The following is a 71,397-nucleotide window of genomic DNA, read 5'->3' on the forward strand; positions in this document are numbered from 1 at the left end:
ATTTTAATTTTTGCACACAGCTTGGAACGAGCTGTGTGTGTCCAATTCAAGTTGTGTTGGAATTAGTTTTTATGTGTCTAAATCCCTTTCTCAACTTGATCATCTATTAATTTATTTACCACTTGAAATCAGCAAATACAAGTATACTTAAAGGATTCCTAATATATTCACAGATGTATTTAAAAGTCTCAAACCATAATATTCTTTCTAAATTCTACACAAACAGTTTATCACTATTTTGTTATTTTTATAGAGCAAGGTCAACTGTCAACTTTGATACATTTTTCGATTATCTCATTCGGTGGCATGCACCGTCTCTCCATTTTCCCGCTAGATGGCCCAGACCTAATGTTTTGGCAGTAGTTTGACGCGCAAATGTATGACGTCACTATTTCAACCATCAACGAATGCATGGAACTAAAACAAAGCTTAATATAAAGGAAAAACTAGAGAGGTGTCAGAAATCGGAATTACCCACAATGTCGGAATATACCGTGTTTACCCTACCTCAGTCTTGGTCACGGTCACTTCACTGTTCACTCACTTGTGAAGTTGTGTCTTGTCTTGTGTAGGAATGCAGGTGCTGGACTCGGTGGATTGCTCACTGCTGGTTCTATAAACTGACTAGTAGGTACCTAACTGTGAAACTGTTTTAAATAATTTATCTGATATTAATAACTGATCATTCATTTCTGCATTGTATTTATCTTTGTGCAAGTAAAGTGGCATTTTGTTGGTTGAATCGTGATTAAGTTATGGGCAACCTAGAAAAGTGCTAGAATATGCTAAGTAGGTATGTATTTAATCAAAGTGACCATTTTCTACCTAATGTTCACCTATCTTTAAAAGAATTACCTATCTTGTTTATTAATTTATTCAACAAATTACGAATTCTAAATACTTTTACAAAAACTGTTCTGTTGGGATTAAAGTTCTGAAAGCATCACTGCTGTTATATTTTTATACATAATTAATAATATAATTTAATTATATTAATAGTGGCAATTGGCAAAGCAGAGAGTTTTATTAGACTCTCAAGTTAATTTTGGAGTCCTATAAGTCAGTAGGATGGTAGTGGTCTGCCTAGGCTATGTGATACAACATATAAATTTATATTCAAAAGATAGGGTAAATTCTGACACCCCTCAACTTTTTCCTTTATAGGGTAAAGGCACCAGGCACCATATTCTGATACTGTGGGTAATTCTGACACCCCTCAACTTTTTCCTTTATATTAAGCTTTGTCTTAGTTCCACGCATGCGTAGATGGTTGAAATAGCGACATCATACTATTGTGCAACAGCTTTGTACAAAACACTAGGTCTGACAGGAAAATGTTAAGATCCGCTGACTGCGAAAGTCCAAGTCAACTAGTGAGAACATCGAAAACACGCATGAAAGTTGATAGTTGACCTTGCTTTACTAAATAGTGATAAACTGTTTCTGTAGAAAGAATATTATGGTTTGAGACTTTTAAATAAGTCTGTATATTAGGAATCATTTAAGTATACCTACTTGTATTTGCTGATTTTAAGTGATAAATAAATTAATAGATGATTGATTTAAGAGACGGTTTTAGGCACTTAAAAACTAATTCCAACATGGTGTGGACTGTGGATTACAATCACATATACAATTCTGTATATGTGATTAGATTTAGTCCTTAAATCTTAAGTGGATTCATTCATTAAATCTGAAGTAGATTCAGATAGTTCATTACTTTCATTTTTGGTATGAAATTTTGAATTTGGCATTAATTAATTTTTTCCTTGTTTACAGTATGCTAACCATCAGTTTTTCCATTAGCCAAAATGCATACCACTCCAGTGAATTGTGCCAAGATGTTTACCAAGAAAACATATGGTGGCAAATCTTTTCCTGGTCCTGGTGGTAGATATGCCCAGCCCTTTGGTGGCTACCCAACCACTGGTCGAGGCCCCACTTTACTACCCTTCCCTTTTGTCCCTATTCGGGATTTGAAGCTCAAAGACAGAGTATCTGGAAAATTTGATCAAGAAACTAGTGAGTATATATTACTTGCGCATATGAGATACAAAGTAGTTTTTTAGTGGCACAAAATCGTAAGCAAATGGTACCGGTATCCAGTGTATTATTCATAGTTCATGTAGTGTAACATTTATAGAGCAACTAATGTTGAAAGGCCTCAATATTAATAAATATCTTGCATTTCAGATACCAAATGTTTACACGAAATGGCCGTTTTGCTAGCCTGCTACAAGAAACATGACTTTGCTCAGGCGCCGTGTGCAGTTGAAGCCACTTCGCTTACAAATTGTCACAATAAAATCAGGGTGAGTGGTACAGTAAGACAACAGTTTGATTATTCAGACAGACAACATTATTATTCTTGCATTAACTATAGTGAATGTTTCATTTATGATAGTTTGGTGATAAATAACAATGAGGAGCGCTTCTATTACTCCGGAACAAATTTATCAAGTCTGAAGCACCTATTCATTGATTGAGGAACGAATTTTGTGTAATTATTTCCAGTAAACAAATTAGTGCGTCAAGTTGCACCAGCTTACTTGCTGTGTTCTAGTTGTTGGTGAGGCGGTCAAGCAGCCTGATGACGGGAGCGTAACAATTAAATATGGAGCAAAATGGAAGTAGGGCTAAACAAATCGTTCATTTGTTTTGCTTTGAGTGAATTTACATCTTGGTTTCGTCATCAATGACGTATTTCATTTTTGCTTATTATGCGAGAAACAGTTGAACGCACGGATACGTATGAGTTAATCCCCACGAAACCAGCTGGTTAACAAATTACACTTGTACTTGACTATCAAGTCAAGTAAAATAACTTGACCATCATTTTTTAGTTTGATATAAGTTACATTTCCAGGCTGTCAGGTATAGCACTTCGGTTAGAATATACTAGTGTTCATTCATACTGATTCGACCAATAAATGCATGTAGAGCATTTATTAGAATTGAGTATGCGTTACCAAAACCTTTCAGTGTGAACTCGTCAAAACCGATGTCAAGATAGCCGTAATAAGTAGACTGGTACATCTACTGTTAGGCCGGTACCTTCATAACTGGACTGATATACTGTAACGCCGGCTGTCCTAATTGCTGGACTACACGGCTGTTTCAATTTATCAAGAACCTTCATCTTTGACAGGAGGAAATCGTGACGCGGAAGGCTAAGGAGAAGGTCGGCGACATGAACCCAGGCGCGAAACGCCTCAACAGACGCCAGGTGAATTCTTTATTGCAACGTTATCCTCAGAAGATTGATGAAGAAGTGTATGGGAAACCGAGAAATTAAATACAATATTGTAAATATTAGTGTGTGTAAAATATCGTTTGAATTTGTCCAGTTCATTTGAAGCGTTTAGAAATCCCCATGACGATTTTACACTCGATCATCTGTACATTCTGTTGAATCCATTCGGTACATAATGCCTTTTTTTTTTAACAAACCGCCTCAATAAGTGTATAATTCACGAACAAAATAGTTTACATTCTGCCAGTGACCCTTGCGAGGAAATTATGTTTCTACCACTCATAATATAGCGGCATCAGTGCATTTTTCATTTGAGGGATGCAAACAACTTATTCGTTAGCATTTTTAATCATGGTTTGATGAGCGCATGTACATTGTGCTGTAATATTCTAGCTCTAACATTATTATTGATTCCTATGAGAACGAGCGCCAGTTTAGACTCAGTAACACGGAACATGTCCAGGTCTTGCTCAATAATTTCAATCACCATCGAATATTCCGGAGTCACTCATTGTGTTCCATTTACCTTGTTGTTCTCTATAAGCATAATATAGTATTTACTCAATTGAAGCAGACTCAATGGATCAATTGCTAATTAAGATACGTTATGCATCTGACGAGCTAGTGAAACGGTAAAATTGCAATACGTTATTAACTCCCTGATATTGAATATCATTATCGAGTCCCAGAGCGAAGTCATAAACTGGGGTGCACATATGCGTCAATAAGACTAACAAAATAAAATTCAACTCTTTTTCATCATATCATCAATGAAAAGCAACTCTGGAGCGTTCGAAAATAAATTACTTTCAACGAAAATTATGGACGTCCAACCCGTAGACATACGCTATCAATTTTTTGCGCAACAATACTAGTCTTTCACGTTAGTGAGCGACTGCATTTCATACCGTAGTTCTAACCATTTCGTGGTTGCATTCGTGATTTGGACAGTTCAATTTTTTATTCTTCTATAAATTAACTCGCCTCCTAATCGGAACACGGATCGTCTAAGGTGCTGAGAAGTAAACGACTTGTGCAATGAAAGTTACTGGGGTAATAGTTTTAGTACGTCTAATGCCCGCTACATGCGTTAGAATTATCTTAAATAATTAGAGAAGATGACTAAAATTATAAGCGCGATGCAGTTTAATAGATACGTGAAAATTGTTAATGATGAGTGCGCGGAAAAAGTGATGACTGAAATTAAAACCATTGAACTTTGATGGAAAATGCAAGTTAAATAAAATAAACGCAAGTGCTGTAACAGAATTAAGATATCATTTAATTACTTTATAATAAAGTTTTTTCGTGAAATACGAGGAGATTAAATATTTGCGCTAAACATAAAAACATGACCAAGGCTAATTTACGTCTCTTAGCCTGCTAGTTAATAATTATTCTTAGCCTGCCGGTTGATAATTATTATGGAATTTATCCAAGTCACCGCTTAATCTCTGCCAGGAATGCGCTGGATATAGGATTTGCATGTAAGAGCAACATCTTTCCGTCAATGATTTGTCATCTACAGATTGGCAGCAACGTGTAACAACTTATCAGATCAGTACTGCCATAGAAAGCAATGAATTTTTGGAGCTGTACTTAATTTTTTGTACACTTATAAGATGCAACAAGAACATTTTCCAATCAATGAAAACGACTGACATGATGTTAGGACTTCAATCTACGCACGGGATACGGTGATCCAATGTCGTATCTCCCGTCGCTGGCATCTTACTTTCTGCTGTAGCGCCGAGATGGTGACCTGTGGACACGAAATTTGTATCTGACAAATTATTACACACGTCTTCAGCTACCAACAACAAAACCCACAAAGCAAAAATTTATTGTTGAAACATCGCAAAAAAATGCAGGATATTCGTTAAGCGATGAGAACACTGCCAGAAATCTATTTGAAGTCAAACGCATGAAAAGCAACATAGGAAAACCAACGTTAGATTAGCGAACTTCTCGAACATGCGCTCGACCAACAAATTCAACATACTAGACGCGTAAGTCGAGCATTGTGATCCTATAAAGACTTCAGGTCAATTATGATAGGAGTCAATTCAGCCCATTTAGCGAGAGCTTAATCGATGTGGAGGCGCGGGACGGGTGAAGCGACGCACGCGTCGGCCTCACAAGTGTGCGGCTAGCCACCGAGTTCACCCTACCTGGCGGCCGTTCACCAAGTGAGAGGTTACCTCGACCGGGACCTGGAGTAGTCGCTGCGCCTCCTGTCCCGGCCCGTGCCGCTGCTGCGCGACCTGCACAACAATATTAGTCGAGTTACGCATTCAAATTTACCGACTTGGTACCTCATTTAATTGCCTAACTTAGTCGTGCACTACCTTTTTACGACTTAAGTAGATATGGAACCTTATTTCCCGACTGCATTATTGATTTTTGATTTGTTAGGCTGCATACTAGCATTTTCGACACAGCCTTCAATAAAAAGTTATCAAAGGAGAACTGACATTTTCTTATTATTATAATTTAAGCACACATCCATATGTCACAGGAACATGTGTAGCTCCTTACCTGCAGCAGACCCGACAAAAAAGGACGATATTGACCTTTTGTTTACCAAGCAGAGCAGCCGATTTTTCAGCTGCACTGTTTACCTTGACCTCGACCGGCGGCGAGACGAAGAGGGAGACTTCCGGCGACTGTCCCGAGACTTGCTCCTGTCGTCTCGTGAGTACGACCGAGACGAGCCTGAGCGATGACGGTCGCGAGACCATGACCTGAAGCGGCAGACTTCGTAAATGCTAATAATAAGCGGGAGAAAAAAATGGCTCTTTATTTAGACGCAAAGTCGAATAAAAAGATCTCTTATTACCAGGAATGTAATCAAACGCAAAGAAATTTTTTTAAACAAGATCAGAAAATAACATTCAAGCACTAAGAAGACTCAGAGTAACAATTTATTATTTCATGAATATAAAATCAATACATTAAGAAAATTCCAGAAATGCGATAAGCAATGCATTAATTTCTTGTAATATTTAGAATTGATTGAGAATTATTAGCGAATGAAATGTATCAAATGAATACTCAGAAATCAACTAAAACGATTATCTAACACCAAAATAAAAACATTCCACAACCCATAGTTGATCGTCAATACAACAAAATCAGTGGAAGTAAAATCTAAGCAGAAGCCACGAGTAAATTTATGACGATTGACGCCTAACTACCTATACAGAGTAACTGTTTAGAAAACCAATAATTACAAATAGTGACTCCAAACTATTTGTAAATATAGACGAGTTGCAGGTCGGAGGTTATAATAATTGCAATTTAAAAGGAGTCGAGAAGTAACTGATGGGAGCAGACAATTTTTAAGATACGAACCTCTCACTGTCGCTGCTCGAGCTTCGGCGCTGCCTGCTCGTGTTGGATGACCTGAAAGCAAGTTTGGAAATACTTAGAAACCTTGTCTCACAATGGCTGTTCAGTCTCGTGTCTTGATGGTATTCAAAATACACATTTTGTGCGAGTTAATTCTCTCAAGATACTAAAAATTCTTAAAAATAGGAAATACTTGACTTTCGTTGAACTACCCCATAATGCTCGTATAAATAAATAATAGGATATTATCCTATTATATATTATAATAGGATAATATCCTATTATGGAATATGAATATTATTCATGAGATAGATAAACCATGAGGTTTATCATGTATTATGGGATAGATAAACCATGAGAACAAAAAATTTACGAGGACGCAGATGCTCGATATTTCTAACACATCCAGCATCACTCCACAATCTATGATGGCGCCAATGAGACGAGAACAAATAAAATGAGCAACAAGCTTGGGGTTTACAGTACAGTCAAACGGGGTTATTTGCGACACCGGGTGTGACGGCAACTTTCACTGTTTGTAGTATATAGTTTTCTATTGCATGATAACATGAAACAACGTACAGAGCTTACACATAATACTTATTCACGTCTCGGTCTCAACTAATAACCCAGTTTTACGGTTATCGCTTGAATACAATTTATTCAGTGATGATTGAATGTCAAAGTTTTTATGAAAGTGCCTGAGGCCTCACCTTTCGTTGCACGACTGAGGACGCGAGGAGGTGCCATTCACGGTCTTGCTTTCCTGTACAGGCACAACAAACGATGAAATATTCTTAACATTATTGAGTAAACAATTACATGATATCCTGCACTGATTTCCATCAAAACTTTACGCTGACATATTGAAAACAAAACAAGTGATGAACACGATTCTAAATTGAACGCTCCTTGCTTGAAAACAATTTACTCATCATCCCGACCATGACAACCCACCTCGTCTCTCTTGTCTTTGACGTCATCGCCCTCATCGTCGCTCAGAAGCGCGTACTTCGAGAGGTCACCACCATCGTCGTCATCCTCGTCCTCTTCGTCACTCTCTGATTGCTTGCTGCGCTCAGGCGACTGACGTGTCGCAGACGTGCTCTTGTTTTTATTATCCTGCGTGCGTACGATGTAATGAACACAACTTATAGCAATCAATTTTATTAAAAATATGAAGCGATTACGTATTTTAATATAAAAGAATTGCACAATTTAAAACCAGACTATGCTAGCAAGGGTTATATTACAAGAGAAATATCAGCTGTATTGAATGCATTTTTTCGGCATAAAAATTTTTCGAGCAACATGGTAATCAGCAGATTACATTTGTCTTTGTTTGACCAAAGTTTCGCAAATTACTGCCATTAAAGAACTATCCAACACATCTAAGTGTTATATATCTCGTTTCGAGACGATTTTAGCTGTAAAGTATAAGCCCACAGCACTTATCGAGCAATATAACTACAGTATATATACATACATACAGCAGTTCTGAAGAGCTCATAATACATTTTTATGGATCATAAACAAAACTAATTAGATGATTTTAAATGCAGCGGGAACCAGCGCAAACAATCTTTATGACCATGCAAGTAATATAATAGTGACTGAACGGGGCCATCTCGACGAGCCTCTAGTTTCTCATTATACCATTAATATATTAGCAACTATTAAGGCACCAGCTTACCGAGCCCATTAGTTTCTCATTATACCATTAATATATTAGCAACTATTAAGGCACCAGCTTACCGAGCCCTTGAGTTTCTTCTTCCTGCGGCCAAAAGCATCGAACTCGTCATCGCTCTCCTCCCGCTCGACGTACTCGACGCCCGTGCGCTCGTTGAAGCCGCCCCCGTAGCCCGTGCGCTCCTCCACTTCGCCAACCTTCGGCGCGTTGCATAAGTTGCACGTGCCTCGACGTGCCCAGTTCACGTTACCGCATCTGCCGAAGAAACTACCAGTCAACAAACGTTTCTTGTCCGACGTTACTGCATCGTCAACAAACGTTTGTTGTCCGATGTTGATGCATCGTCGTCAAACGTTTGTTGTCAAACGTTGATGCATCGTCAACAAACGTTTTTTGTCCAACGTTACTGCATCGTCAACAAACGTTTGTTGTTGGACCAATTTTGTCTAACGTTACTGCATCGTCAACAAACATTTGTTGTCGAACATTACTGCATCGTCAACAAACGTTGGTTGTCCAACGTCACTGCATAGTCAACGAACGTTTGTTGCCCGTCGTTAGTGCATCGTCAATAAACGTTTGTTCGACGTCACTGCATGTTCAACAAACGTTACGGCATTGACGCATCAGGCAATGGACATTGCCTGTTTAACGTCTCAAATTTGACTACAAGCGACAGATGCTGTTATTATTGATGGATATAAGGCAATCGCAACCGCTACATGTTCTTCGAACAGAAAGAGAATTAATAGTTATGAAGTTAATGATACCACAATTGATAAGATACGCTATCAGTTAAATATTTTCACACACTCAAGCCAACGTTTATCTACGGTTTCAAAATAGCACCAGAACGAATATAGCTGCAGTGAAATTCTACAGTAGCGAAATAAATTCGTGTCATGTGAGAGAAGAGGAAAAAATATTATACGTGAATTTCTAAGTTACAGAACTTGTTCATTGTTAAAAATCCTAATCTCTTTTAACCACTTGTAAAAATAGAAATAACTCGTAATAGACAATTCCTATTCCCTTCCTGTTATTTTATTTTAGTCCTACTGAGAAAGATCGTACCGGGCAGTTAAGCTCTGTTCGTTTCCGCGTGATCTCGATTTTAAGCTGTGTTGAAATCTGAACGTCGTGATGAATTCGAGCAAAGAACTAAATAACTCATTGCGCAAGTGAACAGGCAAGATCTGACGACAGCATAACAAGAATTTCTCGTGGCATTCAGTGAGTAACTGGAGTCCCCGGCAGCGCGAGTGAGTCGCTCTAACCCTGACGCGTCGTGTGTTCGATCAGTCGTCGTTCAAACGAAAAGATCTCCGATCAATGTCTCACACTAGGAATGTTTGATGAGCAATTCCTTCTCATGGAACGATAATTTGATTAAACTGCCGGTAATCGTAAAAGGCAATGATATTTGATGGCATGATTTAGATTGCTATCTTCATGATTTGAAGATAGCAATGATATTTGGAAAAGAAACATCGAGGCGTTGAAAATGTGGTGCAATATCCTGGCGCACGATTTCATCATGTATAGAATTTTCATGACTAAAAAAACGAATAGTTAAACGCAAGGACTGCATAGATAATTGAAAAGGGAAAAAATAACATAATAAATTTTCGATAGCGAACGTTGAACTCACCATTTGCTTCTCACGACCGCCGTTTTCTTTTCCGTTTTTTACCGCTCAGAAAGAAAACCAAATAAAATAGAGTTGGATCATACAATAAACCGAATAGTGTTCAACCTGCGATCGGCAAGGCCAGCTTTGGTATCAGTTTTTATTAATGAGTTGTTTAATACAAGTATATATATTCAGTGCACATAGTTTTTAATTGCAAGTGACTACTGGTATTTGTGACACGTTGTTGATCCTGCTACAAGTGCCACAGTTCCGATGCTTCTGGACGAATTTTTCCGCGCACACGCCGCACCCTTTCACGCATAAAATTGCAACGATTTCATTCCGACTTAAAACTGCGCAGACAAATCGTTGTGAAAACTGAGCGTGTGGACCGGCCTTAACTTCTTCTACTTGAAACTGATCTTGACTTACGAATAGTAAACAAAAAAGCTACTTATTCGCAAATGCTCCTACGAGCGTTTAATGACGCTCACTGCGAGGGTTTTTTTCGCTTCGTTCTAATAATATCTAAATGCCAAGTTTTAGCTCAAATTAATTACCTAGCATTTAGAAGCAAATAATAAATCGAGCGGATAATTGATAAAAAAAAAACTTGCAAGGCTCGCAGGAGCGTAGTGTTAAATAGCTTCGTTCCTAAATACGACAAAATTGGTTAGGAAATAAAATTTTCTTTAGTACGGTATGTTCATTAATTCCACGTTCTACTACTTCTGGGAAGCAAATCCATTCTATTTCCCACGAATACTACAGAAATTGTTAAAAGAAGCCAGTTGATAACGTGACAGCGGCTGGCAACCTCAACATTTCACCATCATTGCTGCGTCAGTCGTAGAGGAACAACAACCAACGCAAATTGTGCGACTCTCTGACATGGCTTCAGCCACAGCAGTTCTGGCGCGGTACTTGAACGGACAGCATTTAAAAGAAGTGTAACTATAAGTGACTAGAAGATATTGCTCATTAGATGCTGTTGTACGAGACTTAAAAATACCGTGAGAATTCAGAGTCTGAGCTGCAGTGTGATACTTAAAAACAAAGATAGTTAACAACTCGAGTTCGTACGTTCAGCAACTTCATGCTAATGGTAGGTTCAACTTAATGACGAGCTATAAGCCATACGTATGATAAAAGCCTTTCTTATTACATTAAATATTTTTTACAGAGGCTATTTTTCCAAGGAAAAAATTTAATTCTTTATCAAATTTTACACCATCCGAGCAGTATAGGAATAGAATCATAGAAATAATGTAAATAATAGGAAGAGATCAGCCCATTCATCATTCATAAATGCTGCCATGGGAATTATAGCGATAAATTGTGAGTGAGTGCTTGAGGCAAGTCGTCATTGACAGCCATGACAGGCAACAATATTGGACAAAATTATGAGCATCTGAATAGGTGGAAAGTAATAAAGAACAATTTTCTATATGGTATAACATAATAACCTTTTGTTAACCTTTTATTAACATAATAACCGTGGTGGTGGTGATGATAAGGGGACTGTGGTGGTGATGATAAGGGGACTGTGGTGGTGATGATAAGGGGACTGTGGTGGTGATGATAAGGGGACTGTGGTGGTGATGAGGGGACTGTGGTTTGGTAATGAAGGGACTGTGATGGTAATGAGGGGACTGTGATGGTAATGAGGGGACTGTGATGGTAATGAAGGGACTGTGATGGTAATGAGGGGACTGTGATGGTAATGAGGGGACTGTGATGGTAATGAGGGGACTGTGGTGGTAATAAAAAGTTTTCATCATCACACTTCCCGGTGTTCAGAAGCCTGCCCTGCTGGGTGCAGAAGCCTGTGATCCAGATGCTCATGAGGCTACATCATTTCTGAGCATCTAACCTGTAAACAAAATTGCCTGCTCTTACTTACTTGTTGCATTGCCAGTCATCAGCACTGAAGAGACCATGAGATTTTTCAGCTGCAGCTTTGCCAATTTCTGTGCCCAAAAGTTTCCTTTTCTCTGATGCAGACATGACTTGAGCTATGGAAAATATCAACAAATAATGTACAACAGCACACTATTCTTACACTATAAAAGTAATAAACTCTCAGCAAATTAAATTAATATTGCCAGTTGCCAAGTTTAAACTATGGTCAGATCAGTTTCTGACATCAACATAAACTTTCAAGAAAAACATTTAAAACATTATAATGTCGAAATTTGAGGAAATTAAAAAATATAGTTTGGTGTACACAAAGAAAATTCCATAAACCAATAAAAAGGGCCATTAGGTTGCACAATGACTCTGCTACCAGGAATATATATATATATTTAAATATATCCATAACACAATTTTTTCATGTAAAGAAAATAATATTAATTATCAAGTTATTGGTATCATTTGCAAGGTTGATGAGGATTGAAATGAATAATACTGACTAATTACAAAAAAGGCAATTTTTTAATTCCACAATTACGGTATTATTGTTTTAAAAAGAACTTGCATAACTGAAACAGAAACTTTCACCTGCAACTAATTTTATTTCATTGAAGTAATAAAAGAAAACGATTATGTTGCCCTTGGCCTTACTCAGGGGTGTAAGTTTCCATATTTTAGTTCTTAATTTCCAAAAAATAATACATTAATTTAGACCCGATATAATAGCACCTGCCTATATAAAATTGCACCCTAATACAAGACAAAAGTTAAATATTAGGGTCAACTTAAGCCAGTAGTTGAATATTATGATATATTATGCGCACTTGATAAAATTAATCAGACAAGATCATCAATCAACATTCATAATTAGAAAGTAGTGACTGATTGTCATTTCAAAGCAATCATAAATAAACTGTTAACAAAAGGCCTGCACAGTGACTGTTCCACAGAAATGTGCCCAATTGAAATAATGTATCTGTTGTCTCACCTTTGCCACAGCGGTTGCAGTGGGAGCGACGGGCAAAATTAAGGTTTCCACACCTAAAAGAATACAAATAGTCATACAAGTGTGACAGAAAACTCTTTTGATTTTAACTTGTATTCATAAATAGAGCTGAGAACACGAGTTCACCCAAAAACATTGACTAAAATGTATCTGGTAAAGGCACACAATTGAAAATTCAGCAACAAAATACAACTATCATCTATATACAAGAAAGCTATAAATTAAAATGAATTGAAAGTTATGCAATCAGAATTTCATGTTCCAGTGCACAAAGTCTGCCTCTAGAAATTATAATGTCATCATTTCTTAGCATGATAGAAATACATGAGTAAGAAAAGATGCCATGCTAATCAGGGATAATTGTGAACTTTCTAAAATCAAATTTGTCTCAATGTTATAATAACATAAAGTTATTTGTTTCACCATTATTATATTAATAAGTATTTAAAATTTCAAGATTTAAAACATAATGAAGTACATCAAACATAAAGTAACAAAGAAGTAAGCTGGCCACACTTACTAGAGGACATACAATTCCTCCATTCTTTATATAAAATGAGGTACAATGAATGTAGACAATGACTATATTGAGATTATACAGCTGTAAAGAAATAGTAGCCAAGATAGATGGTTTGCAATAGGATGCCAATAACTATGAGATATGCTAGGGCATCATCTTTTCAAATTTTCATACATGCATAGTCTGGAAAATTAATAAAATATTTCAAAACCTATACAGGTTCAAAATTGTGAGTTTAAAGCTACCAAGATACAAAGAGTTGACTCTGATTCTTGGCTCAAGTTATGAGCAGTAAGTCAAGAGTTACGACTCTTCCCTCGAGTCTATTTCAATGAATTTATGAAAAAAGTATTAGAATCAATCAATACTTACTTTGGATCAGGACAAAGCCAGTCAGCTTCAGTGCCTCGATTGCTGCCAGTGGCATGAGATTTGCTTGCCATTGATAACTCACGTTACACAAAAATTATAAATATAATTCCTCAAAGACTATAACCATGCATCAACAACACACGAGTCACCACAATACAGCCACTTATTCAAAAATAATATACCATGGAACCCTGAAAAAAAAACTTACTTATAAACAATCAGGACAGTGACCAAATATGTTAAAAATTTAATAAGTCTAAACTAAGCCTGTAAAGGCTCTGATTGAGAACCGTGAGGCTTTGAACAAGCTCTTCCCTATGAGTTTTCTCACAAATTAGGCCGGACTTTACTCCACTTGTAAATGAGATGGCGATATGAATTTCTCCATGCTTACACACCTAATTATTTACAAAGGTGGACAGTAACAAAAAAATATGCAAACTTTGTATTAAAAGAGTTATGATGAAAGGAAATTTCAAGTAACATTGGATATTAATGTTCGTCATGTCTGCACCTTTTACACTTTTCAAGATGTGAATGGGTTGTAATTTTTATTCTCCATTGAATGGTATACTCCGCATTTATTGATAAGCCTCCTTGTTGTAGATATTACCTACCAAAAACTAATTATGATCAAGCATGCTGATACGTGGAGGGAAAATCCTGTATCTTAAGGGGAGCATCTGGGTCCCAGAAAAACTTTTTTATTCACAGATGGATCACTTTGAAACTTGGTACATATATGTAAAACATAAATTTAAGACTTTTTTGTTCCTGTAAATTTTTTGAAAAATGAAAGAACTTGTGAAATTCTTAGAATACTGCCAAAAAGGGGGTACCAGTACTGTAGAAAATTAACTACTCCTAGGATTTTCAAGCTACAACATCGAGATGCAAAATATTTAATGCGTAAGGACCATATCTATCGATTCGTTGTAGCTTTTTTTCAAAATTCGAATTTTTGTGGGACAGCGGCATTTTTCATAAAATTTTCAAAATTTTTTTTTATTTCCCCCTTTTTTAAAATATTTTCAAAACTATAACAAAATTTTAAATAATCGATGACCAATCTCTAGATCTTTTTATTGCAAATCAAATGGTATATCTCTAATTGCTTTAGCTTAAAAAAACCCTAGGAGATGAGTTTGCAGTGACAATAAGAGTGAATGTTCAGTAGAGCACGACTAAGGGGAGCGTTGGGCCAAAAATTTTGGATTTTGGTTTTTCCAGTTTTTAGTCTCATCTTAAAGCTGACATTCTGACCTATCCAATGGTACCAAAACCATCTCTGTACGTTGAATTATGCGTTCACGACAGATCGTGGAAAAGGTATAAAGTGGTGGAGTTCTTTAACATTTAATTAACATAGGGAATAATTGCCGCAGTGCACCTTAAATAGCTAATCTTCACACACTCCGCTCCAATAACCCTTCTGCAGTCGTGTGGGATGGTTTGCGTGCTGTTGTTTGCACCATCCTTGACAGGAACTAAGCTCCAGTATTGTCTTGTCTTGCATCCTTGAATGCCGATTTTGAGGCGCCCGGGACTTTGTCTGGCTCTACTGAACATTTGACACTTATTGTCACTGGAAAACTATCTCCTCTTACAGTTTTGAAACCACAGCAACAAGAGATATACCATTTGATTTGCAAATAAAAGATCTAGAGATTGGTCATAGCTTTTTTTCAATTTCGTTAGAGTTTGAAAATATTTTGAAAAAGGCAGTGGGAAGTAGGGGGAAATCCAAAATTTTTAGAAAAATTCATGAAAAATGCTCACCCACAAAAATTTGAATTTAAAAAAAACTATGACTAATTGATAGATATCGTTTGTACGCATCAAATGATCTGCGTCTCGATGTTGTGGCTTGTAAATGCTAGGAGATACCCCCTTTTTCTACAGTACCCCTTTTTCGGCCGTTTTCTAAGAATTTAACATTTTCTTTCATTTTTTTTAAATTCATAGGAACAAAAAAGTCTTAGATTTACGTTTTACATATGTGCACTAAGTTTCAAATTGATCCGTCTGTAAATAGCTGAGATAAAATTTTGGCCAGATGCTCCCTTTAGATGTTAAAGAACTCCACCACCCCTAACCCTTTCGTGATCTGTTGTGAATGCATAAATCAACATACAGAAATGGTTTTGTTACCATTGGATAGGTCAGAATGTCAGCTTTAAGATGAGACTAAAAACCAGAAAAGCCAAAATTGTCAATTTTGGACCCAGACACTCCCCTTAACTGATTCATTGGAGGTTTTGTGGAAGGTATGAGAGGAAAGAAACGTTGTAAATTACTGAGCTGTCAGTCCACAACAGGTGGCACAACAAAGGCGAACTCAATGAGGAGCAAGGAATAATAAGTGGCCAGTGGTCAGCCTAGTTCAATCAGTTATAGCTGACCGCTAGCCATTCCTTAGCCACCTGAAAGCCGCCAGTTGCTGCAAAAAAGGGGATGGCTAGGACATCATATTACAAAGACTACAAGCTCGAAGGTAGCAACTAGCCGAGCTTAGAGCAGATCAAAGATTTCACATGATGGTCACAAATACCTTGCTCTCAAATTTTGCTGCACTGACTACCAGCCTTAAGGGGAACTAAATACTCAATGTGGCTTCTTTTGAGCTTGTACCGGTAATTAATTATTTAATATCCATTAATTCTTACAGGAAAATTGTATAAATAATCTACTTCCCAGAAATAGATCATGATGACTTTACAGGACACTTCTGTATCTCATCAACTGAATTTAATTAAAATATTCTGTGCAAGATATTGAAAGCTGTCATATCTCCAGCATTCAACACAACAAATGAATTTTACTTTAAAGCAAAATTTTGACAAAGAGTGTTTACGGTACTACTTCCAAAATAATCTATATGATTAGCAAATACTTATATATCAAATTAACCCCACAATTTAAAATGGTTCCATTTGATGCATGGTGCAATTCTCTAAAAATTTGAATTACATAAATAAAAAAATTTTATACCTGCCGTCAAACAGGGTAATACGGGACAATTTTTCCTCTTTTCTGTTTGATAACTTCTTATCATGAACCATTTAAAAAATGAGTTCAAGCTCATTTTAAAGATTTTTGCAATGGCTATTATATGGCATCTCCAAAAAAATTCCATATAGTAGTTGTAGGGTGCATGTATAAAAAACAAGTTTTGTGGTAATCCACAAAACTTGTAATAAAACTTAATTTTAAAACGATTTTAGCATGGAGAGTGTACTCATCCATTACTATCAGTAGGTACTCCGAAGTCCTCTTTTTCATTGGTAGATGTTGAATCATGTTGTACATGTAGAATAAAGGACAGTTCCCATAATTTGTACTGGTTTTTATTTTATTGATATTACCATATCCATTTTTCATTAACAAAACCTATTTTTAGCACATTTCTCATTTATGGAAAAAGGTGCTATTGTGTTCGTCATTTCTGTCTGTCAGTCCGTGACTTCACATTTTTGTTAATGAGAAAATGTGCTCTCTGTCACTCACTGCAGTGAGTACCGACTACCGAGTTATATAATAAGCCAAAAATTAGACCTAAAAAACATTCATTGCAGCTATAAACAATTATAATTTGAAAATACTGCCTCATTTTATTCAAATAAATGTCTGGAAGGGTGGTATACATACTAATCTCAAGCAGTACTTGAATCGTAATTGAAATCTCAACACATGAAAAGCCCATACTGATGAAGTCCTTATACCTTTACCATGGAAAGTAGAACTTCTAACGGAATCAAACACACAAGACCTTATTCAACTACATATGAGTGTTGTTGTTGCTGCATTGTTCTGGATGCTGGCATTTGCCATCCAGTGAGGTTGTCTGTGTAGTTCTCCCACACACACATGCCAATGATGCCATTAACTTGGGTGCATTTTCGATTTACAATCTTCCACTTTAAATGCATTTAACATTCAAAACTAGTGCTGAAATGCATATGCCTTAAGCAGCCTTATCATCATTCACATTTCTTGTGTTGAAACAGAATAAAAGACACCTGCTTGTTTGCCACCCTGATCAAGATCTACTATCTGAAGCACAACTGGATTTTTAGAGCCACGATTTCATGGATTTGCAAGCCCTGATTCCATTGCTTTGAGCCGTAAATACCACATCCCAGCCAAGAAAAGCCATTTATGAGCTGCAAACTCATTTGCAAAGTCCGGTGCATGTGTTACCCCAAATCTAAATCTGCTTAAAACATAGTGATAGGCCTATGTCCAACATCAAACATATTCTTTGTTTCAAATTACTAAAAAAAACATATTTAGGTGACATTGACAATTCGAACACAGTATAAATGGCGATCAGTCTCAGACTCGTCACTCTCGTGAACTCGTCTCATTCGATAAGCGTGATTCATATCTGTGCTCTGTGGTTACGCGAGAATGATTGATTTGAGAAACCAATGAGATTATATATTGCAACTTGAGTAATTTGGCATAGGTTTTTAAGAGGAAATCTTCCGTCGATCCCATTTTATTTGCCAATATTTGGTATACCTACTTCAACGAGTCTGTTTTATACTACCACTTGCTGACTGCTGCCTTGCAGTCTTGCACTGGGACTAAACATAGTCCGAGACTCCTAGGAGTCTACTACGAGCCGTCAGAGTTGGACAGTATCATATGTTTGCCGCAGCAGCTACAAGCACGCAGTGACGCCGGCAGTATATCTTTAGACTTTAAACAATTAAACTATGAGACTAAAACAAATAAAGTTAATTCATGAAATTCAATTGAATAATAATTTGAGACGGTTTAGAAAAAAAATCATTTCCCAAATTGAAACACAATTTTTGAAATATGAGACGAAAACAGAAGTTAGTTCATAAAATATAATTGAATCAAAATAATAATGATAGTAATAATAGCGGTTTCAGCGTTTAGTATGCCGTAGGCCTGTCGCCGATTCTTAACATCACAGAACATCCACAGCTTGTTGCGGGCTCGAACTCGCAACTCACTGCTTCAATTTTCGCTTTGCTTAACCGCCCGGCCTCCTCGCCGATTCTGACCAGAAACTGGCGCACAGAGCTGGGATCGAACCCGCGCCTCTCTGCTCCAATCCTGGTACTCTGAACTTTAACCACTGTGTCACCCTGCCCACCACTGGGCCACCCTGCGGCCCAGTGGTTTTGATTTGAGACGGTTAAAAAAAAATTCCTATTGAAACGCCGACACGCTATTTTTGCGCAACAGCTCAAAAATCTTTCAATTGCGAACGGACATGCTTGAAATTCAGAGGCTTATTTCAGATCATAAGTACAAAATAAATGGTTAGCAATGACCGTTATGACTTCGCTATGATCGCCATTTTTTGTAGTTTGAGTCCATTGTCGTGTTCGCGGGTAAGTTCCTAGAAAGTTCAGTGATTTTGTCTGTAAGGCATTTCAAGACTGAACATAATGCTCCTGCATAGCTTCGTCTAGTCTGTTATTGAAGGCGTTCATACTCAGAGCGTCAACGATGCCATCAGGAAGGCTGTTCCACAAATCGGTGACTCGAAGTGAGAAGAAATGTTGTCGCATGGATGCTACCACGCAATTTATCCAGTTTATAGCCGTGGCCTTGCATTTGGTTAACCCCTACGTCTTTGCGAGTAGGTGTAAGCCCTACGAGGCAATCCACTTATAATTGCTTTATAGATTACTTCGTTACAACTGAATTACAGTAACTCCTCGTTAATAGATGTAGTAATGACTAATGTACGCTAGTTAGCTGTTACGTCTTATACGGCTTCATTAAACACACATACTATTTCTTTACCATGAAGTATTGATAACTTGTGAAATACTTGTTCAATAATCACCATATAAGCTTTATCGTGTGTGAGTTTTTTTTATGATTTACCATCGACTCCCTATGAGCTTCATCAACTGCAAAAAAATGTATAAAAAAAAATTTTTTAAAGACCACGTTTTTCATGTGGACTCAAAAGTAGAAAATAATTTTTTGGCAGCTACTGATCTCTGTTTGCTTTCATTCTCTTGGTCTTTTGTATTCCTGGAAACGTGCAACAAATTATTGATTATTGTATTGTTATCGGGAGCTGAGCTTCCCTAAAAGTTTCAGAGCGCTAGCTAATGGGAAAGTTGGTGAAATATCGATTGCAAGATTTGATCATCACAGACACGAAAGCGAGCTAAGAAAAACGTAGTAATAAAATAGCTAGTAACTCAGCATTTTTATTTGCCCCTGATGTTGGTTTTTGTTTCAAATTTTAGGACGCCTTCTGGGAACTTATATAAACCGTGGGTATACTTGAATAGTTCGATGAGGTCACCACGCAGACGTCGATAACAGAGGCTTGGAAGCTTCATAATCTTCAACCTTTCTTCATAATGCTTGCCTTTTAATCCCGGAATTATCCTTGTAGCACGTTTCTGAACACTCTTGACTTTATCATTTTTCTAGTTTTGGTGACCACACGGCGTTTCCAAACTCTAGGTTTGGACGCACGACAGCGACAAAGAACAGCTTCATCGCTTTTGCATCTAGGTACTCGTAAGAGCGTCTGATACATGGTCGAACTATTCTAGTTCAAACATTGTATGATCAGTCCAAGTCGTTTATTGACTTTATTAACTTGAGCTTCAATATACTTGGAAAATTTCAACTCATTATAGACATAAACTCCTAAATCTTTTTCCATTCTCGACAGCGACATCATCACTCTCTCGTTGCAACCATGTCTTCTCATACTGTAATCTTGCCGTTCATTATTCTTGCCAAGGTGGATAAATTTACATTTGTCAGCGTTAAACGCAGATACCACTTATCAGCCCAGTCAACCAGCCTGTCAAGATCACCTTGCAACTGTACTTTTTGCGACGTATTCTTCACTGCATTATGGAATTTTGTGTCGTCAGCATACATCGAGCCCACGGTAGACACAGGTTCTGGTAGATCGTTTATGAACGCAACAAATAAAACAGGCCCGAGAAAGCTTCCTTCAGTTCCTTGTGGCACGCCGATGGGCACTGAAGCCCAGTCTGATATGGACCAATTAATGCTGACACGTTGTCGTCTCCCTACTAGAAAATCTCTGATCCATTTGAGTACATTACTCTTACTTCCCCCAATGACTTTATTTTACGCAACAATCGAGGTACACTAACACTGCATCTACAGGCTACCTTTCGTCCAGCAGGCGGGTCCATTCATTCAAAGTAGAAAAAAGGTTAGTGGTGCAGGATCTACCGGCAATAAGCCATGTTGACAGTCCGATAGGAGATTATTAACAGTCAAATGATTGAGCAATCGATCCCCCACCACGAATCGTGGTGGTTACGCAACCATAATTTATATTTGTATGACTTACAGTCCACAGCCAAGAAATCGGGCAACATTCTTAGACATGCTGTTTACCTCTGATTCACTGATTACACATGGGAATGTGACGAGAAATTATTTAAACGGGCTTCAAAAGTAAACGACATAATCTTTACATTCTTTGAAGAATTCTAACGGATGTATTGAAAATGGGTTAACTGCAACGTTCAATGTCCAGTCTCTATCCATTGATGTTAGTTGTCTTGTAACGTACAAGTGAGGCGCACCTAACTTCGTGATCCGTTCTCGTTCATGTTAGTTCTCAGTGTATTCAAAGAGTATCGTGTTAAAATATGGTGTTCATAGTGAACAGAAGTTATTCCAAAAAATAATGTTCAATAATTTGAAAAGAATGTGCTTAAATTGTATTTGAAGCAAGGCGAATGTTCTATTGGTCCGCCTCGATAATTCTCGCGACGTTTGGCAACCTAGATAAAAAAGACGGGTGGAAATGTTCGAGGAAATTACACCATGTTGTGTCATGATTCTATGCTTGACAGAAAACCATTTAAAAAACAAAATTATTGTATTTTGTTGATTTTAATTGTAAAAAAAAGTACTATACTGCAAGTGACTTATTTAAGGCCTATTGTTTAAATGGGAGGTTGGCAAGCTTGACAACGTTGCTTCATTTGACCTTGTAGTGTGAGCTCGCGCGTACTTCAAACGTTAACGGCGAACTACCTATTGGTAACGTTTAGCCACTAGCCAGAATTTCAACAGCAAGGGCCGGGGTGTGAATGCAGTGTCTTTTGGTTTTAGTGAAGAACTAGTGGCGGGTAAACTTCTTATTGTGTGTGTGAACAGCTGTTTCTTCTTATTCTGCTAAAGTGACTGTTGAAGCTTGAAACTCCAAACTGCTTGTATGACCATCTCAGATCAAAGATGGTGTTTACAGACGATGTGTACTTAAGCATCTTGAAATTTTAACGAGAACTTTACTATGGTACAAATGGAACAACCAATTACGCTTTACTCTAACTAAACTATCGATTTATAGGTCTTAGATTAGGCCCTGTGGATATTATTTCTTGTTCGCATCTTGCAGGTTTAGAACGCGTCTCTTGCTCTATGGTACAGCTCAGAGAAAAATTTCATACAATTTTGGACTATTTTTCGCACCACGTTCTTCGTTCCTGAAAATAATTCGACCCATAAATCATGGTTGCATGCCGTTAGCATTCAATTCAAGCGATTCACGTATTTTTCGTATCCTATTTAACAGGCAATCAAGTATCATTTTATATACTATGGTAATTAATTTTGACTACTCGTACATTATATTTATAAAATAGCTTCAAAAATGACACCGGGATTATTATTATCGTGATTCATATGTAGCCGTTATTCTTACCCAAATCTAAAACGAAGTTTCATCGCTTCAAATCTATGTTCTTGACTGTCAACTCAACCAATGTAAATTTTTCAATTGCAGAAAGTATCGTCGATACCAACCGAGAGTTAGCCACAAGAAAGCAATTTAGATTGCTAATTTGCTAAATGATTTGCTGATCCTTGATACAAAGCTAATATTCTCGAGATTGCTAAATGATTTGCTGATCCTTTATACAAAGCTAATATTCTCGTCAAATAAACAGCCTGCCTGAGGGCTTCATGCGTGTTTTATAACTTATAAGAACTACAAATTTCTTCAATTACAAGCAAAATGTCCCCGAAGGCAAAAAGTGAGGTGAGTAATTGTAATGAAGTGTTGTTGCAAATTTCACACTACTATCTGTCAGACAGCAATGATTAAGTAGGACCGGCTCTGACGTGGGTGTTGAATTGGTTATAGCCGTCAGATAAGATGTCGATCCCGACGCCAGGGATCGCGCGATATTCTCAGACCTCCATGCTCAAGCTCTATCCTCGCATTTTGCTCTCCGCGCATTTTAGCGCTCTCCGCATTCAATTTGTTAATTGGCTTAGTACATATGTCGCATCTCTGTAAATCGTTAGTTTTGATTTGTTTTGTTTCTATTTCAGTGAGTACTTGCCGTTTGTCTATAATTAATTTAAGTAAGCTTGTTTTGAGTTGTCAATCCGTCCAGGCCTAGCCCAAGCTATTGCGGATTAAACCAATAGGGAAGTATCCTTTAACTTCCGGTCATTGGTGGCGTGGCATTTAAGACTATCCCAAATTTTAAGGTGACGCAATTGGTTGTCGGGAATTTAATTTTAAGACTAGTTGTCTTCGCCCCCCCCCTAGTAGGGGGGCGGCAGCCCGATCGAAGTCAGAAATTCGAACGCTTGTTTGACGATTTGTACGCAACACGTGCCGCACATGACTCACAGCGATGAGTTCTCCACCCAAAACTGTTTTTAGCGCATTTTCTCATTTATGGAAAAAATGCACTATTGTGCTCGCCATGTCCGTCCGTCCGTCTGTCTGTCTGTCCGTCTGTCCGTGTAATTTACTTGACTTGATGTACGTATCGATGATACGAAGCGTATCATCGATATACGCAGTCTAAACACGAATATCCTCTCGAGGATGACGTGCGTTAAAGGTTCCAACCCCTGCTTGTGAGTTTCTTTAGAGTTTATACGCCTGGAAACGTGCAACAAATTATTGATTATTGTATTGTTATCGGGAGCTGAGCTTCCCTAAAAGTTTCAGAGCGCTAGCTAATGGGAAAGTTGGTGAAATATCGATTGCAAGATTTGATCATCACAGACACGAAAGCGAGCTAAGAAAAACGTAGTAAAATACGATTTTTCAAGTGTACGAATATTTATTTCCCCCCACTGTATATCCGTATAACTCGCGAACGAAGGCAAAATAGAGAAAAAAATTGTCACGAGCTAAACATCACCGTTACTGAGGTTAGGTATTTATATACTAAGTTTCGTTCAAATCTGTTCAGTAGTTCAGAAGAAATTTCTTGAATACCGTACCGCGAATTTAAGGGACAAATAACCCGGCGATACGGGCCGAAAAAAGAAGTGTGAAATCGCGAATGACGGTGAAATGTAAAGAAAAAACTCGTAAACGAAGGCACAATCGAAAAAATTTTCACGAGCTAAACATCACCGTTTGATAGTTAGGAATTTATGTTCAAAATTTCGTTCGAATCTGTTCACTAGTTGGAAGAAACTCTTTGATCACTGCGAATTTCGACACGTATCGCCATATAACTCGGGAATGAAGGTGAAGTTTATTAAATTTTTACAAGCTAAACATCACCGTTAGGTCCTACTGAATACGTGTTCCAAGTTTCATCGAGCTGCGTTCATTAATTTGGGAAATATTCTTTGACAATTGAATATGGAGATTGGCCGTGATCGACCGGCCACGAGTCCGGCTGTAAATTTGCCCGAGACGTCCTGGGTTTTCCTGTGCTGAAACAGTTAAAACTGCTAAAAAATATATTGGGTTACTAAATGGGGTTCTATTGGTAAAAACACTTTTGTGTTGAACCTTTTTCTTCTAAAATTGTAGCGCACTAAATATCAAGAATGAGGCGTAGCTATGTGCTTATTTGTGTCTGTGGGGGGGGGGGGCGCTAGAAGCTCACTGGGGAGCCAAAGGGGGCGCCAGCCTGAAAAATTTTTGGAACCACTGGTTTAAACTATTGGCTCTTATCAATATCGTACATTAATAAAAATATATTTATTGTTTATTATCTTATATTAAGACGCTATGACATTTATGTATTTCTTAAATTATAGTGTATACAATATAATGTTTTTAATTGTAGCAATCTTTGATTAGTTATTGTATTATTTTTTGGAGACTAAAAACACTAATACTGGACTGAAAGAATTCAAAAAAAATTTCGAAATTGGTTTTTATTTAAACTTTCGGGGAAGGAAGACAACGGATGTTAGAAAGACGATCACGAGACAGACATGTATATGAACAGGAGTGTCAAACGTACATCAATATGAACATGAGTGTCATAAATATATGAATATGAACATGAGTGTTATCAATATATGAATATGAACATGAATGTCATACGTACATCAATAGGATCATGAGTGTCGTGTATAGATGAACATGAGCATGAATGTCATACGTACATCAATAGGAACAGGAGTTTTATGTGTATAGATGAATATGAACATAGGGTCATGCGTACATCAATGGGTACACGAGTGTCATGTATTAATAAATATGAACAAAAGTGTCATATTCACATCAATATGAATATGCGTGTCACGCATACATCAATATGAACATGTGTGTCATACGTACCTGATGAGTGTTTGGGCCTGGCTGGCAACAAGAATGAGTGCTCAGCTACGCTATCAAATACGTGCGTGGTTAGCATCGTATCTGGTGCACTGATTACATGAACTCGTCAGGAGATACACACGTTAAGGGGCTTTTTCAAAATCTCTTAACTGTGTTTGCTACTATATAATTTAATTTCAAGCAATTATTCATGATGTAACTTAATTGGATTGAAATTTTAACTATATTAGCTTCTTAGGTGAGCTGTAACCCAATTTTTAGGCAACCGAAGAAGAGCAGACAGGCCATAAATCCTTCAAAATTGAACTCTTCACGCCTAGTAGCTATTTCAAACTATCGACAGTTTTGAAAAGATCCGGTCAAAGGACCTGTTTTTAGATCTCCTGTGGACAAGTCATGAAAAGTACAAGAATAAGCGACAGGCCACATCAGGCCCACTCTTCAGCGCCGACATCACTTATGATATGATATGAACCGTGTGGGAAATAGTTAGTGTGATATAGTGGGAAATCATTTATGTCATGTTGAAGTTATAATAGCTCAATACACAAATTTAAGAGCCATTACAATAATTATTTTGCCTCTTTAATAGAGTCTTCCTCCGACTTTTCACGTTACATCGCATTTTTTTAGTATGTAAAAAGATACAACGAAATAAGTACAGGTACCGGTATATAAAAACTTATTTTATTTCACGTTTCCGTTGCCTAACTTATTAGCCTCCTAACAGGTAATTATCGACAAAAGATTCATCACGTTGTTTGTTGAATTAGAATCTTATTTTAATTTATTTTCATTATCTTATCTTGATTAATATTAATTAGCCAACGCTTACATGTGCAGGCGTGGGCAGCACGAGAGTCAAGCGAGCAACCGCTAGGGTGCAGCTCGGTGGCCTCTAGTCCGTCTTCTGGGGTGAGATATTACTCTCTGCACCCTGAGTCTTAATTGCATTACACTTTTAACATCCGTTTACTGAAAGTTAAACAAAATGGGTGAGATATTCTCAAGTTGTCTGCACCTTAAGTCTTGTACTACACTTACGTATATATAACATCGGGACACAACTCAGGTTGTGTTACGTTTGAAACGTTTTCATGTCTTTGCTTCGAGTTTTTTTTAGCAAATCAATGGTTGCTTAATGTTTTGGATTTTCATCAATTTCTTTAGTGAATTGCTGATACTTAAGTAAATTGCTCAGTGTAATCGATATTGTGCAAGCTTTGTGCACCAGACCCAAGATGCCTTCACTGGACCCAACGTGTGCACCAGACAACGATCTTTTTATGCACAGGCACCAGCGTGGACGTGGACGGAGCCGTCCATAACTCGTCATTAGACCCATAATTTTTTTTACAAAATTTTTACCGTTCATGTAAAAAAGGTTTACTAGCGATCTTGCCTCATTTGTCACATTCCAATATTTTATCAAAAAGAATGGCCAAATAATTTCCTACTATCTTTATTTTTTACTAGCTCTTCAACTGCATCATGTTTTAAAAATTAGTGATTGCGGGGAAGGAAACTCAATTTCATTGTCGCTGAAAAGTTGTCTTTTTCAGGTGGACAGCGGCTTACCGAGCCCTGCGAATTCCTCTGACGAAGAACAAGAGAACGAAGCTCCGTCTGCAGAAGACCCGCCTCAGAATCGCTGTCTTTTTAGCTCCCGATCTTTGGTGGATGAGAAGAACCCGTCACGTATTTCCCGGAAGGTTTCACCGTATGCAAAGCAATGCGGCGTGCCGAAAACGCAATCGCCTAAACCCGAGCTCGTAGATCTGCTCGAAAAGGTTGCCAACTCGCCCAAGGAGGCCGAACGAATGCACCTACGACTCATTGCATCCATAATGACTGTGCTGAGCGTTGACAAGTTCAGCGACTTTGAGTGCGTGTCGGAAGCTCGCAAACTTTTGGAAGTTACCATCAAACTCACGGAGAGCTTCCTGCTGCACCATTTGCTGCGCGTTTTCAGCCACAGCATCTCGTGCCATGACGACAAGTGCGTGAAGCCTTGCCTCATGTTCCGCCGCATCCGAGGTCATCTCGTCAAAGTGGATCACAAATGCGCCCTGGTTCACGTCTACTCACACCTGACGCGCATGCACGTCGACACTTGCGTGGCTGAGAAGTGTGGCCTGCCAACATGCAAGGGACTACAGGCTTATCGAGAACGAGAGAGCAACCAAGTCCTTCCTCGCAACTTCCGTGACATCGAGCAAAAGTTGGCCCTCGCCCTAGGAAAACCGCCTCAGATCACCGCCAAGAATGCCGTACCGCCAGTCAAACCTGAAAATACCGAAGAAAACAAAGAAAACCTGAAAGAAGAAGCTAACTGTAAACCAATTGAAAACAAGACGCTGAGCCATCTGAAACTAAGCGAAAACACGGCCGTCATGACAAAGGAAGTTGAGGAAGCCATGGACCTCTCGCAGCGCGTCTCGAAACTGGAGATGCGGTCTACCAGTACTGAGGAGCGGGTCGAAGACTAGTGATGGCGGCGCATTTCTTGAATCCTGCTGGACTTGACGAGGCTCTAGTTTAATGCAGTTCTGGGTGCACTTGAGGATTGCTTCCGTAGCAAATGCTCATAGTAACGCCCATGGAACTGCGTTAGTGTAGAGTATCTTCTAGACTTGAGGGTATAGGAAATGCGCCGGTGTATTCGCGACGAGTTGGTGATGTCATGTCGAAATAGTTCTGTAATTTTTTTACCTACATTAATTCAAGCCAAAATATTTCAACATTTTCAATTAGCGCGAATTCAAAGTTTGTTGTGAAAATATGAATGTCAATCGGATTCATCAAAGTTCAGTTTCACGATCGAATTTGTTGGTCAGTTCCGCTGATGTTGGGAATCTTTCACTGTGAAACTCATTTCAAACTCAACTCTACCGAGTCAAACATGAATGTTCTAATCATCAGGAACCCAACTTTCGTGTTGTAAACATGTAACATACGTTATAAAGAAAACTCAAAAAGTTATGCTTAGACTATAATGTTTATTTTTATGTACTTGATGACATGATGGAGCCGCGGAGCGAACACTTTGGTGCGAATATATAAGCAAAGAAGTCGTCTCCTGATGCACCTGCTAGTTGCATGTGCAACTAGCAGGAGCATCAGGAGACGATACTTCATAACTTCTGTACCTTTCTCTCGAATCTCGAACTGAGCTTCTGCTTTATGAACGAAGTCTCTTGACTTGACCTTTGGTCAGCGAATTCAATTTCGTTTCTAAAACCAAACATTTCTATCCAGCCTCTGCAATGATAGACTCTAAGAGGTCTACCATTAGTCGCTAGCTGAGAACTCTGGTCTGGCGTCAGTATGTCGACTGATTCCTAACCTAATAACTAACTAACTAACTAAAAACTTACCAAGTGAAAACTTACTAAATAACTAATTAAAGAACATTTGTCCCACTTTATCCAAGGTTATAATCCTAGATTGTGGTCAGTTGATGTTAAACCAATCTCGTCTACTATCAGTTGGTTCTCGACCACTCTCGTCAACTGTTTGTTGATTCTAGAACAATTTCGTCTACTGTCTCTTGATTCTTGAACAATCTCGTCTCCTGTCCCTTGATTCTAGAACAATCTCGTCTACTATCTCCTGATTCTAGAAAAATTTTGTCAACTGTCTCTTGATTCTTGAACAATCTCGTCTTTTGTCTCTTGATTCCAAAACAATTTCGTCTACTGTCTCTTGATTCTAGAAAAATTTCGTCAACTATCTCATGATTGTTGAACAATCTCGTCTACTGTCTCTCGATTCTAGAACAATCTCGTCTACTTTCTCTCGATTCTAGAAGAATTTCGTCAACTGTCTCTTGATTCTAGAAGAATTTCGTCAACTGTCTCTTGATTCTAGAAGAATTTCGTCTACTGACATGCGATTCTAGACCATTCGCGTCTATTGTCTGTTCGGATAATTTCCGGTCAATCAGCTTATGCTGCTTATTTCAAAGAAGCCTAGACGAGTCCATTATAGACTCGCATTTGTTCGTTACCAGTTTATTTCAAATGAACCGTGCACTGCTGTCGTATGCTTGCGATTTGAAAATTTTGTGTGGTTTTGAATCTTTCAACTCGGTTCTGGAAATTGCGGAGCCCTAAAACACTTCTTGTGTATGTAAGCTTGTGTTGTAAAATTACTTGAAATGCTGATACTTATCGATTTTTTTCATGTTTTTTCCTCTTGTGTAAGAAAACACCGGAATGTCCTATGAATTTCTTAGCTTTGGCTTCTGTATTAACCAACTTCTGTTCTTTGCATGTTTTTCGACTGCAACCTTGTGGGCAATATTATCAGTGAAATTTTAAACTGAGAAAAATTGCTCATCCTTCCATCGTTTTACCTTAAGTTTTATCTTGAAGAAATTTGCGTAACTTCATTTTGAATTTATGTTGAACTTTACGTTTCTAAAATTTCTCGCGTGTACCTCCGAGTCGTTATATTTTTGGGGTTCTTTGTTTTTGCTCTATACGAGAATATTATATTATTATATACGAGGTTGTAGGTACGTTTGAGTTTTGTTTTTTACCTAGCTAGCCTGGACACTTTTATCCTGCACCTACTTCGTCGTACGTGTTTGGGAGTTCTACGTACTTTCTGGCGTTTAGTATATCGGTAGTGGATTGTAGTTTTAATTTATATCTTATTCAGTAGTGCTATTTACCACACGGATGTTTCTGCGAACCTGCTGACTATGAGATAGAGGTACAGCTTTATGGAACTTAATATTGTTGCGAAATTTCTCCTATATACTAAGAATTTTTTATTTCCAAATCATTCACTGAAACTGGACTGTAAAATCTCTATAGTCAGCAGGTAAAATTAGTTGATAAGGCCGTAACCTCTAGTGTTGTTTTTAATCGATGTGATTTTCGCGGCTTCTCCTTTTCAGTTGCTCACGAACCATTGAAATCATGTTAGATTTATTAGTTTTTCTGCAGCAAAACGTAATCATTCATTATAGAATCACTATCAAATAACTTGCTGCGCAATGATTTATAAATGCCGCTGTGTTTATTTCAAGCGAACATTTCACGTACAAAAACGACGAATATTTGTAATTTGCTGTGATCTTTATCTTTAGTCTTTCAAGTCTGCCAAGACTTATATTGATTGCTTTATTACTGCTTTACGATAACCATCTGCTGTTACACTGAAACCAATCTGGTTGCACTATATTTTTTGCTGCGTTATAGCATACTTGATGTTCTGAGTGTCTTTATTAATTATATGGCGCTTCATATAACTATTAAGGCGATAGTTAAGCGTAACACACACGAACTCGTGCAAGCTAGTGCTTCAATTGGGTATTTTTATTAATTTCGGAATTTGGTGATTGGTCATTCAGTAACGGACTTCGGTCGAAGGTTTGGATAGTTGCTTTGAAATTTCGTTTACAAAATTGTTGAAGCCTAGTAGCATGTTATTTTTCTGATCAGTCATGAGATAAAGCGAAGTTCTGCTTTCATTTCGCTATCCATGAAAATAGTTTTGGACCCACAAGCTAGCTCTGCTATCCGGGATGGAAGCGATTGCGAAACTAAAAGCTATACATGGGAGCTTCCATTGTTTTACCACGTATACAGGAATTCTGAAAGATTGCTAGCCATGTGGAAATAATTGAGAGAAACTGACTTTTAATCTTCCGTGCAGAAACCTTCCAAACCGATCAATACCGGCCATTGAAATCATTAGACACTAGAGCCTGACAAGAAATGATTATTAGCGCTTATTCCCATGCTTTTAAAAACTACCTCTTGCAAGCAGCAATACCTGCCAAATGAATCAGAATGACATTTGGGTGGTGACTCGGAACGTAATCATCACCAGTCATTTGGGGTGTGACTCGGAACGTAATCATCATCCGTCATTTGGGTGGTGACTCGGAACGTAATCATCATCCGTCATTTGGGTGGTGACTCGGAACGTAATCATCATCCGTCATTTGGGTGATGACTCGGAACGTAAGCATCGCGCGTCATTTGCGTGGTGACTCGGAACGTAATCATCACCCGTCATTAGGGTGGTGACTCGGAACGTAAGCATCGCGCGTCTTTCAAAAGAGTGCTGTGGTCGCTTTAAAATTGTGCTTGCATGAGTTCTGTGTGAGTATAACATTAATATTTCTTTTTTGTGTGTAATCTTGTAATCTTATATAGTTATAATTTAACGCTTACAGAAAGAGCGGGACTGAAAGTATCAGTATATATTTTAAGGTAAAGTTGGTTGCCGTGTATCACGAAATTTGTAATATTAAATTTGTAACGAATCAGTCTATTAAAAGTTTGACCAGTTTCACTAAATTTCATCTACAACTTCAGTCGTTGTTGGATTTGCCACTTTGAGGACTTGACTTTGGAGCATGTAGTTTTAATTCTGCGTGGGATCGTAGTCAATATAACCTAGGTTATTTCTTCTTCAGAACATTGTTGTATTTGTGGTTTCAGTCCCGCTCCGGTATAAATATTAGAAAGCTTGTATGTTAGAAGCTTATAAAAATGTTCGTCTAGTTAGTCAATCCTCGCACGTCCTGTGAAGAAATTTCCGAGAAATCGAACAACGACCCTCTATGGGCACCGACTGCCTTTAGTTGATGCATCGCATTCATCACCTAAAGGAATCGACCCAAAAATAAATGGTCGACATGCTTGTACGATTATCGGATTTACGGACGAAGCGTTAGTTGCAGGCTTACTCCGTGTAAAAGTGAAGGTATTGAAACTGAGGACGCATCGAGATTCGGCAAAGCATTGATGTAAGAAGCCTGGTAACGATTGTCGCATATTTTTTCCCATCGGTGGGAGGGTTGAAGGCCGATGAATGTAATTTTTATCTCCTCCTGTAGGAGCGTTGGTTATCATGTTGCAGCTTTTTCGGCCACACGAGATGACTGAGTTGAGAGACTTGAACGAATTACACTTTCTTGATATCTTTGTTTTTCGTGCGTCATCAGCGCTCATGAAGGTTTGTCTTTGAAGAGTTTCCGCGAATGGTACCGAGTGACGTTTTTCTGGATTGTGGTAAAAGTTGATGTTGTCTGGTGGATACCATTTATAGACTGCAAACTATTACTTTCGAATGAGCAAATCGCATGCCTCGCAACCGCGAATGATTGAGTGCATACTGGGAATAGTGTGACCGCTTCGTATTGCATTAAACGATGTAATGCCCTGTAAACTACGACGAACAAAATTCTGTTTTATTACCCTTGTTATGCATTAAGAGCGTGGGAAAGCACTGTGCGAATATATAATTTTCTATTGAAATGCATCTGATAAAAAGTTATTTGTATTGAATTCTTAAGTTTTCTCTTCATGCAGCAAAGAAAGATAATTAGAAAGAATGTTTCCTTTTAAATATTTCTGTTAAAGTCAGTCCTCCGTGTAAATTATACCATGGATATTGGATACCTCCTTCTCGACCATTTAACTTAATTAAATTTCGACAAAAATATATTATGACGGAACTTTCTTATTGAATTTTCAAAATTACGAAAACGAGTTAAATTTATTATTTGCGCCGGAACCCACATATCTACTAATAAATATGGAATAATATGCCTTCTTTTTCCGCGGACTTAGCCGTTTTTAGGCCACTGGCACCCTGGACGAGATTATACCGCTAAGTTTTTAATGACCTTTTACGCAAGGCTACTCCACTGTTGTATTGCTTTCATTAAATATGTGTTCATGGTATCCATGGTAATGAATTTATCACGAAAATTCTATTCTTTGATTACGGAACGCGCAATTTGCAACAACCAAAAACTCTTGATATGAAGGATTCATGTGGTCTGGAAAGATGGAATGCTTAAATTCGTATCAAAAACATTATTTAGAAGAAAATGGAATTTTCAAGATCCAGTCAACGTTCTCGTGCAGTTGATTATCACTGTTACACATTTGAGCAAACTAGTCTCCTCTCAGGTTTCGGTGACATCCCCTTGTTATACTATCTAATTCTAGTTGTTCCTTCTGGCGTAAAAGTAACCCTCACCCTTTTTAGCCCTTTTAACCTGTCAGCATAGTTTTTCACCATTTTGTTCTCCATTCTCTCCCTATTTCTTCCTCCCAATCTTCTACCCTAATTTATTTACACTTTCGATTTTTGACTTATTTTTATTCATTTTTTCCCCTACTCTTATAATTTCTTACCCTACTTTTTACCCTGAACACTTACCCTGACATTTTTACCCTAAAATTTACCCTTAATTATCGGCATTATTTTTACCTAAATTTTTACCCTATGTTTTTTCTACATATTTTCTTTTGAATTTTACCCATGATTTTCTTTGGATTTGTATCGCGGGTTTTTTCCCTAAAGTATTTTTACCTTAGATTTAATACACTAGGTTTCCGCACATCTTTTTGCTCTTCTTTTCCTGTTGGGCTTATTGGCTCATTCTGTCCTGTTGGACAATTTTGCCTTTTTCGATGCATATGGTCGCTTTGGCCCGCCCATAGGTCTCTTTTTTCCTACTTGACTCTTTTCCCTTTGTCGCATTTGGTCTTTCCCCTTTTTTCATTGTCAGTATTTGTTCCCATGTGTTCTTAGGGCGTGAGAGAAATACGTCTCGGACAAATATATGGTGTTCGCCGTGTATGGTATATGAAAATATACGGCCGAACACGCGGCCGGTCTCACGGCCAATCTCCAATTTCAGTGGCCAAGGAATATCCCAAACTAATGAACGCAGCTAGATGAAACTTGGTACACGTATTCAGGAGGACCTAACGGTGATGATGTTTAGCTCGTGAAATTTTTTCCATTTCACCTTCATTCGTGAATTGTACGGCAATTCGTGCCGAAATTTGCAATCATAAAGAAATTTCTTTCAAACCATTGAACAGATTTGAACGAATCTTTGATAATAATATATACTATTCTTAACCTTCCAACGGTGATAATAATAATAATAATAATAATAGCGGTTTCAGCGTTTATTAGGCCGTAGGCCTGTCGCCGATTCTTAACATCGCAGAACATTCACAGCATTTTTCGGTCTCGAACTCGCAACTCATTGCTACAACTCTGCTGTGCTTGAACCGCCCGGCCTCCTTGCCGATTCTGACCAGAAACTGTCGCACAGAGCTGGGATCGAACCCGCGCCTCTCTAGTGCGTCAATCTTGGTACTCTGAACTTTAACCACTGGGCCACCCTGCCACTATGATGTTTAGCCCGTGAAAAATTTTTCGGTTTTACCATCGTTTGCGAGGATTTTCCATTTCACCTTCATTCGTGAGTTACAGAGCAATTCGGGCTGAAATTTATAGTGACCAAGAAATTTCTCTTAAACTACTTAACAGATTTGAACGAACCTTTGAATATACAAACCTAACTTCCCAACTGTGATGTTTAGCTTGTTACAATTTTTTCCGATTTTGCCTTCGTTCGCGAGTTATACGGACATACGGAGAAACGACAGGCATTTCTGAGGCCGATTTTAAATTTACATTAACAAAGAGTCGTATACGTATAGCCGTATAACTCGCAAACGAAGAAAAATTCGAAAAAAATTGACACGAGCTAAAACATCACCGTAGGGAGGTCAGGTTTGTATATTCACAGTTTCGTTAAAATCTGTTCAGTAGTTTAGAAGAAATTTCTTGGTCACTGCGAATTTCGGCCCGTATTGCTCTATGACTCACGAAAGTGAAATGGAAAATTTTTTCACTAGCTAAACATCACTGCTAGGTCATGATGAATACGTGTACCAAGTTTCATCGAGCTGCGTTCATTAGTCTTGAAGATATTCTTTGTCATTGAATATGGTGATTGGCCGTGAGTCCGGCCGGAAATTTGTCCGACACTTAGAGAAATCCACTACGTTTTGTCCTCTTTTAGCCCAATTTTTCTCCCATTTTTCCCAGCTCCCTCACCTTTTTCCTACCCTAATGATTTACCCTATTTTTTAAAACATATATTTCTTGATGTACTTCAATTTGATTTTACCCTATTTCATAATTTCTTACTCTCATTTTCTGCCCTATCATTTTGCCCTAAAATTTCAACCCGAATTTTACCCTAAAATTTAACTCCAAAATGATATCCTAAAGTTTACCGTCAGGCTGCTCAGGCAGTGAGGCTGCTGAGGCAGCTCAGGCTGCCAGGACAAGGTGGTCAGTCTACCAGGACATGCTGTCTGGCTGCCGGTAAATCAAGTTAAGGAAAATATATTTGTATAACAGAATAATTCTGGTTGGTAAGTGTGCACTATCAAAGTAGCAATAATTAAATTTCAATTCACAAATTGGATGAAAGCAGTGTGGCTTCACTGTGAGTCTGTGGCACTGGCCCATTCACAAAAATGTTGGTTTTTAATAATAGTGGTTTCAGCGTTTATATTAGGCCGTAATACTGCCGCCGTTTCTTAACATCGCAGAACACTCACAGCAATTTGCGGTCTCGAACTCGCAACTCACTGCTACAATTCTGCTGTGCTTATTAACCGCCCGGCCTCCTTGCTGATTCTGACCAGAAACTGATGCACAGAGCTGGGATCAAACCTGTCCTTTCTGCCCCAATCACTGCCCACTGGTACTCTGAACTTTAACCACTGGTTTGAATCTAGTCAAAGTAAAAAAATTTTGTTTGACATAATGAGTCAAAAATATGTCACAGCACCCTTGATTTTTCCACTGGTTTGGACTTTGGAGTACAGGTAGGGTAGGTGAGAAGATGTGTACCTATTTCTCTTAGCAGCCTTAGACAAAGAGATACTGTATAAGTAAGTGTGCATAAGGTGCCATTTCACTTAGTTAGCTGTCAGGTGGCAATATTAAGCACCACCTGACTGATTATACCTAAATTTCTACTTAGCCCTAATTTAAGGTCGGGGATTTGTTGACCAAGTATGTGACTAATAATAATGTGAGGAATAAGTAAGACAATCTGTCTATAGAACTTATCTCCATTTGGGTGGTTATAGCTACATGAGTGAGTACATGAGAACTAGGCCTACATTACAGGTGTTGGCTAAGATGTTGAATGTTAGGCTTTATTGTTAGGTCAGAGACTCAGAGTAACTCTAATGAATGTTAGCCTACTTGGCATTCTGCTTGTCAGTTATTTGGGGCTGTTACAACTAATAAAGTTCCCAGCCCTTTTATAGATTGATGACTTCTGCCCAGTGCCCACTATTGGTATTGTGGTCTTCATCGTTCATCGTGTGATCTGTCACTTGATTTTGTCCATGTACTTTTTGTCTAGTAGTACTTTTCCATAAATCTCTACCATTTTAGTAAATATTACATCTCAAATTTGAAATGATCTAATCTTATAATATAATTATAATGAATAGAATGAGACGCCTGAATGTGGCCTGATTGACACTGGCATAGCAGATCTGAAAATAGGCTGAGATGATCTAATGAAGCTGCAACTGAACAAGAACATGTACCTGTAAAACACTAAAACTGCTGTATGTAGCCACTCAAGAGTGATTCTATTCATGCTCAATAATGTCTGCCATATTGGAAATAGAAATTAATTTACCTATATACGTGTGAAAATGTTTCAGGTGTTAGGTGTACAATGCCTCCCCCAAGAATTATTTTCTACCTCAGTGCTGGTGGTGTTGCTGTGGGCAGCATTGTTTTATTCAAGTGAGTTATAGTTCAAATTGTGTATTTGTTTATTTTATTATTTCACTTTAAATGAACAAAGAAGACATGAAATAATTTCTATAAAACCACATGACATTAAATACTTGCATTAGTGGGAAGATATTGCAATCAATAGAACATCTACCTCCAAAATGTATTTATAGTGTAGCAGATGAGTGGAATATCCAAGACAAAATGAGCCTATGTGTTAAGGTGATTGTTCTTTCCTCCTCAAATTATGTTCTGAAGGGTATTTTCATTTAGTGTGAAACATCCTTGAATTTAATGAAAACATTGTATTTCACAAAAGACTATTTACTGCATTGCACCACAGTCTGGGACATTTTTCACTCTTGCAGAGAATTGTTGGGTGGGTCCAACTACAGTGGTCCTGAGATGCTGGAAGGCAAAACTGTGATTGTGACTGGAAGCAACACAGGCATCGGTCGGGAAACAGCTCTGGAGCTAGCAAGGAGGAAAGCTCGCGTTATAATGGCTTGCCGAAATTTGACCAAATGCAAATTGGTCAGTAGGTAATGCCTAAAAGAAAAAATTTTCTCAATCATTTTCTGTACTCAATTGCTGTTTTGTCCTAATTCAGCTGAATTTTCATGATTGCAGTGCAAGTTGTAAAATAGGAAAAGAATATAGCCAATTGAATAATTTGCATATTTTTCTTGGTGTGGGAATGCGGAAGATAAGTATTTATTCTGTGTAATTTTGTTATCTGTTCTTCAAATGCAACTTACTTCTGGTTGAGAAAGATTAAAGATCATTGTTAAAAATTTCTGTGTATACAGTACTACTATTGCCATTCATGTGAGAAACGTTAGTACATATATATTAATTTATCATATTTTTCCCCAGGCCCGGAAAGAAATAATTGCAGAGACTCTAAACAGGAATGTGGTTTGCAGGGAATGTGACTTATCGTCTTTTGAATCTATCAGACAGTTTGCTGCAAGGATCTGTGCTAGTAAGGCTTTTTAAGTTGAATTTAATTTTTAGGTTCACAAGATGTATGCTGAAGTTCCAATGATTGAGGGTTCAAGGGATGGCTAATTAGTCACTGTTATCATCTACTATGTTCTTGCATTGAAATGTAGAAAGATTATTGTTTTCTGAATTCGAGCATATTCTGTTATTGAATGATGTTATGAATTATCTTTAAAAAATTATAACTAGTCATAATACCCATTTACATTTTGATTTTCTTAAGGGTTGTATTAAGTAAATTGTGATTGCTTTGTAAAATATTTGCTCCAATGTTAATGGTCAGGGGAATATTTATTGATCAGCATCACTGTAACCGTCAACCTTAGTAACTCCTGAATAACTGTCAATTCTATGGACATCTACATATTTAAAAATGTTTCCATTACATTTTGTTTCACCTTTTAAAGTGATTTGCTCCTGTAAAATAATTTGCCTATAAACTATAAAGTGAGTAACCTGGAACTTTGTTTTATAAATGAGCCATAGTCCAGTATATGGGAAACTAGAAAAATTGTGGCATCTAACACCATAGATCATGAAGATATTTCAGTAACTTAATTTTGAAGATTTCATTTGTATCACAGAAGAGAGCACTGTTGATATCCTCATCAACAACGCCGGCGTGATGCGCTGCCCACGGACTCTCAGTAAAGACGGCATTGAACTCCAACTAGCCACCAACCACCTTGGTCACTTCCTCCTCACTATGTTGCTACTAGATAAAATCACCGTATGTTACTTGTGCTAAATTTCATATAATCTAACGTTCATGAAGCCTTGAAGCATATATAATCTATTTCACAACTAGCTAATTGCACGTATGTTCTGTGAATAAAGCTTGTTATTGCTGGTAATTCTCATGCCTTGACTTGTTTTGCAAGCTCTCAATAATAATATAAAATTCAGGAATAGGGATTTTTTCATATTATTCAGATATGAAAATAAAACCTATTTCAATTGAAATTCCAAAATATTCAATTTAAAGGAAATAACCAAACAAACAATCTATAACAATTAAAATTTTTTCATTTTCCATTTTTATCAGATTAAAATTGAATCTTGACTGAAAGTGCATCTCTTCTTAATTTTTTTACCTGACTAGCCTATTCTTTTGTATATTTTATAATAGAGAACTCATTTTTCCAGGCAAGTGAGAATGGCCGCATCGTGAATGTGTCAAGCATCGCTCACATGCGCGGTTCCATCAACTTTGATGACTTGAACAGTGAAAAGAATTATGATCCCAGCTCAGCGTATGACCAGAGCAAACTTGCCAACGTCATGTTTACTCTACGACTTGCCAAGGAGTTGCAAGGTAGGAATGCGGCCTGGATAGTTGAACATGTTTAGAGTTATTTGGTCTTTTGCAAAGCAGAAGAATTTCTACATTTCTTTTGTTGACACAAATTCCGGTACGACATTTATTGCCATCCCTAATTAAGATTATTTATTTATCGTATTACCCTTTTTGCTTTTGTGCAATTCCCAATTTTTGAATCTAGCTTTATCTCAACAAACTCAATTCTTGTCATATCTACCATCTTTTCAACATTTCAGTAAGTTGTGTTAGAAGTGTGGTATTTAGAAGTTTTTAGGTTATATTCTAGCACGTCATACGTCAACGTCCGAAGGGAGCTGTATTTTAAACATTTAAAACCTGGTCTAATTTTAAATGAAGGTGACAAAATTTTGAAGTTAATTAAAAAATGAAATTTTCTTCATACATATTTCGATTCGGATGCTCAACAATTTTTTTTTCAAATTGAAGTTCATTCTAAAATGACTGTCTTTTTAAACTCGTATGACTTTAGCTAAAAAGTAAAGTGATAGCCGATAAGATCTCTAGGCAGCATTTTAATGATACTTTTCAACAACAGGCACAGGCGTCACATGTTCTGCTGTCCACCCTGGTCTTGTGAACACAGAAATCGGCCGACACATGAGCGTGTACAAGAGCTGGCTATCTTTATTGTTTCTAAGGCCTTTTTTATGGCTCTTTCTAAAAACTCCACGCCAGGGCGCGCAGACAACGTTGTATGCTGTCCTCAGCCCTGATGCCACCAAGTCTGGGGCCTATTACAGGTAAGATTCGCTGCCTAAAGTCAAAGAGTGACATTACAGACACCGCAATTAGCAACCATTCTTACAGGTGTTTAGTTGGCATTTACTGCAATTCTTATTTTGTGGCTGATTGGATCATTGGGCTATTACTGGCACTTAAATTAATTGTCTATATATATTGGATTAGACCTTATTCAAATGCTATCATCTCACAAAGAAATCGTTTTAAATGCTAAACAGCCAACTTCTTGTTTGTGATTTATAAGTCATGTTATTAGTCTTACTGTGAACATTTATGAATTTCTTTGTCAAATCGTCCAACCTATTAACATGGAGCCTCTTCATGCAGTGACCAGCGAGAAGCGACGCCTGCAGCAAGTGCCCTCGATGAGGCAGCGCAGGAAAGACTGTGGCAGACGAGCCTCAAATGGACGAGGCTACAGACGTAGTTGACGGGAACGGTGTTGTGCGAGGAGCGATGACGAGCCTCAGGTGGACGATGTTGCAGACATAGTTGACGGGAACGGTGTTGTGTGAGGAGCGATGACGAGCCTCAGGTGGACGATGTTGCAGACGTAGTTGAAGGGAACGTGTTGTGTGAAGAGCGATGATGAGCCTCAGGTGGACGATGTTGCAGACGTAGTTGACGGGAACGGGGTTGTGTGAGGAGCGATGACGAGCCTCAGGTGGACGATGTTGCAGACGTAGTTGACGGGAACGGTGTTATGTGAGGAGCGATGACGAGCCTCAGGTGGACGACGTGGCAGACGTAGTTAACGGAAACTGTGTCCTGTGATAGGTGATTGTTAACTTATACTTCATGGTTATATAGAACATTGTTCTTTGGGTTGGTGTAACTCAAAATTATTGTTTAATAGACAGTAAAGACGCTGTGTCTGCGCAACAACGGTGTGTTAAATTTGCTTTAATTCACTCCAGTAAATATTTATTGTATATAATAATTAAAATGTTGTCGAAAAATTATACGTTGTAATTTTCCCCGCTGTTTCATTTGAAATGTTCATAAGCAGTCTAGAAAAATGTCATTGCAGAAGCGAGCCTTCATGTATGAGCTCAGTGCAATCAAGCCAATTGCGTTACACGGCCTCGTACTTTGATTATCAAGACTCATTTATTGCTCTGTCGCTGTCATACAAGGTCATTACCTCCCGTGAGCAACGAAATAATGCAGAAATGCGATTTTCTCTGTACCTTAATGTGTTGCGTAGGTTCTACACGCGCATGTGAATAACACACCAGTCTATCCCATGAAGTTTAGGTTTGTATATATAGACGATACTTCTTCTCGCCCAGCTTTTCTGATGTATATATACAGTGGGGGAAATAAATATTCGTACACTTGAAAAATCGTATTTTAATGTATGTAAGTACACAAACTTAACAGGAAAAGTGATTTAAATTATGTATAGAGACGCATATTTTAAGTCCGGCGACTGGCTTGGCCATTCCATGACGTGTACATTTCTATCAGCGAACCATTTCTTTGTGGATCTTGCAGTATGCTTAGGATCGTTCAATCAAATTAAAAAAATCAAATTCAATGCTTAGGATCAGAATCAGCTCAAATTTCAGGCGCATCATTAGCTGTGTTAATCATGAACATGTATTTTTGTTGGAACATACGTAGATTTTCCCAAGCTTTTTTACCAAGATCCAATTTTCGAATAGAAATGAACAGGGGAATAAGTACCTGCTTAAATTACAGCCCCACTGCGGTTCTTATGGTATAAAAAATGTTTTTTTTTTTCCTGAAACCGGTAACAAATGCCAATCTTGAACTCGTATGGTAATGTCTGCAGTGATAAATGAAAATTTTCTTATCGATTTTTTTCCGTTGTGTTCAACCGCTTTCCACAAAAGTTTATTGGTATTCTTGGCTATGATAGTGAGAAGCCCAGTGGTTTTATTGATATAATTTACGGCAAAAGTTGCATTCAAATTGATGAGACGATACGTTACTAGGTATTAGAATAATACAGGCGTAAGTGAAGAACACTGGGGACTTCGATAATTTCCGTTAATGTTTATCATAACATCGCAAAGTTTCGAAGTTAATAACACGTTGAAGCATCAAATTTCGCTATTTATGAGTGGGCTTGTGTGTAATTTTCTATCACCTTAACCATACGCATTTTAATGTTTTATTTGTTTGAATGAATTCTGATCAACTGTCCCATTTTAAAGAGCCTTCATTACCATAACACAGAAAACTGAGCCTCTTTTCGGAGCTGCTCATTCTTCGCTCGAGGGCCGAAAGAAACCAATCGAAGACAGATTATGTTCAGAGCGACAGGTTCTTTAATAGGCATGATTGAGGCAATGTCTCAGCTCGTACAGTGAAGCTAATCAGAAAAAAGTAGCCGAGGGACACTGATCACTGATGTTAGGTACAGGGCTTCAGACTTTGTGTGCTTTAAAAAAAAAAAACTGCATGAAAATTACAGTGGCTCGCAAAAGTATTGGATACATTGCAATTTTTCTTCATATCTGTAGTTAAAATGCGAGTTTTTTTATAATATTTGGTCAGTATATTGCTAATGGTGCTATAAACATTGTATAGAAAGGACATTGAAAAGTATGTATTGTTTGGAATTTATTCAACAAATAGAAAAATTAACCCACGCAAAAGTATTGGGTACATGTTCAAAAATAAACAAAAATATCTTTTTTTTAAGTACTCAAAATTCGCTTTTCACTTCAGACGTTCTTTTGTGTGAGACGTCATTTTCTACATCAATCCAAGATTCCTCTAGTCTAGGTCGCTTCCAATTTCACCACGAGCAACGAACGGGTTCTTCTGTACTTTTTGTTAATCCACCTTGCATTGCCGCCCGTTAGTTTCCTTGGACGACCAGAGGTCTTGGAAGGTTAGTACAGCATGCTCGGATCGGATGATATCATCAGGATGATTGCTTCCTGATGATATTTCCAACAGTACTCAATGATAGATCAGGATCCTTGGATATTATTCGATACCCCTTCCGTTTCTTGTGACAATCTATGATCTTTCGACGCAAATTTGTCGCCAACTCTCGAGTTTTAGCCATTTAAAATTAGATTTTAGAGATGAAGCTGAATAATATCTTCACCGGAACACAAAATCTGGTAAACAATAGCAAACTGCTCCGATTGGCCGATTAGATAACGTTATGAGGTTAGTGGAACGGCTGAAGTGAAAAGCGAATTTTGAGTACTTCAAAAAAGTTATTTTTGTTTATTTTTGAACATGTACCATTGTACCCAATACTTTAGCGTGGGTTTATTTTTCTATTTGTTGAATAAATTTTAAACAATGCATACTTTTCAATATCCTTTCTATAGAATGTTTCTAGCACGATTAACAATATAATGACCAAATATTATGAAAAATCTCGCACTTTAATTTGAGATATACCTCCTGGACAAAAACGCGGCCTGTCTCACGGCCGTGACTCAAGAAATTCATCGTACGTGGAATATCTTCCAAACTACTCTACCGATTTCAATGAACCTTGGTATATAGATTCCTGACGCCGCGTTTTTGTCCCGGAGGTAAAGTACTTGGTTATAAATAAAAATGTTTGGTGTATCTACATGTTTTCTGATTTATAAAATCTACCTATAGCACCAACCGTCCTTTTCTCTGCCGATTTTTACCGTATTTCTTCCATGGCCTTGCAATAACCAATTCTACAATAAAGATATTTATTTTTGTCACTCTTCGTTTTATTCGCAAAAAAATAAATGTGAACGTTTATAATTTTTATATAATGTTCCCGTATCGTTCGTTACTCATTTAGAACCTCTCTTCAGCGGACAGCTGCCAATCGTTCTAGCGCAGCGAGTTGGAAGTTTTCTATCTCTGAATCTGCTGCTGTGATAAAAGATTTATCAAGATGTGTGGCTCATTTACCTGTTCAAAAAATTCCCTCATAGCGCTTAACATCGTGTATGTGGTAAGTATGACTAAATGATTTATTTTCGAAATAGAATTTTTTACTTCACCAATCGGCTCTGGAACTAACGTCAAGTCGTCAACGCCATTTACTGATTTAGCCTATCATGACATAGGGATAGGATGATCGGTAGCTAGGGCCCTAGGCGAGGCCTATGTATGATATGCCTCCCAGGCTCCCAACTGACAGTGACAGTTACTGAGTTACTGACTTGATTCACTTAACTTGTGTCGTTAATCACTCGTTATAGTATTTAGGTATGTCACCAGCTTTTAGTATAAACAATCTATTTTTTAGTTTTACATTAATGATTAATGAAGCCCCAATTTCTAGCTATATTAAAACATCTCTCAAGTTGTTAGCCTATTTGTTATTTGTCAATGAATCCCAAAATTGCAACTTTCAATATTATTATAGTTTTTACTCACAAGTGTGAACTGTGAAGTGACAACCACCCATTTCATTTGTCAAGTGTCAAGCACAACTTCACAAGCAGCAAGTTTAGTTTAGTGCAGGTTAGGTATTCTGGAAAATTGAGCACAAGACCCCCATGAATGAGATAAGAATAATTTTTCTTGCAGCCTTGCACAGCTTTGTGGAAGTTGTAGTACAATTTCCACATTTTATAGCTCTTGCGGCCTTGCCTAATATCTTCCATAAAAAAAATAAGATAGGGTAAATGTGGTATAATCCAACATCATGGGTAATTCCGTCACCTCTCTAGTTTTTCCTTTATATTAAGCTTTGTTTTAGTTCCATGCGTTTGTTGATGGTTGAAATGGTGACGTCATACCATGGTGGCAGGGAATTATTGTGAGTACTTATGCGTTTGCAAGAGCATCGCCCAGTCCGGCTCAGCGGGGGGGGTAGGGTAGGAAGGGAATACGAAAGTCTCATTTACGACTGGACTAACCCATTGAGCAACATTTTCTCAGTTATGGTCTCATAACAACTAAATTTTAAAATATGTACAGTTTCGAAGTTGATATAAGTAAATAAATAAATATTTGAACTGGGAAATTCCTTACTTACTTACGTTGCTTCCAGATTTATATCAATGACGTGAAAAATGACAATGACCTGTCTCTTATACACATCTAGATGTGTATAAGAGACCAGTGTAGCTGTCAGCTCACCTTCTTCAGAAGTGTGAAAGCTTTTGCCGGTGAAGGTTGTGTTTTACAATCGGTCCATAAAGAAGTGTTGATCGGTTCAAAATGACATAAGAACAGGTTCTTTTGAATAACCTATGGATTGGCACCATGCGTCATACCATGGTGCAGAGGGTGGATGCAGCATCGCCAATATATGGGTTTTTAAGCCCTAAGCGTCGCCAGGTAATTTTAAGATGCGTTGCTGGGTAATTTTTAATGAAAAGCCATTTACGCTGAGTAATGAAAAACTATTTACAAGCCACAAACTTATTTACAAGGTTGAAGGTTGCATGCACGTGTTGCTCCAAATAACTAATTTTACCCTAAAAACAGTCCGATTGTACAGCAAGTGTCAACTGAACATGTGAAAGATGTGATAATGCAGTCTGACCACTCTAATGTGACCACAACTACGTAATCGGCGGTAATCGTAAACTTGATGTTTACATTTTTTTGGTGGGAACTCATCGCAACTGATTTCCGGACAAGCTTCACTGCATAGGCATACTGATCGAATCAGATCGATCCAACATACCGGAAACCTTACTTTTTTTAAATAGTTGTCCGAAGACTAACAAATATATTAAATGAAAGAATTTCAATCTAAATGTGTCGGCAAGATCTTCTGAAGGCATAAATTTTGCTACTGAAGCGTTGCCAAAGATCTTGCAATATTCATCCACTCTCTGCACAGTGGACGTCATACATTTACGCGTCAAACTACTGCCAAAACACTAGGTCTTGGCCATCTAGCGGGAAAATATTGAGATCCTAAGAGAGACAATGCACGCTACCCAGTGAGATCATCGAAAAATGTGTAAAATTTGACAGTTGACCTTGCTCTACCAAATAGTGAATAACTGTTTGTATAGGAAGAATAGGTTATGGTTTGAGACTTCTACATACGTCTGTGAATATATTAGGAATCCTTTAAGTATACTTGTATTTGCTGATTTCAAGTGGTAAATAAATTAATAGATGATTAAGTTGAGAAATGGATTTAGACACATGAAAACTAATTCCGTCACAAGTTGAATTGGACACACGCAGATCGTTCCAAGCTATGTACAAAAATTAAAATTTGCTAAATTAAAAGCTTAATAGTTGTTAATTAAAAGCGTAATTAAGTTGCGTTCAATATTCATTAGTGTTCTAATTCAAAGCCGTGTTGTATTCCAATACAGCTCACACAGCGAACGGAATTCGAACACGTGGATGACGGCATTACGTATCAGTAGAATTTGAAGTGCGGACGGAATACGCCTCACCACGTGCCAAATATGGCCACACACAGTGTCGGAATATAGGGATTTGGTAGGTTTGCATTCTAAAGGCTTTTAAATAAATATGGCAACATTTTGTGACGTTTCATCGTTGCTGGCGCATAGTACGGTGTTTTGCGAGTAGCATAAAGCAAACAGAACTCGAGTAACGCATACAGTTATTTTTTATAGTTTTTCATTTCTCGATGCGTCCTTAATGTGTCGGAATATACCGCGTTTACCTACCCTATGACCATTTTTTTGTTGGCAATTTTTAAATATTGGCTGAAAAACATTTTGCAGTATCCTGCTTAGCATAGGTATACCTATGTAACCTATGTGGGATGAAAATCTGCTACCTAAATATTAGATTGAAGTTTATGTATATTATATCTGCTAAACATTGTCATGAATTGCTCAACACACTTAGTAGTAACTTTAAGGGGACCGGCTACCCTCCGGATAAACTTCTACAGTTATCATCCGATCATCATGAAACTTCACATACATACGTAAAATGTAAAAATAAGAACATTTTGCTTCTATGAATTTTTTTAAAAAATTGATAGAAAACGTGAAATTCGTAGAAAACGGCTAAAAAGGGGTACTTTAGAAAATCTATCTCCTCCTACAAATATCATCCTACAACATCGAGACACGTATCATTCGGTTTGTAAGGACCATACCTAAAAATTTGATGATCACTTTTCTCATTTTCCCCTTAGTTTTTTTTATGCGCGTTTTATCCCATTTTTCTCCCCTCCCCCCCCTTCTCCCCCATATAAAAAACGAACCAGACAGAAATTCAAAAAAATGATCATCAAATTTTTAGGTAATTTCCTTACTAACGTAAATATTGACGTACAGCGATGGCAGTGGTACCATTGGAAAGAGCAGAATTCCAGCTTTCAGATGAGCACAAAAACCGAAAAATGCCAAAATTGAAAATTTCAGGGTAGCCGGTCCCCTTAACTCTACAGTATACTATTTTGTGCAAATTACTGTTGTGGCCTTGTGGAAATGGTTATACAACCACCTAGTTTTTTTTTCTAAAGAAATTTTCATGCATAAAGTGATACAAAATTCTAATTATACAAGGTTAAACCTATGTTTAAAAACAATTCCAGTGCTATACATACCTACAATATATTTATTTTAAATATACAAGAAGGAATGGTGGAAACTAAAATTAGCTAAACCTAGTTGGAAAGGTCTAGAAGACCTGCATTTAGTATCTTTCCATAATAAGTTCACATTAAAAAGTACAGCAACATGAAGAATGTTCTAATTTCCACCATTTAGGATTCTTCTGGTCCAGTTCAGTGTCCTCATTTCCATTTTTCAAAGTTGAAAAGATGCCAAAGGAAACAAGACTTACAGACACTGATGCCAAGCAGGCTGGAATTCTAAAATTTGTGGTTCACATAAAAAAAGCGTTCTACCTTAAAAAAATGTTCCAGACAACTAGAAACAGGTTTGCAGGCCGTCAGAAATTGGCTTCGGTTACGGTAGCTATGATCGTATGAACGTCAAGTCAGGCAACACAGAGAAGGTCCCATGCAAGATTGTTAATTGCGCGTGTCACTCACAGATGAGCAAGAGGGATGGATCTACAGAAGGAAATACTATTTACTCCCAACATAATAGTTTCAAATTAAATATTAAAAAAACATTTATGGCACCTATTCGTTACCTCAGCTTTCAAATTGAGGAGAAACTCCTCGGCAGTTGGAGAAACTTCTCGAAGAAGTCAATGCACAACAAACAACGTGACACTTCACAGTTGACTGACTAGAATAGACTCAATAGTCAATAGAGTACTCAAAAGTCAAAAATTTAGCATTCAAACCTTTAGATTCGGTGAACCTTGTGATTTCTTCATTATTAAAACTTTAGAAGGCTCACAATATATCACATGAAGTTTTCGCTTAATTATCGTCTCGAAGTTCAGGAGCTTTATCTGCAGTAATGTTCTGTAGTTACCTCACCGATTGCGTAATGAGAACTAACCACTAACCATCATTAGATTCCTGTCACTGTTGCACACGATTGATTCTGCATGCATGTATAATATTTACAAAGGTTATTAAACCATTCTGATTTCTGTTGAATGTCAGTTACTGATAAATTTTTAATATAGAAGAATTCGTATCTTTCATTTTTTCACATGACTATATTGATGTCGGTTTCACATTGGTTGCCGGTGCGGTTGGTATCCCTGCTACCTTCTTTGTTTACGTTTTTTGTTTGGCTGATCACAACAAAAGGATCTTGTCCCATAAATGTCTCTTGTATGTCTCAGCTGATTGCATCGGTGGTCAGTTATGTATTTGTGGATTAAATCATAGGCAGTTTTTCATGTATTTGTGAGTGAGTGTACATAGTGAAGATGTTATTCTTTGCGATTTCCATCAATAATGACATAACTACACTATTGTATTACGCTCTTGAAATAAGAATTGTAGCATTACGCATTAAGTTAGCATCTGTGCGTTAACATTGTGTGCATTTGAGGTGGTCCCTTCTAGCTTTCTATCGCTGATTGGATTCCAGTGCCTGTAACGTTGCACACGTTCTAGCGATGATTGGATCCCTGTGACAGTATGTTGGATGCGTTCAAACGTTGATTGGATTCTTGTTACTGTGATGATGCAAGCGCTGTTTTTTCAATGAAACAGCTGTGGCATCTTGCAGAGACTCATCAGTAATGATGATGGACTGAAAGTGGAAGTGTGCTGAACGTTCCAGATTTTTGGGTCCTGCTTTCCGATTTGCTATGTTTACCAGTTAATATATTACCCCTCTAGAATTGCCAAGAAGGAGCTGATTCTGGCCTTTGCAAATGCAGTGGAAGCCAATGGGACATTGTAAAGGAAATAAAATGCTCAAGAACTGACGTACAATAATTTCTTGCTAATTTAGGTGGCTACAGATCTAAAAAGCATCCTGGACCAACCCCAAAATTAACCATCAGGGATCTTAGCCTCTTGGGTTAGGTGATTGTTTTCAGAGCCTTATAAAACTGGGGCTATCTCTACTTCTATAAAATTGGCCACTGGAGTTAATGTGACAGCAGAACATATCCATGAGATATTGCATGACTCGAAGGCAACTGTTCCAGGCAACTAGAAACAGGTTTGCAGGCTGTCAGAAAGCGGCTTTGGTTATGGTAGCTATGATCGTATGATCATAGCTACCATCCCTATGCCTAAAAAAAGCATCCCTATGCTTGAAGAAAAATGTCCCTATGCCCAAATGTCCCTATGCTTAAACAAAAGCGCATCACCCAACTGAAATTTGCTGAAAAAAATTGGCTTATTGGTGAGGGATGGGACAAGATTATCTTCAGTGATGAAAAAGAGTTCAGTCTTGGTGGTCCAGATGATTGGCAATGCTATCGCACCACCTAGACTGTGAACCTGAATTCTTTTCCTAGCAGCAATCTGGTGTTGGTTTGGTCATGGTTTGGAGTGCATTTAGCCTAAAGAGAAAATCAACCTTGGACATTTTACTTGGGAGACAAGATTCCAATTCATGCAAGCACACACTATTTCACCATATTCTCCCTTTTTCCATTGAGAAACAGGGCAAATCATATGTTTTCCAGCAAGAAAATGCTTTGATTCACATCTCAAAGTCAGCAAACAAGTGGTTCCAAGAGCAGAATATTGCCCTGATGCTGTGACCAGTGCTAAGTCCTGACCTCAACCCCTTTGAAAACCTTGGGCATCATGGCATGGGTTGTTTACCAAAATGAGCGAGTTCCAATCTGTAAGTGACCTAAGCACGGCTGTCCTCTGTTCCTGGGATAAAATTTCTCAAAAGACTCTGGATGATTTGGTAAATAGCATGGGGAGAAGATGCATTGAGGTAATTGAGACAGAAGGTGGTAAGACAGCCTAATAAAATTTGAGTTTATGGGATCCACAAACAGGAAAACATATCTTGGTCTGATAACCCTTGCAACCTATGTGTTATAATTGTATCATTTCTTGTCATATATTGAAAAAAATCATATATTGTATGTATAGCATTGGAACCATTTTTAATTGTAGTTTAACCTCATATAATTAGGATCTTGCATTTTTTATGTAAGAGAAAATATTTAAAAAAAACTGGGTGGTTTTATCGCCATTTCTGCAACTGTACTTCAGACAACAGTCAGATAATACAAATATTTGCAAAATTGAAGTTTTATGTATAAAATTATGTCTATTGTTCAGAAGATTATATAATTAAGAAGAAATATGATCTCTATTTGCTGTCACAGGCATCTGAACACATTTTGGCATAGCTTTGACCAAAGTTAAACATATTTTAGCTACTTTTTCCTCATTATAACAGGCCCTAATTGCAGCAATAAATAGCAATGCTAATTAATGCTGGAATTCTAGAGAGTATTAAATTAACCAGTACACATAGCATGTTGGAGAGGCCATCAGACAACCATCAGTCTGGAGTTGATGACATCACAATCTATCACAGTCTGGAGATGAACATGCATCCACCCAAAAATACAAAAGCTTTATGCACTACCATCAACTGGGGTGACTTCGGCCGCCGGGGTGACTTTGGCCAACGTTTATGATTTTGTTTTGCGGCTATCTGTTTCTGTTGTAGTTGTGTTATGTGATTGGAACAAAATGGTATCCAATGTAGTTTTTTCTTATCTATCGATTGGAAACTGTTTTGTTTCAATAATTTTATATCCTGCTTGACCAACACAATCTGGATGCCACAGTACTGTAAAGAAAAAAAACCTGAGTGCAAACTTCAATATTTTGAGATACGAAAAGAATTTTGGAATCAGACGTGTTTCACCTATTTTGGTATCTTATATACCATAAAATGGGGTAACGTTGACCACATTTTATCCAAAACGATGCCATTTTTTTACTAGATAAGTTAAACTTGAATTGAAACATGCAAAATACAGGTCTATACTCTAGCTTTACTCACCATAAATTGCTGGCTCCTGCCTCTCATATTTTTTATGTAATTTCAAAAAAAGTGATTTTCTTTGTTACCCCAGCCCTTAGGGTTTCTTTGACCGGGTGGTAAAATCAAGTTTATTTTTTAGTAAAATACGTAACTCCAAATAACTCCAGGTTGTGGTGCATTGTAGTAGAACTCTCCTAGTTACATATGCAAAAGACAGATTTTAGGAAAGTGTCATAGTTTTCAAATGGGGGGCACCACCCCCAAATGGGAGAAATGTGACCATCTAATGGCAGCCGTGACGGGGTAACATTGACCAGTTTGGAAATTAAGTTAAAATTACCATATATAAGACTCTGTAGAGTCTGACTNTTACCACCCGGTCTAAGTTACCCCAAGAGCTGGGGTAACAAAGACCACCACTTTTTTTGAAATTACATAAAGACTATGAGAGGCAGGAGCCAGCAATTTGTGGTGAGTGAAGCTAGAGTATAGACCTGTATTTTGCATGTTTCAATTCAAGTTTAATTTAGCTAGTAAAAAAATGGCATCATTTATAAAAATAAAAGTGGTCTAAGTTACCCCATTTTACGGTACCTTGACAAACTGGGTCGCACTTTATGTAAGTTCAAGGGTCGCACCTCTATCAAGCATCATTGGTTTTTTGAAGAATGCTTGAAATCCCATGGGGACTAGATTTTTTCAAACTTTCACATCCAGCTGCCATTGAAATCAACAGAAAGCAGCCTTAATGATGCATATGATTCACAAATGTGGGTTTTATATTTGTGTTACAATTTTTATAATAGGTACACAGTGGCATTGATTATCATTTTTTAAAACACCCTATGTGGCCGATGTCACCCCGCTAATGGTTGAATTCGGCCTCAAAATCATTTTACTGTGTTTTAACACATGTGGCCGAAGTCACCCCATCGCGGGGTGACATCGGCCACCCAGCAAATTAAAAAAAAATTATTAAGCGATAAAAGTGACATAATTTAGACATGACATATTCAAAGAAAAACCTTTCAGTAATATATTTACAAATTTACAATCACCATCAATGCCTCATTCCTATTTGTAGGAATTTGATTGGCAGAAACTAGTGTAATTTGGCCGAAGTCACCCCAGTTGATGGTACCTATCCCAGAATTCCAGTCTGATTAGCACTATTTTTTTTTTGTAGCCTTCATTTCATTATAGCCAATAGCTTACAGCTTTTGGATGGGATTGATGCTAGAAGAATTTACTGACAAGCCTGAAATATTCAATCCACTTTCTTCAAAGAATGTGCCCATTTTGGTTAGAGAATGTCACTTTGGACTGTGGAGCCATGATATTTTAGTAGTAAGTTAGACTTTTCCAATCTTTGAGACAAAATTGCCCTTGCTTGTTGACAACTTTACTCATTCCTATGGGTTTGCCCAACTGTCTTTTAAGGAAAGAAACCCTGAAAATGTATTTCTTTTGGCAATTTTAAAAAATAAGCTGTGCAATGAGAATTTTTATGCATACTTTTTTTTTGTTCAATGCTGCCTGATATCACAAATTGAAATTCTAGCATCTATGGAGCATCATATGCTAATAAGATCAACCTAGCTTTTGTGAACGTCAATTGAAGACTTAATGCCTATTCTTATTGGCATAAATTTTTGAATGCCAATACTAAATAGAGAAATGAGTTAGGCTGCAAACAGATTTGATTTATGTGATTAAATCTCAAACTATATAAAAAGCATTATGACAAACAAGAATTTTTTGATGCCACTTCATTTTCAGTTTCCTGACTTATTACGTACTAGTACTTCAAGATTTCATTTCTTATCTAGGTGTCCATGAAAATTTTTATGCTTAAACACAAATAAGAAAGAGCAACTATAAAGATTATTGTTTGTCATAGGACTAGACTTGATTATGCCAAATTCTCTGCTCCAAACTTGCATAGGAAAAATGTATTCTCTTAGCCATGACTGAGCCACTATTCCATTGAATTCACAGCTGTGAAAATAAGTTCAAGCAAGTTTGTTGCACAGTGCTTATGAGCTGTGAAACAATTTTCAAAATTATTGAATTCAACATTTGAACTTTTAAACTGGAAAGTAGCGACTTTTATGTCAAGATAATTAATGACATATTTCAATATGTACAGTCCAGTCCAGCAAGCCATTTTAACATAGCTCAAATTTGTAAAAGTGAAAAATTAGTAATACTTATATACTGCTCTTCAAAAAATTGTATTCTCAAGAGTTAATGTAAATTTAAATAGTTGAAAAATATATAAATTGCTGACATCTAACCTTTTTCATAGTAAAGTTCTTTTCAGATGCACTTCTTGTAACAAAACATTCTGATTGTGCTAATTTGTATCTTTGCAGCTGGTGGCCATATTGCTGATTGGTGTGGCTGGTGCTGCGAAGTACACAGCCATTGTCACATCCCTGGCGATTGTGTCCGGCATTATAGCATGCGGTGTATTCTTGCTTATGATCTCAACTGTTGGCCTAATCGCTGCATCCAGACACCATCAGGTAAGTATGTTTATACTATAAAACAATCGCTCTGAAAGGTTCATTCTAATTTTGAAAATGTCTAAAATGATTTAATGTTATTGAAGAAGTATTTGAAGCATTATTCTAGGCATCTATATATTATTCTGGTAATACAACCTTCGACATTCAGAGATCTTTGCCATTTAAACAAATTGTTGCCATTTCTCATTTTCTTGACAGGTACTCCTGTTTTTCTACATGATTGTTCTCTTCATCATATTTGTGATCCAGTTTGGAGTGGCATGTGCTTGCTTGGCCATAAATGAGAATCAGCAAGAGATTGCATTAAACAAGGTAAAGCATAATCTTGTTTGCTATTGATACAAATTAATGTGGTTTTAAAGTCAAGCCAAACAAATTTCATCTGCAATGAACAAAAAATTATAAGCATTGACTGACTTTCTGCATGAAAATATAAATTAATTAGTTAAGTTCATAAACTGGTGAAATGTAGATAAATTTTGTACCTATGTTTGTCACTTATTTCTGATAAATAAATATATTTACGTTTCAAATGATTGCTATATTTTGATTGAGCTTTATTTAAGCAGCTGTTTTCTTAACTTAGGGTTGGAGTGCATCTAGTGATGAGCTAAAAAGGGAGGCACAGATGGTGTACAACTGCTGTGGGTATGACTCCCTCACAAACTCGTCTTACACGCACCCCGAGTGCACCATGGTGAGAGTTCAACTTATTTCATGCAAGTCTTGGAGCCATCAGAAAAATTTTATGGCTCTGATGAATGCATGTGATGCTGAGCATCACATGCATTTATCATGAGCTAAAACCATTAGGAAGCAAAAAATTTTTGCAATTTTTAGTACTGAAAATATGTTGATATGAAATGCAAATGTTTTCATTTTAGCAGGGAAGATAATTTTTAATTACTCTTGGCTGCATTAGCTTGACTCGTTAGAGTAATTCATCAATGGGGGTTATCTTTCTCACGAAGTTGTTATACCGTACTACGTTACAACCCTTGTGAATGGGTAACAATTGATTTCACATTTTCATCCAACTTTTTATTAGTCATTAAAATTTATACATATAAAAAATAACAATTACCGTTACTACATTGCCACTGTCTGTGGTGCCTAATTCTCTTCAGTTTAATTTTTTTAAACATTACAATTATTCATCATTTTTGCTCTGTGTCCATATAAGCATATAAAGAGCAATTATTATAAATTGCAACTATTTTGCAATATAATAAGCAATTAATAAAAAATATAATAAATAACTTTAAGATTAATTATTACAAGTCTTATATATTTTTTCCATGCGCTCATTTCTTGACTGTTTGAATAATGACACGACTCTTGTTGCAGGTTAAGAATGACAAAGGTGTGGAATGCTGCCCTGGAGCCACTGCGGCCAACTGCTGCACGGATGACAACTCATGCCAGTGTCCGGTGTGCAAGCCCAGACTTATGACCGCCATCGGCCAGGCCTTCAGTGCTGTCGGTGGTGTAGGTCTCTTCTTCTCCTTCAGCGAGGTGAGGTCTCGTATTTCATTACATTCTTATGATTATTTTGTACACTGAATGGTTGAAAATATGGACTGTCTTGATGAATTATTATTAACATTTTTAATGAGATATTTTGATAATGTCTTGTCCGTCAAACTTGTTCTTATGTAATTTAAGTGGCACTTTGTGAGAAGAAAAATTACATTTTTCATTACATCGCAAGTATATACATTAAAAGTAATTTTTATTTTTACGTTTCTATGTTCACTCAGTGCTGGTAAGCGTCATCAATTAATTTCCTCTATATTTTCACAGCAAAAGAAAGAGAAAATATTCCAGATTATTGCTTGGTGAACATTTGAAAATGTTATTATTTATTTTTTATTTCTAATTCCTGTAGTATTTTTGAAATCAGACATGTAGCTTCAAAAAAATTGAAAATTTTATTTCTTATAACACCAACCTTATATTGGTCACATTTGTTTGACTTATTGTCTTGTCTTTGAATAGAAGTACACCGTAATATAATTTATTCATGTTTTTTGTCCTGAATTTATGTTGTACTCTATCCTTCTAAACACTTTGGAAACGTTTCCTGCAAACTCCCATCATTACAGATAATTTATTAATGAACTAACGGATCATCAACTATTAACATTATAAGTTACGTTGCTTATGAATGCATGCAAGGAACACAAACATAGTTCCTAGATTTTTAAACTAATTTGGGTCAGCAATTTTCAGTATTTTGTAGTTTAATTAAAACGTACGTTCTACTCTACTCGTATAACATAACCTATCAACTTCTATATGCATGATGTGATCTTACTAATTTATTTCTTATGCGAGACATGAGTACTAACATGTTTGTGTACAATCATTTATGATATAATAAGAAAGCAGAACTTTCTTGTTTATATGCGTACAATTAATGACCAGAGAACGCATTATGATTTTATGGAGTCGAACAATTCTTCAGATGGCGTTGGTGGATCAAAGGGGAGATTTATCAAATAATAATAATATATTAACGACGTTTCGAATGTACCAACATTCATTTTCAGGTTAAGAGAAGCATTGAATAGTGAAATTTTGTTGGACTAAGTACATAATACACGTAAATAGGATACAACACAAAAATTTCGAGCCAGAAAGTCCTTACGCAAACAATCTCCATGAAAATGAATGTTGCTACATTCAAAACGTCGTTAATATATTATTATTTGCTAAATCTGCCCTTTGCTCTACCAACGTCATCTAAAGAATTGTTCGACTCCTTTAAAATTATAATGCATTCTCTAGTCAGTAACTGTACGCATATAAATTATTTATGTATATCATTTGTGTACGTGTATTGCAAGTTCACAAAGAATTTAAATGCTAAAAAAACATAAGTAAATTCATAGTGTCTTCATCAAATGAATGAAGATATAACGAATTTACTTGGCTTTTTTCACTTTTAAATTCTTTAGCTTTCATACAATAATGTATTCTTAAGTCTATGTTTCTCAGTCGTTCATTGAAGTCTTTGGGTGTCCAGTTCTTAGGCGTATGGCTGACAGTGCGCTACAGGAACCAACGCGACCCTCGGGCCAACCCATCTGCATTTCTCTAAACCAAGACTATATTATGATCATTACTTTGCCCATAATCTAATTTCCTGAATAGACACTCATTATTGAATCACACTTCTTTCTGGAATCACACATTTTCCGCGAATCACACTTCTTCCACATCCTCTTCCATTATTTTCATAGGTTGCATTTTCGATGACGTTACGAGTGCCGCCAGTAACCAGACTATAATATTCTCCGACAAACAATAATACAACTCCTTGAATTATTTTCTCTATAATTCATAAGTAAATGATTTATTTTTCGTTTTTACTGTCCCAGTTTATCTACTACACTTGCTCATCATAACTAGTTTAGTTCTCAAGCTTCCTTTTCTGTTAACTATTCTCTCTTTGAATTTTCTGTACTCCGTTTTGTATCGAAATTTTCCTCAATGCTTCCTCTGTACCTCGGTTTTATCTCACTGTTTGGTTCGACTTCATCTTGAGGTACTGGATTGTTGCTGTTGAAATTCTCAGGCGTATTTGCTTAGCTTTGTTCTTTCAACGCTTTGTAAAGCGCCTAGCTATCGCCATGACGAAATAACTCAATTATCGATTCGATCGCTCAATTTTCTTCGTGGTTTGAGAATTTATCTTTTTGTTCAATTTGACAACTGCAGGTCTGAATTTCCTGCAATCGCTTGCCGTCACAAAGGAAGGAATGAGCGGCTTTCTTTTGACCATGGTTTTTGTATGGGGTGACATGGCCATTCATTATATCGTCATTGTTTTATTGACATATTCTAACCATTTGCCTTTTTGAAATGAACATCTTCATATCTATTATTATGTAAACACATATATGGGCATTGTTAGAGTTATGATAGAAAAGGAATTGTTTTAAATTATACGAATGTTTTCTTGTCTTTTTTATTTTTTGAGGCGTTAAATTAGAATTTCTAAACTCGTTAACTAAATTCAACGTCGCGATTTATTAATCACGCAATTGAATTATGCTTTAGTTTAGTTAGCGAGTGTTGTTCATTATTGAATTATCATGTTGCGTACAGTAGTGCGCTGATGAACTCTTTTAAATACAGCCTCCATTGATTCTATTGGCCGATGCATGAGTGACCTTGCGACGTCTATTGACAGATGAGCAAGTTGTTTCCCGGCGTCTATTGACAGATTTTAGTTTGTCCTCTATGCGTGTTGATAACTTTCACGCTGACTTGTTTAGCGTTCTTGGACTTGGTAATGAAAGACTATATGAATGCATCAAATGCGAAACTATTGACGTTGTATTTTAGAGAACCGCAGTTGAAATATTTAATTGAATAATAAACTGAATATTATAGAATAATAGCAGTTGAATAATAAATTTATAGATTCTAGTAATAGAGATCAAATTAGAGTCTTAGGCCTTAACTGAATTGTTATTGGTAACAATGTCGTCTTGCTATTACTCAATATTCACTCATAGCCTTCATATATATTATTCTCTAGGCCACAGCAGAAACCGTTCTGGTAGCGCTGTTTAGCTAATGTGTTTTCCCCTGCTTTTTTGGGATCCCACAGCAACGGTTTGTTTGAGTGTAGGAATACATCGTGACGTTGGGAATTCAGTACCGAGATATTTTGGTTCTATGGAATTTACCCTTTACATTGCCACCTTAATTGGTTGTAGACAGTTAAGGATTCTTGATCTATAATCAAATTATATAATCCCTATAATTAGATTTTATTGTCAGAAATAAGAGATGGTGTTCCTCAAGATGAGTCATGTTTAATATGTAGATCAAATGACTAGTTTTTCGTGATTGTAGCAACTATTGTGTGGGTTTGTGCTTACGTATTACTGAGTTCCATACGATCAAATGTTTGCTAGTCTTAATTAATTGTTAGATTTCATTTCAGTTTTAAGGTCATCCTCGCGTTCCTATTATTAAGTCTTCTAAAAACATTCTGTGCATTGAAACATTGTGAAACATGGAGTTGCCAACAACGTATAGAGTTCGCGTTTGTAGCGATTCTTCATGGCCTCGAGCTCGCTGGTCTGACGCTGTCTAGCTGACGGCATTCGTGACATTTTAACCGTTTTTCGTTCTTGGATTTTCGCTCAGTGTTGGATTTTAAATTTTTCTGAATTTTTGTTTCGCTCATTCGTTACATTAAGCCGCAAAGTACGCTGTTTTCCTTACAAAGGCAGTTTATAATCGTACCGCCTTGAATAAAGACGAATCGACGTTGTTGATGCCACGTAAATTTTGTATGTTGAAATATTAAACTGTATGTATGAATAGTCTTTCTATTGTGATCGTCATTTTACTCGTTCAGAAGCATCACTTTATTTGACGTATTTTTTTATCTCAGTTTTTCTTCTTTCTTATTACGTTCGATTTTTCCCTTGTGCGTATACTTTGCAGCTCCAAAAATTTCCTAATGCCTGAAATTCTTGCTCACATTAAAACTGCAACGAGTCCTCGATATTCTGAGTTACGAGTGTAGTGTCGAAATTTCCTGCAGTTGGCGATGTCAATACCTGATGTTTATTGAATTTGTTTCAGTTTGCAGCACTAGAACAGTAATGTGCTGCAGTTTCTTCTATCGCTGTAGATGTGGGAAGCTGTCTTTCGATGCATTGTTTCTAACTAAACTAATCTGGTTGATAATGTAATCTAATGTTAACGTTAATGCTCCTCTTTACCAACATTGGTTGCCTCGAGTCACTCCATATTTTTGCGCTGTATTCTAGTTAAACATTTTCTTTATTTTATAATACATAAATATTGATTGACTTTATTCTCATCTCGAGTAGTGAAATATTGTTTGTATTGTCAATCTCTTGAACGGAAGAGTACAAACTCATGCTCCTAGTCATAAACGCGACACGTGACACTTGGTATGTGTTTTTTGTATGTGGTTTTTTCACACCAGCACCAGCAGCCTTTACTCGATTACTTCTGGTTAGTTAAGCCAGGGAATTATTGTCCCATAGATAAATATTAACAATTCTTGCCATTATTAATATTTACGTGCCATTTTATCACTAAGCTGTTGATAAATGCTCAGCTCCATACCTTTACACTTGAGAATTTCCCCCTTGAGCTCCGTTTTTATAATAACTATCTTGATGTTTTTATTTTCTTCCATCTGACATGACGGTTTGAAATTGTGATGCTCTCAATTTTGCCTGCGTTTTCTCCAGTTTTTCTTCTCTTCATTCTATCTTATATCTCTTTTTTGAAGTCTCAAGGGTTTGTAGGAACGTAATACTAATTACATTGTGTACTAAAGCAAAACAGTAAACGCTTTGTACGGCTCCAAGTTTGCAATTCCGAATGAACTCAACTACTTCGAGAGACCACTCGGTTCGTTGCCCATTGTATAGGAAACTATCCGCTGCCATGTCATGCACGTTTAATCTTCACATGACAAGCAAGGATGTCAATTCATCGCTCCATGTCAACTTTGCCTGTACAAGCTGACGTTAGCTCCAGCAATTACGTCTCCATGTACTAACCACTAACGGAAGTTCCGGATTCTAACGGAAGGTAACTTTCGATTGCATGTTCTAATATGGGTGCTTGATGCCTTTATTAATAGCTTTCACGTTGGTTCTGTCAATAATACACCGCATGTAGTTCTTTCTTCATGCATCGATGTTGTACATCCTATCATTTTTTATTTATATCGTGTTTTGGGAACCTTTCTCACTCACCTAGTGTATATATTAATCTCCTATGTCAAATTTACACTTTTCAAATTATGTTTGGTTCACTTCTCGCCTTGCTTTTATATTGTTCGCTGGAACGTTGAAACTGTACAAATGTCATGCTTCCTAAAACTTGGCGCTTAATTGGCATTTTTTTTTCATTGTTAATAATAAATGTTATACTCCTATATAATCTAACCATAAGCGCCCAACCGTTCGCCCAACATTATTATGCTATCCCTGGATGATGTGTTCAATAACCTGTCTACAATCATAACTTGGCACTCAGCACGCCGCGTTGCTTTAAAATTTTAAACATATTTATTGTTGGCTGAATTAAGCTGTTCCTTGGTGTGGGTTTTAATGTCACATGTATAATAAGTGTCACGAACGATGAAGAATGGTTCTGTAAATAAATAGTTCTTCAAAAAATAATTCTATGAAATGTCACTTAATGAATTGTCTTGGAGATTTTTTTCCATCATTAGTCTCAAATTAGCACATTTAATGGTCTGTAGCTATTTAACCTTGCATCTAAATTTCTCGTTTCAACCCCATGCAAATTAGACTAGATTCCAGAAAAATTAACTGTTCACACAGAAAAGTGTTAAGTTATTTTTTTCCCCTTCTTTGTTTTAGTACTCGTCTCGTGTTGTGTTCCGACATACTCGCGTGTTCGAAGAAGTTAGTTTTTAGCGCATTTTCTCATTTATGGAAAAATGCACTAATGTGCTCGCCAAGTCCGTCTGTCTTGTCTGTCTGTCTGTCTGTCTGTCCGTCCGTCCGTGACCTCAAGTTTTCGTCGATGAGAAAATGCGCTCTCTGTCACTCACTGCAGTGAGTACTGAGTTATATTTTTCCTCTATTCTTTTTTTTTTTGACTTTCCAAAAAATTGGGTAAGAAGTTTGTGTAGTCATAAACTCTCATATCACTAACGTGGGTGTCCTTGTCGTCGAAGATTCTCATGATAATACTCCCGCACTTCTCAATATTGTGTGATTTTCAGACATAACTGAGTATTTGCCATCAACTCTGATCTGATGGGACGATTTTGCACGTTAACGCTCTATTTTCGGAGTTGTGTGTCATTCAATCATCAAAACTCGCCACCGGCCGATTTCTACCTGAATGAATAACCTAAATGTGTTTTTACCCGTCGTAGAATTAATATGCGACTGACTGTCTTGTGCCTTGTACAATGTTCGTGTTGATATCTTGCTATTAACAAGTTAAATCTATGAATTGTGCCTTATTCCTAATCATGTGTTTTGCAAGTAATATCTTGTCTAGCTTTTGGTTTTCATGAATAACCATTGAAAATTGTGCTTCACTAATTTTCACCATAAGCACAAGCAAACCTAAAAATGCTAGTAATGCTGTGAATTGCAGATCCTGGGATTCTTCATCGCCCGCACGTACCGTCACCAGATCAACCCTTACGTGTCGAGCGAAGAGAGCCGCCTGCAGTAGCCGCGATGCTGATACATTAGACCGGGTCTCTGGTTTTGGTTTGATAATTTTCGCTTGTTTGGCAGCTGCTATGATTCAAGAAGTGCAGGAGCATTTAGCGCGTAGTTTTTTTAGTTTTCAATTAACGTTGAAGAAATATATTTTTGTCAGAGGATTAATTGTATTTGTATTAGCAGCTTTCAAGACACAATAGTTTCTCCTTTCACTTTGTTACTTGCGAGGAACTCTTATACTTTATCGAGGGATTCTTATAGAGTTAATCTCGGTTTAATTACTTGTCACGATACGAACAAGAACACATTTCTTCCTTCGTTTTGCTGTGTTTTCCTTATATTCTCTGAGCCCTTGGCGAATATATGCTTCGTTAATTACAATGTGCGATCGATTATAGTACGTGCGTCATCAAAGACATTCTTCGGCACAGCATTTTGCTTAACATTCCATTCCAAGTCATAGTTATTTTTGCGCTTGCTTTTTAGGCTTCAGTAAATTTGTTCACAACGATAGACCGCATTCTGAAATTGGATTTTATTCTTCAATTTAATTACATCATCAACGAACATTCCAAAATCGCTCAAGCTTCCGAAAACCGTTTTTAGTTTCCTTTACTCTGGTGGTGATATGTTCGATTTTGTATTAAAAGCTTAACGCTCGAATTCTTTAGTTGTACGTGTTTACATGTGAGAACACAGTCATTTTTAATTAGCCCTGTTGGCAACATATGTTCGGCTGTAATTTCTTAATTAGTTTTACTTACATTGTTTACTCTGCCTGTGTTCAGTGCGTAGTTGTAGTTGTTTTGTGTTACGCTGGTATTTTTGGTTTGGTAGTTTTGTGTTCTGCCATGGAGCATTCAAATTGTGTGCCACTATTTCCGAGCGTGTGCCATGTATTTCATTTTCAACGCTCCATATCTGTTCTGACATTCTTTAGTTTCTAGTAAATTCCTTCCCTTATATTCTAGCTTTTTCCCTTCCTGCCTCCTTGTTATTTGCGGAGGCTAGCTGTGTCTGTTTCTCGTTTGCGACGTAGCAGAGTAAAACGGTAACGTATAAGTTTCGTCATGCAAATGTAGTCCGAAATGGCCATTGATCAAATAACGGTACGACCTACAAGATGATAGTCACAGAGCGATGAGCAGTTGTATGAGGACATTCTAGATTGGGAGGTTAATTTTCATAGTCGGATTATGCAAGATAATAGTGAAGTATAATCCTAGTCATTTTAATTATTTCAAGAAACGCAGCCAGCCTAGCCTGTCTCCTCAGTGATTAACCACTCTTGGCATTTCTTCGTTCAGCTTGCAAAAAAACTAGCTAGATAACTTAATTGTTTCCACACATGATGCATGTATCAATACAGGTATGTTTTGATGCGTCTTTGATGGATTAAAGTGAGATACTGTAGTGCATAGTAATGCTGTTGCGTAGCAAGATTTTAATTTCAAGGTGCATCCTTCAGCGGCAAAGATTTGGGTAGAATAGTGTGTGGTGTGCAATAAATTGTACTGGGGAAAATTAAGCTTAATAACCTTCATATTGAATTAAAGTTTATAATGATGTCTAAGGACCTTTACCCATTTAAGCGCATTTCCGATAAAGAAATGAGCTTACTTGCTGGAATTTGTCCAGGAACAAAGTCCATCTTGTGACCAGTAATTTTCAAAGGCCAGTAACGTAAATTCACTCGACGAATGTAAAGGAATAAGACAACACCCCTCTGGGAACGCGCGTAAAAAATCCAGTTAAAATATGAGAGTTTTTGCATCAAGGGGGACAGTAAAATATCATGCCGCACTCTACTTTTTTAAGTGGAAGTGGAAACACATTGGTTGTGAGCAGCTCGAACACTCAGCGCCGCTCAAACGAGCAATCAGTTTCGCCATTACAAGTCGCACTCAAGATCATAACTGAACAATTCCAAAGCACAAAATTTACAGTTCACGTGTGGCCCAAGAGTTTGATTCTTTCCGGTCACATCAAAATATCTGACATTGAAGACCTTTCAAGCCTACGATGTATGACATCGCTACAACGTGTCTTCAAAGCTGCACGTTGTTTATCCCTCAAAATTTAAATCTCCAATTTATGTGACGCGTTCGATCCATAAATGAACATGTGATCAGCTTCGAAGCTGAATCATTAAGTACCCCGGACGCACTCTATCCGCTGCAATAATGCGAAGAATAAATCCACAATTCAGAAATGCTAGCCAAACTTGATTTCAAATGTTTTGCAGATGAACCAAGAAATTTTTATAATCGTCTTTGACAGAAGTGTGCAGAGTGCTCCAAGAACGGGGAAATTTAGAGTCATCAAAATTATTCGGACGAGAGAAACTTTAAAATTTGTATCATGAACATTACAAAATGGACGATTTTGGTTGGACATGGAGATAGAAAGCAGCTACATCATTCCTAATTAGATAAATATATATATAAATATGTACACACACGGAATAACATTCTCACAGGACTTCATGAACTCTTATTTGTAAGAAACCCTACGTCAACATGCATGCCTTGCGTAGCTTGCGTGCATACGCTGGACTCCTCTCAACTCGAAATTCAATGCAAATGATCATAAAACTCCTTTTAGATCTAGGGACACCGTAGATTTGAATGAATATGCATCGGTCATCGCAATAATTTAAACCCACTGAAAGTAATTTACATTAGCGAACACCTGACCAGTAATTCCTAATGCCAATCATGTTGCTGAAAACGACATTCAACTTACCTGTCGACAATCCATGTTCTAGCAATAACGTAGGCAGCTCACGGAATCTGAAATTTGTCGTCCGCCGGATCCTGATACGGATTCACTCGACTGTATAGAAAATCCAGGCATGCAATACGGTCAGTAACACGATCAAAAATGACTCGTTCAGTCCTCGCATGCCGATTGAATTTATTTACAAATAACAAATTTTCGTATTGTTTTCATCATCGCACAACAACGAAGTTGGAACCGACAATGGCATAGTTAAAAGTTCTCTGAAAAATCTGTTTATTTTGTAGCACGGCTTAAGCTTGTCAATCGAGTCTGAGATCTCACCTGATATTTCAGGTTGGATGCACCGCGAAAACTATTATGCAAGATTTACAACTTATTGTCACTTTCATCTCCGCTTCAAATTATTGTCAGCGAACCGAATAAATGTAACACAATCGCGATATCGTCTAGCTTCATCTTCGTCAGAAATGACTCCAGGAAAGAAATATTAGGCACAAATCAGTGTGTTCCAACCAAACAATCTCAAGGACGTGGATAGCAATTGTTTGACTTCCATTATACATAGAGTAGCTTTGGGTAAAATTCAAAATTCTGAGAATAAAAAGTGGAAGCTACCTGGCAACAGAAAATGCTGCTAGTATGGCAAAAAATTCAAGAAACATATTTGATGACCTCAATAAACATTTAAACAAAGATAACACATATCTACAACAAACATAATGTAAAAAATGAGATCAGCATCGTGATTTCGCTAATTCTCGCCTAAAGTTTAAATAAGATTGAGCAGCTACGAGATGTACATCCAAAAAATATAATCCAGAGCTACACAGAGACGCGTGTCACGTAAATACCACCACACATTCAGCGACAGCACATTTCCAACATTATGTCAGTTTAAAACGACACAACATGAAGATTCAAATGATGGGTCACTAGGTGAAAGGAAAACGAATTTACGGATCTATTCTTACGACGGCGGCAAGGAGCGTACATATCCTTGAAAATTATGTGCAACAGTTGAGCAGCTTTTCATCGCAAAGAACTCATTAACACAACAAAAAGTCGCAAGAAGCCTCGTAACCCAAAGTTTGAGTTTATCACAATGCAATATAGCCTGGAAAACAATGCGCGGAGCTCAAGTTAAGGGGCCTAAGCAAAATTTAACAATTAATATAGGTGGCCGAAAGATCTAACAGTCGATCAGTCTTCAAGTCGATATAAATACATAAATCGATTTTGAATCACATTTCTCCAGTGTAAATAAAAATAGCATATAATTTCTGGTAATGCGCGCTGCATGTCTGCGCTTCAAATTATAAATGAGTGGCGATAATGTATCTCCGCTTCACAAAAGCATCACAATCATTTACCCACCATTGACCGATACAGGTATTGTAGATGAATTTCAAACACACAGAGTACGGTACAGGATAATTGCCTTAGTTGTAAAAATATTAGACTTAAAACATTGAGTACTCGATGCAAAACATTACACTTGATTTATCATGAATTTCAGCTCGAGCATCATCTAATTATGGATCTTTTTAAAGAATTGCATCAAAGGCAATGTGACGATACGAGCTGCACTCAATCGTGATTCGCATTCATGTAAGCGTTTTGTCCTACTAGTTTATCATCTTTGATTATCTGTTAAATCGTAAAAAAATCAAAATAACAAAGAAAAAACTTTTCTGCAAGTTTTTAAGAACAAAACGAATAATAGCAGTAGTGCAACTGAAAAAAAATGTTTTTTTAACGTACGGTTTAGGTCCTGTCAAAAAAAATTAAAGTATCTCATCTACCGATGTATTCCTTTTATTAGCACTCCAAGTTTAAAACACTTCACATCAGGAATACAGCAACATTCATAGTCACTTCTAGATGACTCATGATTTTAGAAAATTCGAATACATATTAATGCATTTCATTAATTTCTCCCCAATAGAGCTCTAATTGAGCACGAAAAAACGCCCTACACACGTTAATTTAATAAAAGAAAATAACCTTGTATCCGGCTGATTCCAGAATACCACAACAATACTGAAACAATGTGAAATTTCTATTGAAGGAGCAACTCTTGAACATCTCATTATTGATCTCCGGCCGCTTTCTAGCGGGGAACACAATGAGGTCTTGGAGGAGAGGGTGGTGAAGCTGACAGGGGTGAAGGAGGTGGGGTGCTTTGACATCGACTGTGGGAAACGTGCCTGCAGTTGCCGGGGGATGAGGAATGAGGGGATGGAGTATACTGCAGCTCACTGTAGTGCTCGTCGGGAGACTGTGAAGAGTGCGAGCCCTCAGGAGATGCGGACTCGAATGCTGGAGCTGCTGGGTCACGTCTATGGTCATGAAGACCATAGTGGACTGGGCCACTCACTCGGGAGGGACCAGGATATTCCAATTGACTGGCCCTCTGAGAATACTGTTCACACGGCTTGAAGTGTTGCTGAAATTGCTGCTGATATCGCTGCTTTTGAAGATGATACTGCTGAGGATGTGGGTGAATGCTGATGTTTGTTTGGCCTGAAGGCCCTTTACGTTGTTGCTGATAGTCAGTGCCATCTCTAGAGCAGGACGTGCCACCCTCGTCTTCACTCTCAGTAAGCGGAGCCAGAGGAGCGTGGTCGGGAGGCAGCATGGTTGTGTGAGTTGAGTCGCTTTGCAAGGTGCCGTTGTCACACGCCGCGGGATAAGCCTTCCGCTGCAGCGACTGTATGTACTCCTGTAACAAAGCAATTATTACTATATTTTATCGATTAATTCAAATCGTCCTACACACATGAAAAACCATACATAATTCTTAAAACCTTTGTAATTCGTGTTAACTCGAATGTAATTTGTGATAACTCGTAGAAACTTTTAACTCGCATCACCATACGAGCAGTGGAACGTTGGTCTCTAAACGTTGTCTCGACAATGTTGGAACAAATTTGCTAAGAATTAAATAATTAAATGTTGTGAAATTCTTCAGCGTAACAATAAATTGGCAGCGTTTAAACAAAGCAACTTCACACACAAATTTATCTCAAGATCAGACATTTTCCATCTCATATAAAAAAATTTTATCTGTAAGCTCTGTACCGCGGGGCAGCTAAAAACATACGCATCAATCTACATAAATCAACTTTTGAAATAGAAACCTTATAGTACAGAATATGCAATTTTGGCTTGACGATTCAACGTTAAGTTTTTCAAAGCGGAGCAATGCATTACACAAGCACATGCACAAATAACTCTTACTAAAACTACCTGCTTTACATGAAAAAACACACTTCAACTCGCAGAAAAAAAATTATAAGCAACGCGGTTATGTGAAAGAATACAAGGTTCCACAAAAATGCGATAACAGAAGACGATAGTTCGTTAATTTACAAATTGGCTCGACTATTCTTTTCTACTCTCAGAGATTTTTTGTTGTGAGGTTTTTAATGCTAAGAGCTCTGCAGATAACTAGCACTTGCATGCTAGACAGTAATAGAGAAGTCGTGGCAGTAGTTCTGCTAGCTTACACCGAACTGAGCGCTATATAAACTACCTTAAGGATATGGTCAGAAGAAAGACGAACAAGTTAATTAATACTCTATGACAATGCATCCATTCGACGTCATTTGCCAGTTTCCAGAGAGTCTGGCAGTTTCCAATACAAAGTATTAATGGTTAATGATTGATTAATATGACGTGTCTTAAATCGTAACTAAACATAAAATTCAGTCAATCTCAACGGAACGAAAATCAGTGAAGTCGACGATAACACAAATTCATTCTATTTCAAACGGTTGCAAAACAATTACACAAGCAACAGTCTGCATATTTGCCGTCAGTATAATTACATACAGCGAGAAAAATCAAAGCATACCTTTAGAAAGCACTAAAAGCTGCAGCGAATGCAGCAGTAAAAGCACGAGAGCATTAGAGAACAGGCGCAAGCTCTCCGCAGGACGACATGAGATGAAATGAAGTGATGTTGATCTTCAGTACCAGTGATGACATCAGGCAAGGAATGATGAGGATGTTGGGGACGTCATAATGATGGAGATGTCGTGGTGATGTCCCAACTAAGTGACGTGGCAAGCTTCAGGCATCCCTATAGCTTGCAGGCACCCACCCACTTGGCCCAGGGCAGTGGTAGCGAGCATCGACATAGAGCGAGTGCCAAGCACAGGTTTACTCAGTAAAAACTATTCTGACCGTAAACCAAAACTGCACTAACATTCGAATGACAGTGAAATCGAAGACAGTAATGTCGTGTAATTTCAGATAGACAATGAGTAGGTGAATGCAAATGGTGTATGAAAGATCGATTATTTGAAGCAAGGTGAATTCGAAGAATGCCTTTACAATTAAGCATTATTGTGCGAGTGATAGCACCAGAGAAGCACATCTAAAATATCCACGTAAGGAAAACAATTCCATTCACATGGCAGGCGGATATCGTACACAGGTGGTCCCGGTGATATGTACTGTATGAGGGGCCTGTCTAATTAATAGCGGACTAAAACCACACTAAATTCAAGCGATTGTGCGCCAATATTATGCTCAATATATCTTTCAATAATAAATTTCATATCTATAAAATTTTTCATTATACAGACACACTCTTACCTAATGTGAATTTTTTCGGCTAACTTCGAATAATTCGATCATGAGCAAACTGTTCAACTGAACAGCTTAATAAATAAAACTTCTAGAGATCATTCTTCATAATAAATTCTATCTTACGGTACTTTCGTGAGACACGAACCGAGATAAATGCATAACCAATGCTACTAATCTATTCCGATACACTATCGGAAGGCATTTTGATTACCATAGCATTGATAAAGGGTTGATTCAATCATGAAAACAGAACCTATTCTTTCCCAAGATATGACATTTTTATTATCTGTGATAATTCTGATTTCATCTTAAAATTGGAAATGGTCTCCTACACTTTAGAGTTAAGTTAAAATAACAGTTTTGTTAACGATTGATCGTACTGCGTGTTGTGGTTTTACAATACATTGATATCGCTCGCTTGAAATTAAACGGAAGAGCTGCACCGACCATAAAATATTTATTTTCAAGACAATATTTACTTCTGCTACCGAGCAGGCGAGCAGTGTTTGGACGCTTCGACAAGGACAGACGTGACCGAATGTTCGGTATCTGTAGCCACTGAAGTCTCGGACATGGTAAAAGGCGGGTCAAGTTCTAGCGTGGTCGTGTCAGAGTAAGATGAAGCCGTCAGTGGCAAGTGACGACGATCGCCGCCCGGCAGGTTCACCTGACTTATGATGTCTCCATGAGCGGTGCGCACTTGGTACAAGTATCTGTATTTCTTCTGTCGGATTTCGGCACGAGCTTCACGACTTCGGACGCGCTGCGTGTTTACGTTGCGGGGATTCTTGCTCGGTACCACTGCCCAGCGTCAAGAGAGTTAATAAAGATCTTTTAGGATACTTCCGTAAATAAAAGATAGATACCGTTATTATACTTGAAGTAGACGTGTAATCTGGGATGAAACAATGATGGGTGAAATATAGTGACACAAAAAAGAACTCTCCACTATGGAATATTAGAATATTATTAAGGGATAAGTGAAGTGGTAATATTCGTTATGAGTATACAAATAAGTCAAGTGCCGTAATAAACCACGATAATAAACCAGGTACCACGATAAAAACCAATAATTAACGAAAGAGCAACATCTTTATTCATTTACTTTAATATGCATCAGATATACGCAAGACGTCCATCTGCCTCGGTCAAAAAATTATGTTGTTCGCTTAAGCCCAATGAATTGACCATCATTTAAGAAACTCAAGCCATGGTCAACAAGCAAATATACAACAATTAATTTACAGGACATAAAGTAGTGCTCACATTGTGCGTGGTAGATGCCAGTGCCCGTGATGCAGGTCTGCGTGAGCGCCCCTACGACGACCATCAGCGGCCAGACGCCCAAAATGAGCCAAGAGAACCAACAGACGCCCTCGCTCTCACGGCTCGCTATGAGACGCTCCACCAGCCACGTCACCATCACGAACTGTCATCACAAGCTCAACATTAATTAAGTTTGGAAAACTCTATAGGCTTGCTAGTTTGGCCGGTCATTTGACTAGCACTCAATTTTACCAAGTAGGACTTAGGTTTGAATGAAAAATGAAGGTTAGTGTATGAGTGGCATTTGAATAAAATGTCAAGACCATTTATATCATTTTCGACATGAAAAGACCATTGAAGACAGTGAGAAATAACGCTTGCATTTCAAATTTAAAAGCATCAAGTCCTTTTATCCTGGGTAACGCAAAATGCAATATATTTACATACGTACCAAAATAGCCTTAAATAAGAATAAGCAGAATAACCCTGCTCCCTCAGAAGTGGTTATACCGCCAATAGTTGACTCATTAAATCAAGTACCAGCCTGACCTTCTCGACGAAGTAGTCGAGTGTGGCGGCAAGAAGCGCCCCGCCGCTGACGGCGGTGCCCAGGATGGTGAGGCCCTTCTGGAAATACAGCGTCAGCACCGCCAGCAGCAGCCCCGACCCCAGCAACAGCCCTACCACCACCCAAACGCTGCTGGGAACCCACCTGCACAAATACATTAGTTCAACATCCAGTGTAAGCAATA

The 71,397-nt window shown here is 37.5% G+C and overlaps 6 protein-coding genes across 9 annotated transcripts in view; 4 read left to right on the plus strand and 2 right to left on the minus strand.

Moving 5' to 3' along the window:
• Positions 1-1,742: 1,742 nt before the first annotated feature.
• Positions 1,743-3,916, plus strand: LOC108668963. Its single transcript, XM_018156239.2, has 3 exons — positions 1,743-2,022; positions 2,194-2,312; positions 3,149-3,916. Exons 1-3 carry the CDS (start codon positions 1,812-1,814, stop codon positions 3,293-3,295), a joined length of 477 nt encoding a protein of 158 aa, XP_018011728.1. The 5' UTR covers positions 1,743-1,811; the 3' UTR covers positions 3,296-3,916.
• On the minus strand, positions 3,586-13,969 carry LOC108668962 (zinc finger Ran-binding domain-containing protein 2). Its single transcript, XM_018156238.2, has 10 exons — positions 13,743-13,969; positions 12,833-12,885; positions 11,834-11,945; positions 8,360-8,552; positions 7,562-7,726; positions 7,318-7,370; positions 6,608-6,658; positions 5,875-5,997; positions 5,455-5,517; positions 3,586-5,015 (listed from the first exon to the last, which is right to left on the minus strand). Exons 1-10 carry the CDS (start codon positions 13,811-13,813, stop codon positions 4,985-4,987), a joined length of 915 nt encoding a protein of 304 aa, XP_018011727.1. The 5' UTR covers positions 13,814-13,969; the 3' UTR covers positions 3,586-4,984.
• Positions 13,970-22,588: 8,619 nt separating this feature from the next.
• LOC108668946 lies at positions 22,589-32,505 on the plus strand. The gene is made up of 3 exons (XM_018156214.2): positions 22,589-22,788; positions 26,143-26,214; positions 26,862-32,505. Exons 1-3 carry the CDS (start codon positions 22,765-22,767, stop codon positions 27,786-27,788), a joined length of 1,023 nt encoding a protein of 340 aa, XP_018011703.1. The 5' UTR covers positions 22,589-22,764; the 3' UTR covers positions 27,789-32,505.
• Positions 32,506-35,381: 2,876 nt separating this feature from the next.
• On the plus strand, positions 35,382-40,974 carry LOC108668994 (retinol dehydrogenase 13). Of its 3 annotated transcripts, XM_047880437.1 has the most exons (9): positions 35,389-35,516; positions 36,834-36,918; positions 37,278-37,443; positions 37,786-37,894; positions 38,499-38,644; positions 39,061-39,229; positions 39,792-39,996; positions 40,325-40,448; positions 40,514-40,974. In XM_047880437.1, exons 2-8 carry the CDS (start codon positions 36,848-36,850, stop codon positions 40,422-40,424), a joined length of 966 nt encoding a protein of 321 aa, XP_047736393.1. In that variant the 5' UTR covers positions 35,389-35,516; positions 36,834-36,847; the 3' UTR covers positions 40,425-40,448; positions 40,514-40,974. The 3 variants fall into 3 exon arrangements, with proteins under 3 accessions (XP_018011768.1, XP_047736393.1, XP_018011767.1); XM_018156279.2 differs by having other exon boundaries at positions 35,382-35,466; positions 40,325-40,974; XM_018156278.2 differs by having other exon boundaries at positions 40,325-40,974.
• Positions 40,975-43,776: 2,802 nt separating this feature from the next.
• On the plus strand, positions 43,777-63,006 carry LOC108668931 (tetraspanin-31). 2 transcript variants are annotated; one of them, XR_007156698.1, is made up of 7 exons: positions 43,777-43,931; positions 53,664-53,816; positions 54,018-54,131; positions 54,406-54,516; positions 55,167-55,334; positions 56,848-60,416; positions 61,968-62,029. XR_007156698.1 is itself a non-coding variant. In XM_018156192.2 (6 exons), exons 1-6 carry the CDS (start codon positions 43,872-43,874, stop codon positions 62,046-62,048), a joined length of 687 nt encoding a protein of 228 aa, XP_018011681.1. In that variant the 5' UTR covers positions 43,777-43,871; the 3' UTR covers positions 62,049-63,006. The 2 variants fall into 2 exon arrangements, 1 of the variants encoding a protein (XP_018011681.1); XM_018156192.2 differs by lacking the exon at positions 56,848-60,416 and having other exon boundaries at positions 61,968-63,006.
• An 833-nt stretch (positions 63,007-63,839) lies between these two features.
• Positions 63,840-71,397, minus strand: part of LOC108668930 (transmembrane protein 198) — a 27,744-nt gene continuing 20,186 nt past the window's right edge. The window contains exons 5-8 of the mRNA XM_018156191.2: positions 71,195-71,357; positions 70,646-70,808; positions 70,047-70,180; positions 63,840-67,505 (exon numbers count right to left, since the gene is read on the minus strand). Coding sequence (XP_018011680.1) covers positions 66,894-67,505; positions 70,047-70,180; positions 70,646-70,808; positions 71,195-71,357 — 1,072 coding nt within the window. The 3' untranslated portion in view covers positions 63,840-66,893. The remainder of the gene's footprint in view (positions 67,506-70,046; positions 70,181-70,645; positions 70,809-71,194; positions 71,358-71,397) is intronic.

This window comes from Hyalella azteca, unplaced genomic scaffold (assembly GCF_000764305.2).
Source record: "Hyalella azteca isolate HAZT.00-mixed unplaced genomic scaffold, Hazt_2.0.2 contig5386, whole genome shotgun sequence".
Lineage (NCBI taxonomy): Eukaryota > Metazoa > Arthropoda > Malacostraca > Amphipoda > Hyalellidae > Hyalella > Hyalella azteca.

Coding starts and splice junctions, on each gene's coding strand:
- LOC108668963 (XM_018156239.2), top strand. CDS start 1,812: ATGCATACCACTCCAGTGAATTGTGCCAAGATGTTTACCAAGAAAACA. Junction 2,023..2,193: donor AAAATTTGATCAAGAAACTA/GTGAGTATATAT, acceptor CTTGCATTTCAG/ATACCAAATGTTTACACGAA. Junction 2,313..3,148: donor ATTGTCACAATAAAATCAGG/GTGAGTGGTACA, acceptor CATCTTTGACAG/GAGGAAATCGTGACGCGGAA.
- LOC108668962 (XM_018156238.2), bottom strand. CDS start 13,813: ATGGCAAGCAAATCTCATGCCACTGGCAGCAATCGAGGCACTGAAGCT. Junction 7,727..8,359: donor AGAAGAAACTCAAGGGCTCG/GTAAGCTGGTGC, acceptor GTACGCACGCAG/GATAATAAAAACAAGAGCAC. Junction 6,659..7,317: donor CCTCAGTCGTGCAACGAAAG/GTGAGGCCTCAG, acceptor ACTTGCTTTCAG/GTCATCCAACACGAGCAGGC.
- LOC108668946 (XM_018156214.2), top strand. CDS start 22,765: ATGTCCCCGAAGGCAAAAAGTGAG. Junction 22,789..26,142: donor CCCCGAAGGCAAAAAGTGAG/GTGAGTAATTGT, acceptor TTACATGTGCAG/GCGTGGGCAGCACGAGAGTC. Junction 26,215..26,861: donor CCTCTAGTCCGTCTTCTGGG/GTGAGATATTAC, acceptor TGTCTTTTTCAG/GTGGACAGCGGCTTACCGAG.
- LOC108668994 (XM_018156279.2), top strand. CDS start 36,848: ATGCCTCCCCCAAGAATTATTTTCTACCTCAGTGCTGGTGGTGTTGCT. Junction 36,919..37,277: donor GGCAGCATTGTTTTATTCAA/GTGAGTTATAGT, acceptor TCACTCTTGCAG/AGAATTGTTGGGTGGGTCCA. Junction 37,444..37,785: donor ATTTGACCAAATGCAAATTG/GTCAGTAGGTAA, acceptor ATTTTTCCCCAG/GCCCGGAAAGAAATAATTGC.
- LOC108668931 (XM_018156192.2), top strand. CDS start 43,872: ATGTGTGGCTCATTTACCTGTTCAAAAAATTCCCTCATAGCGCTTAAC. Junction 43,932..53,663: donor CGCTTAACATCGTGTATGTG/GTAAGTATGACT, acceptor GTATCTTTGCAG/CTGGTGGCCATATTGCTGAT. Junction 53,817..54,017: donor CTGCATCCAGACACCATCAG/GTAAGTATGTTT, acceptor TTTTCTTGACAG/GTACTCCTGTTTTTCTACAT.